At 34.7% G+C, this 72089-nt stretch overlaps 1 protein-coding gene across 1 annotated transcript; it reads right to left on the bottom strand.

The window, feature by feature from the left end:
- Positions 1-18245: 18245 nt before the first annotated feature.
- Positions 18246-19733, bottom strand: LOC139864523 (glucan endo-1,3-beta-glucosidase 4-like). The gene is made up of 3 exons (XM_071853104.1): positions 19664-19733; positions 18492-18740; positions 18246-18280 (listed from the first exon to the last, which is right to left on the bottom strand). The coding sequence occupies exons 1-3, from the start codon at positions 19731-19733 to the stop codon at positions 18246-18248; spliced, it is 354 nt and encodes a 117-aa protein (XP_071709205.1).
- Positions 19734-72089: the final 52356 nt, after the last annotated feature.

Here is a 72089-nt window from a genome sequence, read left to right as displayed (position 1 = left end):
CTTTTTAGGGTAATATATATTTCTGTTAGAGTTAGATATTCTGTTTTCGTGTAGTTCTTGAGAATGGAATCCGAATGGTCTTTCCCTAGCAGACCCTAAAAAACTAGTCTTCTCCCTCCATTCTGAATTTTTATTTTTTTTAGGTTTTACGAGATGAAGAATTCCTTTGAATTGAACCATGGTCTAATGCTACACGCTTTGATTACTAAACGTAATAATGACACACTCCCGAGTGACCTGGTGTCAGTAATAAGAGGCAGATGTGACGAAGTAAGAAAAGAACTCAGGAAAGATCATCATAAGACACATTTTGGTAAAGGAAAATCAAAATCCGCAACAAAAAGAAGAGCACGACACCTTGAAAGATGTCATAAATGCGGAAAATGGTCACATGAAGGTAATTGTTCAAACAATCAAACATATTCAAATACCGAATTTGTTACTCTATGCAGAGAAAGACCGTTCATATGTTTAGAAGAAAAGATATTGAAGAATCGAGGTTACACTTATGTAGCTATGGAGAACCAAATCACACGACTCTCCTATGAGTCTGCTAAAGCAGGTCTCTGAGAATTCTTTCTCACAAGTAAGTATGTACAGTTTTTATTTTATTTTATTTTTTTATTACTTCTAACCTTTTGATAATAAACGCTGAATCATTCGCTAGTATTAAATTGGTATTCAATAAAATTAGGTATGCGTAACCGAAATTATTGATATCATACAAAAATTTATTACATCACTGCGAAATTTACCGTTTATTCTTAAGGTATAAATATCTTTAATCAATCAACCCAAAATATTTCAGAAATTCGTCAAGAGTAAAACTAGGTTATGGAACCGAAATTACTTTACCGAAAAGAGGGGCGTATATTTTTGATAATATTTGATTGATTAAAGTGGGATAAAAGACCAAAAAGATTTTTAATTTTAATTTTTACCTTGTTTTTAATATATAAAGATTAAATTAATATTGTAAACTTTTTAAAATCAATATATTTAAGTTTGTAAATATTTGAAAAATTAATATTTTTAATATAAATTTGTTTGTATAAAAACAAAAATATAATATAAATTTGGTGTGAATTTTTAATTTTAATAATATGAATTTTTAATTTTATGCATTTTAAATTTAAGTTTGGTGTGAATTTAAAAACAAAAATTTACTTTATTTCATTAAGTTAAAAATTTGATATTTAAAATTCGTCGTGAGTTGAAAACTAGGTCGTTGAACCGAAATTGCTTTACCCGAGGGCGGGACGAGAACTTTTATTATCATTATTTTTAATCTTATTGAATTAAAGTATGCCAAAAACATTAAAAAAAACCCAAAAATCTTTGCTTTTAAAACGATGCTTAAAAAGTAACAAATTTTAAAACTTTGTTGAGAGACGGACTAGGACAACGATCCGAAACGCCCTCATTCTTAAAAGAAATAAATTTTTAAAATTTATTAATTTATGTTTTATTAAGTGAAGGTTTAAAAAAAAAAAAAAAACCCTGGGATCCATGTGATCGCATGGGATTTAGGCTACACCTCCATGCGATCGCATGGAGGCAAAATACTAGACAGGATCAAAAAGGCCACGAGCTCTTTGCTGCTTCTCACAAACACACACATACACGAACATATACCCAAAAATCACCCTAAAATCATCAATTTTTCACCAAATTCAACCATATTTCTTGCTATAATCCGCTCTAATCATGAATTTGTTAAGAAGTTTTTCAAAAAAGGTAACAATTACATCCCTAAAACTCTTTAAATTTTCAGTTTTAGTGTTCTTGTGCTAATTTTTACCTAATTTGATTTTGTTAATTTCTAGTGTAATTAGAGTTAAATTGTTAGTATATTATGCATGTATAACCTAGATTGATGCTATTTAACATGATTTGAAGCCAAAAACTTCAAAAATTTTAGAAATCTAGGGTTTGTGTTCTTGAGCAATTTGGGGCTTTTTGATATAAACAGGTTATGGCCGATTTTTGTCATGAATTATTGCTAAATTAAGTAGTGTAACATGTTTAGGTAGCTAAATGATCCAAACTATGATCCTAAACATGATTTTTGAGAATTAAAGTAGACTTTTTAAGTCTAAAATTCATGAACTTGATTAAATTGATGTAAATGCCATTTGAAACTTATTTAATTGCTAGTAATGGTTATTTTAACATGTTATTTAAGTTGAATGCTTATGAACTTTGTAAACATTTTCATATATGCTTATTTGAAAAAGTGTAGAATTGTTAAAATTGTGAAAATGTGTATAAGTTTAATTTTGATTGAACATGTTATTGTAATTGTTTCAAGTTGTTATTTTGCTAACACTAATGCATATTTGGATGCACAAATTTTGTGTTTAATGTGTTTTGCAGAGATATATCGATACTGATGGTGCATCATCATCATCTAGGCAACCTGCTCTGGAACCACAGCCAGAGATGCAATATCACGAACCGGAGCAACAACAGGAACAACAACAACCTGATCAACACGTACCATACTATGATCCGCAACAAGAATATGTTAATGCCTACTTACAATTTCCTATTCATCCAATAATAGAACACCCAACGATTCATGAAGAACAGTTGCATCCTAATTTGAGATTTGATCGAAGCTGGAGAGATTACCTGACGTACCAAAGTAACAAATTTAAACTGGTAACGAAAAATGTAGAAGTACCGAGGGTAATTGATTGGGAGCCTTTGGAAAGGGTCCAACTAGTTAACTCAGTTAGACAGCATCTAATTCAAAGGTATGGCAGCTCTTCTTTTCCCGATTGGGAACGTTTATTCACCATTCGTAGGCATGTATATAAAGAATAGTATGTTGAGCTTATGAGTACTATAGCGTTAAATACGGATGTAGTTAGGTTAGATGATAGGAATTTTCTTAGATTTTTACTTGGCCGTAGGATGTATAGGATGTCCATGCTGGACATGGCCAGGGCTTTACAGATTTACACTCCTGGTGAATTACTACTACCTGATTGTACAAATTTGATTTATCATGGTGAAAGGGTAGATAGGAATTTTGACGCGGACGCCGTCTGGAGGCGTATGTCAAATTATAATGTTTTTACGCTGGGAGGAAGACACTCATATTTAGATATTAACAAAGCAGAGCTTCGTATTATACATAGATTTTTAGCTAATTCGATTACACAAAGGGGTAAAAATAAGGAGAAGATGACCTTACATGATTTATTTTACCTTAAGTGTATTTGAAACACTAGAAGCTTTGTTAATATCCCCTATTGTGTTAGTTTTTATCTGTCCAAAATGGTGGCAGGAATACAGGACGGGGGAATAATAGGAGGGGGTATTTTTGTTACTCTCATTGGAGAGTATTTGGGTGTAGATAGGGACCAAGAGGGTCCACTGATGGTGTGTAGAGAACAGGTGAATACTTTAGGATTGAAGGTCTATCAGGGTGCAAAGGTATTAAAGAGCAGACGCAATCAGGCAGTACCATATGATGGTCGTCATCCACAGGTAGAGAGAGGTTCAGATGAGGACATGGAGGAAGCGGATGACATTAGGGATGTCATTAGGGAGGCTGTTACTGACGTTTATCAGCGTATAGATGAGGTAGAAATGACAAACGAGGCTAGATTTAGTCAGTTCGAGCAGTGACATGCCGAGAATGTGTACGAGCATTCTAGGCAATGACAGCATGATAGATGGCACTATCATCAGTATCAGATCATGAGCCAGCTATCACCTCAGGTACCAAATAACTACGTACCGACCCGACTAGCTTACTATCCTCCACATCAGCCCGATATGCGACCACTATTTACTCTCTACGACCCTAACCAGGCCTATCAGTACACCTATAACCAACCATGGAACCCGCCCGATGATATGAACTGGAACCCCTATCCAGATTGATATAGTTCCCGTTGGTGATTTTTATCTTTTATTATCTTTATTTATTTTTATGTTTAAAACATATAATATTGTGATACTTTTAATGTAATGTTTAATATTTTTATTATGTTGTACTAATATTTCATATTTAATTTGAAAGTGGGATGTTAAGTCCCATTTCAAATTACATGCATGTTATTATTTGTATGTATGTATATTGTCAATTGTACACAACATGGTAAAACAGCAAACTTTCAAAGACTGGCATTAATTTCAGCAAAAGCTACTAATTTTGACGACAAAATGAAAAACAAATATGATGTAACAACAAGACGAAATGAACAAATAATGTGCACCATTTATCATTCAACAAACAAACGCCAATATGTTTGGAAACTTTGGTAAAATTTAATCATTTTTTTTCGCTAATCACCCTCAATAATTTAAATTGTTACTGATTTCTTGCAAATGAGGGCATTGCAAGCTCTTAAGTGTGGGAAGGGGTTAAATTCTTTCGAATTTTTAAAATTTTTTACTTATACACTTGGTTACCATTAAAAATACTAGTAACGCAGTAGTTGTATTAGAATCTAGTGCTCTCTGATAATAAAGAACAACCCTAGTCTTATATACTGACTACCCAATTCTAGTAAAATTGTTCAAAATTTTCAAATAAATGAATTCAGAATTATGTTTATACATATTTATGAACGATAAAACTAGGTGTTAACACCGAAATTATTGTTACCTCAGAAAGGACATAATTGAGAAACAACCTAAAATGTTAGAATTCATTTAAAATAGAATAGAGGAAAATAAAAAGGCAAAGAATGAAAAATAAAAGCCACGTGTGGGAAAAATTTACCAAGTTATTTAGAACATATGTCACATATTTTTGTACAAATAATTGAAGATACTTTTGTTTTGGACAAAATTAACTGTTTTACCCGATAAATTGTAATATATTTGAAAGAAAGATGGATCTACACGATGAATCAATTCCATCATTAAAAGAAAGTAAAGTCTTCTGAGAAAAATACACGCGCTTCTTGATTTAGGTCAGGAAGTTGTCGTCCAGACCAGTTGTAGAGTCTACGAAAAACCTTGAAAAGTTTTCTCGAAAATCAGCTGGAAATCTACGGACCTCAGCATCAAACAGGGTCGCCAAGTGGTCAGACTTATCCTAACCATGAGAGGATCTCTCTCGTACAATGGGGGGGCATCGTGCAAATTAGCTTATAAGACTAATGAATCAGACTCCCAGAAAGGATAATCTCCTTAAAGATCAAAAATCAGCTTTTAAGCCTGATATTACTCAATCCTTGAGATTGACCTTAAAGATTGAGAATTCAAACTCATGAAATTCGATGATATCTAAACTCGAGCTTGAACGAGAAAATATTTTGATCAAATTACAAACCGATTTGTTTTCTTAAAACCCTATTTTCAATATGTTCATTACCATTGAACGTAAAATACTAGAAATTTGTGACGATCGCTCCAAATCCATATGGACAATACGTCATTCATTGATTTCATTGCGAGGTATTTGACCTCTATATGATACGTTTTGTAAACATTGCATTCTTTTAAAAAGGCACACCATAAATGAATATTTAAATCAAAGGTTTTCGACATCTGATAATTTCTACATATATACAATCACTGTAAATAATAGTTTACAATAGTACTTCCGTTGACAATGCAGTCAAAATAAGATACATGGTGATGATTTGGTGAATGCAACGTTTCCTTGAAAAATATGCCATGTATGACTCCATGCACATAGCTTGTCTAACATATAAGCAAACAGCGGAAGACTTCTAGGGAACCTGAGAATAAACATGCTAACAAGTGTCAACACAAAGGTTGGTGAGTTCATAGTTTTAGTGTTTCGCATAATCTGTATATAAAAGTGGATCACAAGATTTCAGTTGTTTCATCCAGAAACATTTATCAATAGATTATATAAAAGTGGATCACAAGATTTCAGTTGTTTTATCCAGAAACGTTTATCAAAATATTCTACGAAATTGAGCACCCTGGTAACTAAACTTTAACGTATATATAATTTGTACCCTTTGTATAATCATCTTAATAATACACGCAAACCAACGTGTACGCTTCTCAAATAGCATACGTCCGTTAAAAGGCTAGCGCTCTAGCTCGGACGGGGATGTCAAGCCCTATGGATCCATATACTACTACTCGCGCCCACCAGTTCTTATAACTGGCAGTTAACAGTTACCAAAGCTAAGGGATTTTCGGTTCAAACTCAGTGTAGAATTTAGTATGTACTTGTATCCATGGCGTTTAAAATAAAGTGCATGTATTCTCAGCCCAAAAATATATATTGTAAAAGCAATTAAAAAGGAATCAATGAAACTCACGCATATAAATATTGTGAATCAGTTAATAACGCATTTGCATGTATTCTCAGCCCAAAAATGTAAAGGGTAAAAGGGATCATATGAAACTCACACAAATCAGTTTTAGTTTTTGTATTCATTTCATAAAACAGCGCATGTATTCTCAGCCCAAAAATATGTATAAAAAGGGATCAATGAACTCACACAAAATCAGTTTTAGTATTTGTATCCATTTAGTAAAACAGTTTATAAAACTGCGCATGTATTCTCAGCCCAAAAATATATGTAAAAAGGGATCATATGAAACTCACACAAATCAGTTTTAGTTTTTGTATTCATTTCATAAAACAGCGCATGTATTCTCAGCCCAAAAATATGTATAAAAAGGGATCAATGAACTCACACAAAATCAGTTTTAGTATTTGTATCCATTTAGTAAAACAGTTTATAAAACTGCGCATGTATTCTCAGCCCAAAAATATATGTAAAAAGGGATCATATGAAACTCACCTTAGCAGCACATAAAGTTGTTCATCGTAATGTGACCGAAACTCGGAATATCAAATAATCGTAGATCTCAACGTATCAATATTGAGATTCAATATTGTAGGAAAGTACGTAGACGTAACGGAGATGATAAACACTAGGTTTGACTCGCAAATATACCCCCGAACATTTCCCATAACCGCCTTGGCAATAACCCATAATTTCCTTAACTCTATCCCGCTTGAAAACCATTTTAAAAGTGACACGCTCATGACTTCGTCGTAGTATTTTATGTATAATACTAATTAGTAATACTAATAATAATAAGATTAATAATAATAATAATCTTAATAATAATAATAATAATAATAATAATAATAATAATAATAATAATAATAATAATAATAATAATAATAAATATTTACGGAGTAAAATGAATATATAAGTGTGTAAAACTGAGCTGAAATCGATCGAATTTATAGAGAGTGCCTGACCCAGACTGCCATGCGATCGCATGGCCTTCATGACCATTTCCCATGCGATCGCATGGGAAGATTCTCCAGTTCACAACTTGTTTGTAATCTAGTTCGTCGACATAATAAAATATAAATATAATATATATAATTTAAATAATTAATTATATAATATATTATATTTACGTGTATAATTAACTTGAAATTTTGGTACCGATGATTCGTACGTTGTCACTGGACTTATGTCCCGGTTTCGATTTTTCGAATGTCCCTTCGTATGCTGAGAAAACTTGTAATTTACATTTTGGGACACGTACCTTTGTCAAAATATAATCTTAAATTATCCCTAAATTATATCACTCAAAGTGTATCTTAAACTTTCGAGTGTTTTGGTCATTTACTTCTATAAATTATTGTCTCGTAGTATATACATATACATATATACATTTTCATTTTTAAAATAGTGTTGACTATAGCAAAGTTACTGTAGCAAAGTCAATTTTACTGTAGCAATTCACTGTAGCAAAGTAAATTTTACTGTAGCAAATAGTGATTTTTGAAAACACTGTAGCTTTTCGGGTACTGTAGCAATTCGAAAATACTGTAGCATATTAGTGTTTTACTGGTTCATCTTAAACGTTTTAGTTAACTTATCTAAATATTAATCAGATAATCAAACCAATAAGGTTAATGCACAGTATCATTTTCATAACACTTTGTTACGTTTTCAAGTTATAGTATATGTATCTATTTACATATAATTGTTCGCGAATCGTTGAGAACAATCGAAGGGTAATTGAATAGTTCAAAATTTTGAGATTCAACTTCATGGACTTTGCTTATCGTGTCAGAAACATTAAAGATTAAGTTTAAATTTGGTCAGAAATTTCCGGGTCATCACAAAATTCACCTGGAATTCATTAGGTCACCTGAACCAAATCGGGTGTCAACCGTAAGAACGGTGGTTGCATAGCATGGTCAAAGATAGGACCTTGTGCCAGACCGGAAAATTATAAGGGTGAACTTTACTATTGCTCCTACCAAGGATAGTAATTGCATCCGACACGTTATAGACCATAATTAAAAGCATGTCAGGGGACATTGCCTTAACAGTTGCTTGTTCAACGCTTTCCTTTACAACTGGACGGTAGTTTACCGAAAGGTAATATACGGAGCAAGTATACTGGACGTGTTGCTTTCCCAATACAAGGTTAGCAAGTGGGTGACACAAAACCGCAAGTTTTGAGCTAAAGTTTTCAAATCTGAAACCCACCAAACCCACAAAAAGAATTTGCAAACACCGGTGAAGGGTTATTCCGGAAAACTTATCTAGGGTAAAAGCTAGAATGAATTTTCAAAAGATCAAATGTTTTCATAAAGATCCAATTTCCTAAAGGATCTAAATTTTTATAGTCATGTGGGACTGTAAATCACAACGTTACTATCATTGTTTATACCACCGTATAGAAATCACTGATGTACAAAGTGTGAAGAATAAAAGAAGTGATTCAAGTATGTTTTTATTTCAAGACTATATTGCTTGAGGACAAGCAACGCTCAAGTGTGGGAATATTTGATAATGCTAAAAATGAACATATATTTCATAGCATTATCCCTTAAGAAAGACAAGCTTTTAGTTGCAATTATTCTATTTACAAGTGATATTCGTTTAAATAATAATAGGTGAAGACAAAAGACAGATTCGATGAATTGAAGACGCAAACGACCAAAAAGTTAAAAAGTACAAAGTACAATCAAAGTGGTTCAAATTATTGATGAGAAACATCTAAAAGTTACAAGAGTACGAGCCGTAAAACGCAAAGGTCAAGATATTAAATAGTACGAAAGGACGTTCGAAAATTCAGAACCGGGACCAGAGTCAACTCTCAACGCGCGACGCAACGGACTAAAAATTACAAGTCAACTATGCACATAAATATAATATAATATATAAATAATTCTTAAAATTATATATATATATATATATTATATTTATTTATTAAAACCGTCGGCAAATAAAAAACAAAAGTATGTGAGCTGTAAAAGAAGGCCATGCGATCGCATGGCCAGGAAGACCAAAAACCATGTGATCGCATGGTGCACAGTATCAGCTCAGGTCCTATAAAGTTCGCGTGTTTTGGCCGAAAATAACACATCTTTTTCTATCCTCTCTATCTCTTACGATATATATATATATATATATATATATATATATATATATATATATATATATATATATATATATATATATATATATATATATATATATATATATATATATATATATAATTTATAATTTTAATTTTAATTTAAGATTAATAATAATAAGGGTATGTTAGCGAATATTGTAAGTGTGTAAGTCGAAATTCTATCCGTATAACGCTACGCTATTATTAATCATTGTAAGTTATGTTCAACCTTTTTAAATTAATGTCTCGTAGCTAAGTTATTATTATGCTTATTTAAATCGAAGTAATCGTGATGTTGGGCTAAATATTAAAGACTGGGTAATTGGGCTTTGGACCATAATTGGGGTTTGGATAAAAGAACGACACTTGTGGAAATTAGACTATGGGCTATTAATGGGCTTTATATTAACTAAATGATACCTCATTAATTTAATATATAGACTTATAATTTGACGTATTTATATATAACCACATATGCTTGACTGGGTACGGTGGGCGGGATATCTATAAATACCAATAATTATTCATTTGACCGGACACGGAGATGGATTAATAATCAATAGACTTGTTGAAATAGAGGTGAATTACATACAAGGGTAATTGGTGTAATTGTTAACAAAGTAATAAAACCTTGGATTACACGCAATCGATAACCTAGTGTATTCATTAAATAAAGTATTAAGACCTTGTTACAGTTCGAATCCCCAATTAGTTGGAATATTTGACTTCGGGTATAAGGATAATTTGACGAAGACTCTCGCACTTTATATTTATGACTGATGGACTATTATGGACAAAACCGTATGGACATATCGAATAATCCAGGACAAAGGACAATTAACCCATGGTAATAAATTAAAATCAACACGTCGAACATCATGATTACGGAAGTTTAAATAAGCATAATTCCTTTATTTTATATTTCATCGCACTTTTATTTACTATCATTTTATTTAATTGCACTTTTAATTATCGTACTTTTTAATTATCGCAATTTTATTTATTGTCATTTTATTTATCGCACTTTAATTTATCGCACTTTAATTATTGTCATTTACTTTACGCTTTAAATTTATATTTATTTTTAATATTTTATATTAGGTTTTAACTGCGACTAAAGTTTTAAAATCGACAAACCGGTCACTAAACGGTAAAAACCCCCTTTTATAATAATAATATCACTTATATATATATATATATATATATATATATATATATATATATATATATATATATATATATATATATATATATATATATATATATATATATATTATACAAATATAGTTTTTAAAAAATATAGCGTTAAACTTGGCTATTTCCCTGTGGACGAACCGGACTTACTAAAAACTACACTACTGTACGATTAGGTACACTGCCTATAAGTGTTGTAGCAAGGTTTAGGTATATCCACTCTATAAATAAATAAATAACTTGTGTAAAATTGTATCGTATTTAATAGTATTTCGTAGCAAAAATATAACTATTTCGTATACACCTCTACGCACATCACTTAGCCATTAGGCGAAATGTTTGTCTATTGTTGAAAATACCCTCTGACGTTGCTTATATGTGAGAGAAGGTTAAAGTGTTGTAAATAAGTATAATGGAGGGAGAGGGGGTGGGGGTGGGTTGAATAGTTATTTAATGAGATCTAAAACACTTTTTCAACAATTACTAAATTTTATCTCACTATTATCAACTCAAAATTAGATTAAGTGTTTCTTAAAACCTTCAAGTAGGTATGATGATTGAGCCGAAGTTTTTAAGTGTGAAAGTAGTTGTGTTTGTTAGTATAATTGATGTAAGTAAAGTAAAGAGCTCAAGCACATAGATTTATAGTGGTTGAAGTGGATGCTAACTAATCCACCTTAATCCACTCTTCGATACAGTTTATCGAGAGTTAGCTTCACTAAGAGGTTTCTCCAAACTTGGTGGAGATCCGATTACACTTCTTATACTTCAATAGGCCACACATATGATCTTTACTGTCCATTCGAAAAATCTATCCTAGCTTAGCTCAACTTGGACAAAAATTAATTCTCAATTGAATTAATCAACTTCCTAAGGGATTTGATCACTAAGCTTAATGATGGTCCTACTACAACGTATAAGAAAACACCCCATAACAATATTACTCCCTTTATCCCTTGAAAGGTAATCTTATTTTGTAAACTCACGGATATGGAAGTTAAAGAATAAAGTTTACACTTAAATCTACAATCTTGAGGTTTATAGAATATCTCTCGTTAATCACCTAGACGGGTATGAATTATGATCTTGTGATTGTTACTGATGTACTTGAGTTTTGTACGCAAGAGGCTCAAGTACTCAAGTCACATCTGGCTTGATATATATAGGCAAGAGAATGTAAACGTTCATATCGTCTATGGTCACTTGCACCGTCGATTGTCGTGAAATTGTGAGTCTGCTGCTCTGAAATTATAATCGTTACCTAGTCGTTGGTGAGCATGTTTGACTTTGAAAATTTGCTCCATTACTTGATTCATAATCTGCAAAAGGTTAGTAGATACCTAGACATAATTCAAACGTATAAAGTTTGAATTATCTTGGGTATGCTCCATGATAGTGACTTGTCACAAACACTTTAGGCAAGTCTTTCTTTCTTGGCATTCCCTTATGTTTACCAAATGAGCTAAATGCCGATTTGGATCGTATTTAATCTTCAAACTTTACCTACAATCATAGGGAAGTAGCTGTTGGTCAAGGTTGGATAAACATTAGGTAATAAAGCAACTTTTGCTTTAATAAAGCATTACTAAACAAGATCAAGTTCGGCTAACCGGTACATTTTCATATCCTAAGCATGCAGGCTAAACTTATGACCTATATTATGGTCTTGACTAGTGTCATTATAAAGCAACATTTAAGCACACATGTCAATGGCAGTTTACCAACAACTACGCAGCTTAAAGGATTATTCTCTTAAATCAACATTTACTAACTACTTATATACTAGACATATAGCATGTTAATCGACATCTAAGTACTGAGTAAAAAGCATGTTTTAATCATGTAAGCAATAAGCACAAAATCATGTTGAAACGTATCTTATTTTGCTAAAAGGCAAGATGCTTTTTAACTAGATGTTCTAATTACCTAATTATGCAATTAGGCAAGCTTATGTAAGTAAGACAATATTCTTAATGAATCAAACATGTAGTATGGTCTTATCATGTCTTTATAGAAGTACATTTACTTGAGATAGATTAATTTCAATAAATAAATAAAGACACGATTTAAGAATGTTACAAGTTATCAAATCATATCATATGTTTTACAACATAGTTCCATATGATTTGATATTGGGATATGTATTCATTTAAGCATGTATACTTGTAAAAATTATGCTAGACATATTAGCTAATCATGTTAGTTTTTAAGCATATATCAGTTAAGTTCACATAGCAACTAATCATGTTAACGTCTAAGCACGTATAAACTAATCTCAAAACACGTAAATGTATAAGTGTAAAATGATGTACAACTTATGGTAAGGAAGGAGCTTCTCCTAATTCAGACTTGATGACCGTTCTTAAGATGTCTAAGTAGATTTTAAGATTGTGAAAGTCATTAAACACTTATGTATTTTTTGTGAAGATTAGTTTTAAGTCGTATGGCTATTAATGGTGATAATAATGCTCAAATATGAATGAGACTGATCCTTGTTAATTACTTTTTGGAAACTTATGTAGTGTGAACTAGATGAAGTTTCAACCATTAATATTGTCAAACTGTTTGAGATAATCGTTTTGAAAAGCACAGTTTGACTAGCCAAGGCCACAGTCGATATATGACTTAGCCGTGATACTGACTATACATTCCTTAATCAATATAGACTAGGAATGTGAGTGTAGAGCATGAACGGTAACTTGTATGGTCTAACCGTGGTGTTTGACTGTATACATACTTGTTAAAATGTAATGTTTTTCTAGAATTGTCTAGATTAATTATAGATAGTAGATATTTAAGTATAGATATTTAGTAAGTGATAATATGTAGAAATCACTAGATTAGCTAGAAGATTCTAGCTTGATCATTAGCCAACTTAAGATGGCTATAAATAGCCACCATGTATTGCAAAGTAGATGTACCAAAAATTTGAAGCAATAAAATCATTTCTTTAAAAACACTAAGTCTTCATATCCTACAAAACATCCCCTCATTTATAATAGTTCAACCAATATCACCACTAGTTTGATACATTCAAAACTAAACATCAATTATAATTAACAACAATTCTAACAAGTGGTATCAAGAGCCGTGTTTGGGCGTTCGTTCGTATACACCATGACTACCGTTGGTGCATATAATATTCCCGTCCCCATCTTTGATGGTGACAACTATGATTTTTGGAGTATCCGAATGAAGACGTATTTCCAAGCACAAAGCTTGTGGGATATTGTCGAAGTCGGGTTTACAACTCCAAAAGACGTCGAAACTCTGTCCGCGGAAGAACAGGAAAAATACAACAAAAATGTTGTAAGAAATGCTGCTGCGCTAGGCTACATTCAACAAGCCTTGACACCGTCTATCTTTCCACGAATCATGGGAGCGACGACAGCCAAAGAGGCGTGGAAGATCCTTCAAGAAGAATTTCAAGGAAATGTCAAGGTGAGATCCGTAAAACTACTAACTCTAAGACGAGATTTTGAAAATTTAAACATGAAAGAGACCGAGACCGTAAAAGATTACTATTCTAGAATAAAAGAAATAGTAAATCAAATGAGAGCCTATGGAGATAATATAACTGACAAAAGGATCGTAGAAAAGATACTTATCAGTATGACCGGAAAATACGATCATGTCATTACCGCTATTGAAGAGTCAAAAGACATCGAGACTCTGTCAGTAACGGAATTAATTGGCTCTCTTGAAGCATATGAGGCTAGACTGAGTCGGCGTAGTGAAAACTCACTCGAAAGTGCCTTTCAGTCTAAACTCAAAATAAGGTCTCAAAAATCTAATAATGGGGGGAAAAGAATTCTTGAAGAAAATTCGAGAGGAGGAGCAAAACCCAGAACCGGGTTCGATCAAAAAAGAAAAAGCTACCCTCCATGTGGTATTTGCAAAAGGACAAACCACTTGGAGAAAGATTGTTTCCACAAAGGGAAACCACAATGCAATAACTGCAAAAGATTTGGGCATCTAGAAAAAGATTGTCGTTTAAAAAAAAATCATCGAGCTAACTTCACGGAAGAAAGTGAAGATATACCGGAGAACAAAAATCAGCTATTCTATGCCTGTCATGTCGCAAATAAATAGAGGGACGATACTTAGTTGATCGACAGTGGGTGCAGCAACCACATGACAGGAGATGAAAAGTTATTTGATAGTATCAACAAGTCCGTAAAGTCCCGCGTCAAACTAGGGAATGGAGCGCTTGTTGACACTAAAGGCAAAGGTACGATAACTGTTCAAACTAATAACGTCACTCGATCTGTTTATGACGTTCTTTTAGTACCAAGCTTAGCGAGTAACTTGCTAAGTGTTGGACAAATGATGGAGCACGGCTACTCTTTACTCTTCGAAGACAAATCATGTGTTATTCGTGACAAGAAAAACAATTATAAATTAATAGCCGAGGTGCCAATGGAGAATCGAAATTTTCCGCTTCGTTGGCAGTATATCAGAGACACAGCCATGAAAGTTCAAGTTGAAGAATCATGGCTATGGCATCGAAGATTTGGCCACTTTAACTTTCACGCACTAAAAATCCTCCAACAGAAGAATATGAAGAGAGACTTGCCGAACATAGAAGAGATCACCGACACGTGTGAAAGCTGTATGATGGGCACGCAACATCGAAAACCTTTCCCTCGTGACAAAGCTTTGAGAGCGAAAGGTATACTGGAGCTGGTGCACACCGACGTTTGTGGACCAATGAGGACCCCGTCACTTAACCAAAACAGGTACTTTATTCTCTTTATCGATGACTATTCTAGAATGACATGGGTGTACTTCATGCGTGAAAAATCTGAAGTATTTACTATATTCAAGAAGTTCAAGAATTACGTAGAAAAGACTAGTGGCCATTATATAAAAACACTAAGAAGTGATAGAGGAAAAGAATACACCTCTACACAATTTAATAAATTCTGTGAAGATGAAGGTGTTAAACGCCAACTCACTGTTGGTTACGCCCCTGAACAAAATGGCGTCTCTGAACGCAAAAACAGAACTGTAATAGAAATGGCCAAAACAATGATACACGAAAAAGGCCTTCCAAACAGTTTCTGGGCTGAAGCTGTATACACAGCTGTATATATACTAAATCGATGCCCCACGAAAGCCGTCGAAAACAAGACTCCGATAGAGGCATGGAGTGGAAGGAAACCGTCAGCGAAACATCTGCGAGTATTTGGATCTATCTGCTACATCCATATTCCAAAGGAGAAACGTCACAAGCTCCAAGAAAAATCAGAGAAGGGAATAATCTTGGGCTATAGCACACAATCAAAAGGTTACCGAGTCTACAACTTGAAGACCAATAACATTGTAATCAGCCGAGACGTGGAGTTTGACGAAGACGCTTCTTGGAATTGGGAGAAAGATAAAGTTGAAAAGCAAACATATTTGCCGAGGATATCTATAGAAACTCCAGCTCAACAACCACTACAAACGGAGGATCCTAGTCATGAAAGTACCGGAGAAACGAGCCCTACTACGCCAACTTCTCCGACGGCCACATTACCCATAGCGCAAGAAGATTCAAGTCCAGAGTCAACACCTGGAAGAGTTAAAAAGTTAACAGAGGTATACGAGACTTGCAACTTCACAACTATTGAACCCGAAAGCTATGAAGTTGCATCCAAAGATGAAAAGTGGGTGGCTGCTATGAACGAAGAAATCAGAATGATTGAGAAAAACAACACATGGGAGTTAGTTGATCCTCCAGAAGACAAAGAAATCATCGGAGTTAAGTGGGTTTACAAAACAAAGCTCAACCCTGATGGATCTATACAAAAACACAAAGCAAGGCTAGTAGCTAAAGGCTACTCGCAACAACCAGGAGTCGACTACACCGAAACCTACGCACCTGTAGCACGACTGGATACTATACGAGCACTTGTGGCACTAGCAGCTCAACGAAGATGGAAGATTCACCAACTAGATGTAAAATCAGCCTTTCTAAATGGATTTCTAGAAGAAGAAATTTACGTAGAACAGCCACAAGGGTTTATTAAGAAAGGAAAAGAAGATCAAGTCCTAAAGCTAAAGAAAGCCTTATATGGACTAAAACAAGCACCACGTGCTTGGTATAGCCGCATTGACAGCTACTTCACAAGTTCAGGATTCAGGAGGAGTCAAAGTGAGCCCACACTCTACATCAAAACCCAAGGTAAATCTGACACTCTCATTATTTCCTTGTATGTCGATGATCTTATATATACGGGAAACAATGAGAGAATGATAAAAGAATTTAAACAAGACATGATGAAAACATTCGAGATGAGCGACCTTGGATTGATGCGCTATTTTCTTGGCATCGAAATCAGTCAAGAAAATGAAGGCATCTTCATATGCCAAAAGAAATATACGGAAAATCTCCTGAAAAAATTTAAACTATACGGTTGTAAAACCGTCGCCACACCACTAGTTGCAAATGAGAAGATGAGACAAGAAGATGGATCGGAGAAAGCAGATGTTTCAAGATTCAGAAGTCTCATTGGAAGTCTACTATATCTAACAGCAACAAGACCAGACATCATGTACGCAACGAGTCAGCTATCCAGGTACATGAAAAACCCTACTCAAATACATTACGGAGCTTCTAAAAGAATATTAAGATACTTGCAAGGTACCATGGACTACGGAATATGGTACAAGCCCACTATAGACTCGAAGCTTCAGGGATACACAGATAGTGATTGGGCCGGATCGGTGGATGACATGAGAAGTACTTCCGGATACGCATTCACACTTGGATCTGGTGTATTCTCATGGACATCAAAGAAACAAGAAACTGTGGCACAATCATCAGCCGAAGCCGAGTACGTCGCAGCCGCTAACTCAGCTAATCAAGCTAAATGGCTAAGAATCCTGTTTTTCATGGAAGAACAAAACACATTGATATCAAATATCACTTATTACGAGAAGTCACCGCTAAGAAAGAGATTGAATTAAAATACTGCAAGACTGAAGAGCAAATTGCAGACATATTCACCAAAGCACTCCCAAGACCAAAGTTCGAGTTCTTACGCAACATGCTCGGAGTAACATCGAAAAACATTAAGGAGGAGTGTTAAAATGTAATGTTTTTCTAGAATTGTCTAGATTAATTATAGATAGTAGATATTTAAGTATAGATATTTAGTAAGTGATAATATGTAGAAATCACTAGATTAGCTAGAAGATTCTAGCTTGATCATTAGCCAACTTAAGATGGCTATAAATAGCCACCATGTATTGCAAAGTAGATGTACCAAAAATTTGAAGCAATAAAATCATTCCTTTAAAAACACTAAGTCTTCATATCCTACAAAACATCCCCTCATTTATAATAGTTCAACCAATATCACCACTAGTTTGATACATTCAAAACTAAACATCAATTATAATTAACAACAATTCTAACAATACTCTTTGTTAAAACGACATATTTATATTTAGACATTGTGTGCTATGGCCTTTTGCTAGAGAAAAGGTAGGTTCATGAACTCGAGTGTTTACTTTAACTTAAATATCAATTCTCAATTTGAATCTCATCATCAAAACATAGATTAATGTTTGTATATTAACGTTGAATTTAAAACTAACAAATGCATATTTTAGTAAATTTCTCGAAAGTAAATTGATTCAAACAGTGATATAATCAGCCGAGTCAACCTTCATTTATGTTTGACAAACTTGCATGAACCATGGCCTGTCATAATATACATAAACGACGATTAAGGAAAACATTTAAAACATACAATCTTCTTAAGGGCAGAATTACATATTAAGAAATTAAAATTAGTGAAAAATATTTTTATAAAAGAGATTAGCGACAAATTTGAAATTTTGATCGACAACATTTACCCAAAAAATAAATAACGAAATTTAGCTGCTTGAAAAAAATTAACATGCTTAATTACTTGGATCAACATCAGTGATAAAGGCAGCAGCATTGAAATAGCAAGTGGCTCCTTTTGGTTTCATCCTTTGATAATAGCTGTTGAATGCAAAAGATGCATGATCTTTGATGTTATTTGGTAGAAAACAAGGCTGGTTTGCTTGAATGTTACTACAATCTGCACCATTTTCACATGCCCAAATAAGTGCCCTTTGCAACTCCTCATCTGTGACTTGCTCATCAGCTATGCACCATTCTTCAAATTGCCCATCTACGTACACTACTCAAACCACTAAAGATCATCTCATCACATCGAAAAAGAAATAAAAAGATAGCGCAAAGTCCTAACCACTATCATCAAGGATGGTTCTGATTATATAATGGTTAACAATTAATGTACTTAATTTATATCTACTACGTATTAGATAGTGATAGTTGGTTGTTATTGTACCGAGATTTAAGCGTGTAGATTGTTTATAAACGGGGATAAAAAAAAACATTCGCGTTTCCTGCGGGGTGGTTTTGGTCGGTACGGTCGGTTAATTGAATGATTTTTATAAAAAAATGGTTAACGGTTGGTTATTTGAACGTTTAATAATTAAAGGAATGAAAAAGGAAGTGAGAAAAATCTTGACGGTTAACGGTCGGTTAATTAAACAGTTAAAAAAGAAAAGGTGAACAGCTGATTAATTAAATGTTTTAAAGACAAAGAAATAACGGTTGGTTAATTAAACGTTTAAAATATAAAGGAATGAAAAAATAAAGTGTACAAAAGTTGTAAAGAAAATTATAGAGTAAAAAAGGAAAGGGAAAACAATTTGTTTTAGAAATACAAAAATTTTGAAAAAACTTACACAATGACCAAAATACCCCTATGAACAAAACAATAGGTGATACTGTTCACAGGTCTAAGGTGTTAATTAACCTTCACCCCTTTTAGTACGTAGATATAATAGAATATAATTGTTAAGGTTGTCGTTAACAAATATAAAATAATAATAATAATAACAATGCAAATTTTATGTTAGAATTTGTTTAAGGATATTTTTGAAAGATAATATCAAATGATTGTGGACCTATCAAAAGTTATGACAGTTTATTCTCAGAAAAATGACACAACATCCGCCAGTGACTACAATACAAGTAATAATTGCATAATACATTGAATATAACCTCAAAATCGAGCATGATTACCTGATTTGTGTGGCAAAGTAAATAAGAAAACTGATATAAGAAGAAGGATCTTGACGAATGCATGAGCCATTACTTAATTTGTGTGTTTCAAACTATATGTGATATAAGTTGTGTGATGGAAGGTATATTGTAAACTCGTTTTTTTTGGGCAGTAACTTTTTTATATAAAATCAAGCAATGAAATGATAATGATAGGAACCTTTAATGATTAACTAGTACTAGAATAACTTTTGTATAGTACGAGCAAAAATGTCTCTAATACACTTCCTTAAAGTCCGATGTCACTTTATATGAAACTTCATTAAGATGATGGTCTTTGAAAAGATAAAGTGATATTAAAGCAGAAATATGTGATCTAAAGATAATTACACTAGAATAGTCTATTTCAGCAAAAACTCGGCTTACCAAAAAAAAAAAAAAAAAAAAAAAAAAAAAAAAAAAAAAAAGATGAGCAAAAAAATAAAAAGGAAAAATCTAACTTGTGCCCTAAAGGCACTTATTAAGGTAATTAATGATGTAAATATTTCCATGAATATTATAAATTTGTAATTAATAAATATGTAGATTTAGAAATTTGAGAGTTTCATGAATTAATTTTGTGATATATTTAGAATTTTTGAGTGAAATAAATGAGGCTTAACTCATGCCCTTAGGGCATAAGTTAGCCAAACCCAAAAAGAAATAACTGCCACTAAATTCTAGGGGTGTTTAAATTCGGATATTAAAATTTTAGATGTCCTGCAATTCCGATAGTGAATTTTGCTATTCGAATATGAAAAAAATCCATATTTGAATATTAATAATATAATAATTATAACTATTATATTAAAAGTAAATAATAATAATAAAGTTCGCTCAAAGCTGAGTATTTATATTTTTTAATAATAATAATAATAATAATTTTAATTATTAGTATTAATAAATGTCTTTTAATTTTTTTAGAAAATTAAAATACAATTATTATATATAAGTTGTACAATATGTTTTAAAATTTGAGTGTTCTGTAGAAGATTTTACAATTTAAGAGAGATTATTATTTCCTTTTATAAAAGATTTCGTATTATTTTTTTAATTAAATTAATATAAAATTATGACATTATTATTATAAAAATTAAAAGTAATTAGTTTAATGATAACATTATCGTTTTAGAATTTTATATGACTATATAGATAGATTATTGATTATGATAAGTGTTGAATAACTCTAAATAAATGAGATTACCAATTATTCACGAAGGGTAAAAGTTGGGCTTCTCCACCATGTCTCTAAGTTCGAATTTCATTGGTCATAAACACTCTAATGTAGCCACACCAACTTTCAAAAAAAAGGTCGTCTTTATCTAATTTGTGTCTCTGTGGTGGTACGCTCATATCTCGTGGATTAGTTGGCCAAAGCACGGAACTACGGTAAATAAATAAATAAATAAATAAAATTGGGATTATCAAATTTATCGTATAATTATATTTGAAAAAATAGTAAATAATAATAACTTTCAAAAATTTAGGACGTTACACTCATTTAATGTTTTATTAGAACGCCTTGTTTAATAAGTTAAAAAAACAAATACCTCTCAATAACTTTCAATATTAAGTTTTACATAGTTAAGTCCATTAGGTCCAAAATAGAGCTAAAACATTAGCTATTATGTTCGTGTAGTGAAAATAACACATATGATATCACGTAATAACATTAATAATTTTGTAAACATTCATCTTAAGTATTTGTACTTTTCTCAATGTTGAAAATCAAATGATTCAGATCGTAATTTATCAAATGATTGAAACACTAATTGTTTAAATCAATCGCAAATAACGAAAACAATGAAAAAACCCTATATTTTTAGAATCAAAGTATATATGGGTGACGCCGTAAAAATAGGCGAAACTAAAAACATAAAGTGATGACGACAAAGAAATAGGGGAAATGAAAAACAAATTCAAGAGAGAAAATTGGCCAAGATCCACTTTTTTTTTTTAAAGTCTTCAAAAAATACTTACATACTTTTTTCAAAAAAATTGTTAATATACATCATTCAGTCTACCAACCATTTGGTAGACTACCACATAGTGTGGTCGACCAAAAAACAACACGGGCAACCAAAAATTTGATCGGCTACTATATTTTTTCTTAAGATGTTACACATTAAAATTAAATATGGTAGTCGATCAACCATTTGGTAAACTACCACATAGAGTGGTCGACCACCTATTTTGCAAGGTAGTCGACCAAAAAATAACACGGCGACCAAAAATTTGGTCGACTATAATATGTTTTTAAAGATTGTACACATTAGAATTAACTATGGTAGTCGACCAACAATTTGGTAGACTACCTCATATAGTGGCCGACCACATATTTTACAAGGTAGTCGACCGAAAACAACACGGACGACCAAAATTTTGGTCAACTAGGGGTGTTCATCGGTTCGGTTTTCGGTTTGTTCAGTTTATTCGGTTCGGTGTATTCGGTTTTGAATTTTTTTTGGGCAAAACCGAAAACCGAACCGAAAACCGAATTCAAAGTTAAAACCGAACCGAACCGAAAACCGAATTCAAATTCGGATTCGGTTCGGTTTTCGGTTAAAACCAAATATTATGAAAAAACTGAGAACGATGGTAGTTTAATTGTGGCGTTACTAATGTCTTAGTTATTTATATTCTAAAACGATGACGTACTATTAAATTATAAAGAATTCGATGATTTATTAATATTTACAGCTTAATTATGACGTTTGACGCTTCTGTAATTAAGAAGAAGAACATAATAATTTAAAAAAAAAAAAAAAAAAAAAAAAAAAAAAAAAAAAAAAAAAAAAAAAAAAGAACATAATAATTTGAGTAACATAATTATATTATGAGTTATCAAATCGTCATATGGGTGAGAATATATTTTATTGATTGGATCCTAAATTACAACGACATTAAAACATAAATATACAAATTAAATGTATAAAAACATTGAATTCGGTTTTGAATTCAGTTTTCGGTTAAACCGAATTCAGAATTTTCAAAACCGAAAACCGAACCGAAAACCGAATTCAAATTCGGTTTCGGTTTGACTCGATCCGAAAACCGTTTTTCAAATTCGGTTTGGTTTTTTCCGGTTTGGTTTCGGTTTGGTTTTCGGGTTCCACGGTGTCAAACCAAATACTGACCACCCCTATGGTCAACTACCATATTTTTTCAAAGATGGTACACATTATAAGTAAATATGGTAGTCGACCAAAATTTTGATTGCCCGTGTTGTTTTTTGGTCGACTACCTTGCAAAATAGGTGGTCGACCACACTATGAGGTAGTCTACCAAATAGTTGGTACACTGAATGGTATAAATTGACAATTTTTTTTTGAAAAAAAGTGTATATTGTTTGAAAACTTTGAAAAATAGTGTATTATAGCCAATTTCCCTTCAAGAGATTCACCTAAGGAAGACAAAAATCCGAAGAGAAGTAAAACTCAAAATAAAAAACATTGTTAAACAGGTGTCATGTATACACTTTTGTTTATTTTTTTGAACGATAGTTAGGAGTCACTAACGGGGATCAGACGCGGTGTCGGATTTCACTCACCCGATCATTTTCTTGGTCGAACTATCATAGTCCTACCGCCCATCAGGAGGAAACTCCAAGGACGAATCCATACAGACATCATGTGTGATAAACTCCATCGGGTGAGGTTCGAACGCAAGACGTCCACAACCTCCGAGGCCCATAGAATGGGTTAGTAGCAATAAGAGAAATTTTGCACCAAGTGAGAGTTGAACCCCTGAGGTTCAAATCCTTTCTTCAATTAAGAAAGGTGGTTTAAACGTTGGTAGTTAACGTGCTCTCAATCATGCACTTATGTTCAAATGGGTGTGACGTTATGGTGTGGGGGTGGTTAAGATGAAGGTATTATTTTGGGACCTGGGTTATGGTTCAATATCGTAAATCTCTTCTTCAAGTTGATTGCAAGCGGTCGTATCCCACTAAATGTGTTACGAAAAGCATAGGTGATGGTCACAACACATATTTTTGGTTGGATAATTGAGTAGGATGTGGGAGTCTAAAAGAAAAATACAAGACTTTACCACCTTCATACTCAAAAGGAGTGTAGACCATCAGATAGGTTCTCGAATGGAACATTATGTACCAATTTGCGCATCATGGGCTGATTGGTATGCGTGGTTGAATGGGTGGCAGACATCCTCAGATTCAAAGCATCGCATGTACGTCATCGTTACATCTATGTTGTGGTTCATTTGGCGTATAAGGATAGCATTGTATACGGAGACTCATCTATGAGAAGAGTTTGTTCCTCGAAATTTAATATTATTTGGAATGTTTGGCTTATAAAGCCTGTTTGGCTTATAAAGCCTCTATAAATCCGTTGTGAGCCCGTTGTAATCGTTATTTGGCTTTCTCTAGCGTTTTGTTAGGGAGCTTCGATTAATAAAATCTTTTTGTTAAAAGAAAAATTAAGAATAAAAAACATCTCAAAAACGATTTTTTTCTTTACTCAATTGTACACGACCTAATCAAATTATCTCGTTATTTAATTAGCTAGTGACACTAATGTTTACTTAAATAAAAGATTATAAATATATAAATTAAACTTATATAAGTGAAGCCAATAGCAAAGCAATAGTAAACGGACTAGCTTTTCTAAGTTTCTATTTTATTCAAATATGTGGTTAAACTCCACCATGTTAAAATCCAAAATGACTACGATTTAGACTATATCAGCAACAAATACCATAAGCATGAGGGCGTGCAGACGTGTTAAAAGATTGCATATCTATTCCTCTTATAGGTGATGTGTTGACGTATGTGGTGCACACAGAGGCGAAACTAGGATTTTTTTGACAGGGGGAAAAAAAAAATTTTTAAACCGTAGCAATTTTTTTGGATACAATTTGAAGATTTTGGGGCAAAAGTTGGAGAATTTGGGGCAAAATTTGAAGGTTTTGGGGCAAAATATGTAGGTTTGGGGGCAAAAAAAAAAAAATCCACCGGGGGCAAAGTCGAAAAACCCAAAATTTTTACACTGAAAAAAAAAATCCACCGGGGGCGCCCGCCCCCCCTGCCCTTCATCATTTTCGCCTCTGGGTGCACATCTTGGGTCCTATGGCTATTAAACGATCAATATGGTGGTGATTGTTGCTAAACGTTTTTGTTGTTGTCTAGGTTTATTTTGTTTGGCAAGATTGTTGGAGCTAATCGGTTTGTGTGACCCACATCGAATATGAGAAGAAACAAATATTTGTATATAATCTTAGGAGAACCTCCCTTTAGACCACTCCCAACGGGCTCCGCCCTCGAGGGAGCCGTTGGCATTCCACCCGCCCTCGGCCGCCCTCGATTCTCTTTCATGCTTCCGTGCTGGTGTCTGTCATGGGCATAATATTTCGAGGACGTACAAATTAAATGAATGTAGCCGTTGCCCAGCATTTTTTATCCGTTGCATACTTCAACGGCTTTTTTTTCTTCTTCTTTTTCTCCTATATAAATACACTCCAATTTTTCATATCTCAACACCATTCTTAAATATATCAAATTACTCCAAAATCAAACAATCTTCAAACAATCACTCAAAATGGCACCCACTCTCGTCCCAATTTATGTTTACTTCAACGGTGAGTTTTCGGATGATTGGAAATGGTGTACACTTGGCGAAAGAAAAACGTTCGAAAACGTTGACGTTAGTGAAATGGATTTTTCGAAGTTGTTGAATTTGTCAAAGAAAAAGTGGAGTTCAAACACACGGACTTCGTGTATTACAATGACGATGAGAAAATATACAAGTTTCTTGATACAGATGAAGATTGAGATGCCGTTAAAAATAAAGCAATTACGGCAAATGAACCCATAAACGTGCATCTTCTTTTCATTGATTACGATTATCGTCCACCAAGAGAGAGTAGCGATGAGGAAGGATGGGTTAGCGATGATACGATTGACAAAAAATATTGATAGTCTTAATATTATGTGTTCGTATTTATATGCTTAATTGTGTAAATTTTTTTTTTTTTAAATGTAATCGTATTTTTGTTTATCAATAAAAGTGTTGTTTAAAAAATTTGTATTAATAATAATAATAACTAGAAAAAATTCGACCGCGCGTTGCTGCGGTTGTGTTCGACGCGCGGTCGAATTTGGATATACGTTGTTTGGTACCTAATATATCTAGTAGGTTGGGTTGTTTGTTGGACGTGTATGTATATGTATGTAAAGCTTTTTTAACGATGTCCGTTTCGCGTATAGTTAGTCGCGTTGTGTTCGTAAAATTATTTCGAGTTGAACGGTGATCTCGGAAAAATTTAACTCGCACTGAGCGAGAATATAGGGCCCGTTATTTAGTGTTTTTTAACGATGTCCGTTTCGCGTGTAGTTAGTCCCGTTGGGTTCTTGAGATTTTTTAGAGTTGAACGGTGTTCTCGGGAAAATTTAACTCGTACCGAGCGGAAAGATATGCCTCTCTGAAAAACCGGGTGGAGTTTATTAATTAAAATATGAATTTTACATTTTGTATCCCTGTTTTGGGGGGTGAATTTGCATGTTGTTAAAACTTGGAGGGGTAAAGTTTATTTTTTCCATTTGTGTTTTTTTTTGTCGTCTGTATTTGGGAGTTGGCCCAAAACGGTCAAATTCATGGCAGCTGTTAGTATGTATGTAAATAATAATAATAATAATAATAATAATAATAATAATAATAATAATAATAATAGTAGTAATAAATATTAATAAAATATGTGGGGCATGTGATGGGGAGGGAGGATGTTATGGTTGGTAGTGGTGTGTGATGGAGAGGAAGTGAAAAATAAATTGAGAGAGAAAGCTGATGTAGCGCTGATGTGGTGGTGTGTCCTGGAAAGGAAGTACGTCATGGTTGGGAACTAATTTGTTTTAGGGACTCATGGCTTATAAGCAAGACATGTTGGTGGACTTAAAAATGATCCGATAAAGATCTGAACAATATTTAATCGTTAGTATAACCTAGTTCCTAGTGGTAATAGCTTTCGTTTTGATTTGTTGGGTTTTAGTTTTTGTTTTGTTAATCAAAGCCTTTGATATGATTGTCCGGCTATGAGCATTTTTTTTTTTTGCCAGTTTCATAGTTCATTGTAATTCATCGAATACCATAAGCGTGTAAGCGTACAAAGATGCACTACACATTATGTATCAAGCGTTTTTACAACAATTTGCTCCTAACTGAAATAATGAAACGAGATCTACAACCAATTAAATTCGAATTTTCTAAGTTTTATATATATATCTATAATAATCGAAATATATCGGGTAAGATTCAACCATTTCCGTAACTTTTGAAAAAGAGAAACTATTACGTGTCAAAATTAAATCATAGTTCTCGTACGTTTTTATGAATTACGTTGTAGTTTGTTTACGACACATGAAGGAATCACTAAAGCCTCTTTATCAAATTTTTTTTCCCTTTTAATGCAACACAAAAAACTAACAATTATTTTCTTATTACCAGTGAACAAAAGTCTAAACATAGATATTAAACATGCATAATATCTAGTAACTGGCGTATCTGCGAGCTAATTAAAACAGAACGTGTATGGTAACTAACAGGACAAAATTCTATGTTTTGTACTTTTGAGATTAAACTATTAGAAAGTACCAACAAATTACTCCATTACTCCATATAAATTATATGAGTAGAATATAACCAAGGTGAACAACATTTGCGACTGAAAATAATTAATAAAGAATATGGAAAACTTTAAAAAAAAATTGGTAACAAGTAGGAAAAGAGAATTAACACGAGAGGAAGGTTCCATACATTATCTTGATAATATGTTTATTTTTGTCAATAATAGATAATAAATAAACAATATAATAATAAAAATAAATGGATGGATGTAGTATACTCCATCATTTTATCATCATTTGTCAACAACAACAATTTATCATTTTTAGATATAGATAAAAACAAATTAAATTCTGGGTTTACTTTTCTCAATTAGTCGCTTCCATGAATGCCCCTCTCAGCCTCTCTATACGCGTTTTCTTTTTTCTTTTTTTATATAGATATTCAGCCCTTACAATATATCCAATTACCAAAATGCCATTATCAACCACAATCACCTCCGTCGTTCTTTTCTCACATTCATTATTCATCAACGTATTGTTAATTCCATCAAGATTATTATATTAAAATTACGTTAGCTTCTTCGCATAATTATGTATTAGTGGTTTTAGGTGATTATAGGTTGTTAATTGTTAGTAGATGATGTTCAACACTTGAAAGAAGAATTTTGAAAACATGAATATTGGATGTTGATGCTAGAAGTTATCAATTGCTGAAAGATTCTAACTAGGTGAAGCTAGATTGAAGATGTCAAGTATTTCTTTGAAACATGATTTTGAGCTAGAGTTTGTAGTTTTTAATGAAGGACAATTCTAATGAAATAATGTAGATTTGAAAAGAAGTAATTTGATGAATAAATTCTATGTAGAAGTTGTTTTGTAGTATTTATCTCTTGTACAAGTGGTTAGAAATTGAATGAAGCAATTTTGTTGGAATAACTTATATTAAATGAATGTTGGTTAAAACTTATGGAAGTGTCAATTTGAGTAGTGAAGTGAGTCATTGGGTGTATTGGTAGAAAAGAAATGTGTGTTAACATACTTTTTGAGTTGAAGCGCAGTTGCATGAGTAGTGAGTATAATAAGCTTTATGTATGTTTGTGGGTTGCGAGAGGAGTGCGTGCTTTTCTCGTGTTGTTGCTTGAAATCTTATTTCGAGGTGAGTAAATACGTAGGTAAATCGTGGTTGAATGCCTTTATTTGCATTCGTGAAAATGATGACATATGACTTTTGGGAATAAATCTCCAATACGGTAGTATTGAATAGTCGAAGCTAGTGATTGAAAGGTGGTTAATCAACCTAGTGCAGTTACCATGTTTATATTGTGCAGGTGGTTAATCAGCTTTGTGCGGTTACCACATTCGTAGTTTGACCAAAGATCCGTAGGTTATGCGGTAGTATGCAGTAGTGATGTATATTTAATTATGCACTCACTAAGCTTAATGTTTAATCTGTTATAGTGTTGAAATTTGATAGGTTGTGAAGACTTGCGGAGATGCTAGAATTATAAGGTAGTAGCTCGGGATTTGCGTGAAGATGCTCTAGGGTAAGTGGATATTCCATATTTTCATCCTCGCGAAGATAATCACCACTTGAACGTAAATGCCGTAATAAGAAGTCATTGTTGATCATGTTTTGTTATTCATGTTTGGTGTCAAATATATGAAACTATGTTTTATGGTCATGTATTGGTAAGGTATAGTCATATTGTATGCAAGTATGGGAGTTAAAGTCCAAAATGTTATTGTGAGTAAGTTTTGAAGTGAACGCTTTTGTGGTGCATGTCAAAGTTAAAATGCAGAATTTGATTTTGTATTGTGGGTCAATTTGTATTAGTTGAAGATGTGGTATTGCGTCACGAGTCTTTTTAGAGTCAAACATGTCGGGGGCCTTTTTGGGTCAAAGCTATTTTTCTAGTGCAAGTCTAGTGCGCGCCGCTCACTAAAGCTGAAAAGGGTGTCAAGACAGAAACCCTTGTAGTGCGCTTCTGATGTGCTAAAATGCAACCTAACTTTACTAGACTATTTATCCTAAGACAGCACACAATACAGGCAACTGAAACCCGTTCGTATAGCACGTAATAAATAAAAGACTAGTTCGTTCCAAAGGAAGTAGTTGAATTTAAGAATTTAAAACTAATAATTATTCTAAGTAAAATGGGGGAAGTTTTGATTTTAAACTAACTAAATTAATTAACGCAACTAACAAGTACGAATTCAGTTGAGATAAGGGCATTCACTTAGATTCGAGTCCCAAGAATCCAGATTGCTTTTATTAAGACCGTTATAATCAATTCTTAAAGTGTAATTGTCGTTAACCTAGTTCATTAATCAATTTACTAGTTAGTAAGTTAAGCTGGTTTCTCTCACGTAGATACTAATTTTATCATGAAAGTGTAAGTTAATAACGGTGGGTTCACTCACGCTTCTTAAGAACACGATCAATCAATCTAATTACTCAGGATGCTGATTCAATTGTAGGATAAATCAATGTCACTTTTTAGCTTCACAATTACGTACTCGATTAATGGTTTAATTACTAAGTGTAACTACACTAGTTTCCGGCATGCAGTTCAACCGATCTAAATTATATTTCAATAACCTAGATGAGTTTATTAATTTAATAACTATCGTTACTTCAATCAATAGGCATGTAATTAAGTGGATCAATGAATGGGAGTAATAATGAATCATGGATCAAGAGCAATTATTCAAACTAACAAAAGATTTAGCAATCTATCACCTAGGTTCAATTGTCTAAGTGAATACCAAAGATTTAGCTAGATATGGTAGTAATAAAAGCAAACAACCAAAGAGATAAACAATAATCAACCATTTTTAAGATTAGTATAAAGTATAAGAATATACCAATGAATAACAATTGAAGTCCTAGAGTTTAGATGCTCCAAACAACCATAAAAAACTAGAAAAAACCTAACCCAAACTCCAAAATTCGTACAGAAAAAGTCGCCTCAAAATTTAGGGTATTAATGCCTATTTATAGATAGAAAATTGGGCTGCTAACTAACTCGAATCTCGCGACCGCGATGTCTTATTTTTTTATTTTCGCGAACGGGACATAGGACATGGTGACCGCGAAGCGTCAAACGAGCAAGTAATGTAAAAATACAAAATGAAACAAGAGCTGTTGTTTTTCTTGCATCTCACGGTCGCGAAGAGTGGGATCACAGTCGCGAGGTAAGTGTTTACAGGCGTGAATTTTGTATTACGGGCGCGAGAAATATACAGAAGTTTAGTAACGAGGAATGTAACTCGCTGAATTCACCCAAAATACTCACATGAAGACTTCCTGAACTTAAATCATCATTTTCTTTATAATCACGAACCAAAATCTTCAATCTTCACCAAAGTATAATCAAAAGAACCCGATATCGCGAATAAATAAATGCATAAATGAGGCGATATCAGCGTTGTGCGGGTTTGGTGCGCACCGCGTACCATTGTTGTTAAAATTTTTTGAGTATATGACGTTTTATAGTGCATAATATAATGATTTTGAAATAAATTATGATCAACAATTACAACAGTTGTCCCCGCAGCTTTGGCTCAGTGGACATGTGGTGGTGCCTAGCACCCCCGCCGGGCTAGAGGTATCAGGTTCGAGCCTCATCACCTACAAAGGATATTATTTGAAAGAAATTCCTTGAGGTTGGCCCAAAGGGAAGGTTTTACCGACCCGCTCCGGAACTAAGGTCCGGCCCGCCTACCCCGTATGGGATGGTTTAAGGGTCGGATCCCCTGAGTGTGGTTCGGGTTTCCTGCCCGAACACGTGTGTGTGTGCAAATGATGACTAGGCTTCGGTCCGGACTGATGCAACCTTGCCGTTAAAAAAAAAAAAAAAAACAATTACAACCGTTTTTCTTATTACTTTTAATCATTTTTATCAGAGTTTATTTATTTATAAGTAAAGAAACATCATAAATTTCAAAGACGAAGAATTTTTTTTTAATATATATATATATATATATATATATATATATATATATATATATATTTAATCAGGAGGGAAACAATTTTTTATGAGGAAGTGGGGCGAAGTAATTTTTTTTTGTTTTTGTTTTAATTTTTTTTCAAACATCAAGATCACATGAAAATATGAACATTTGAAAAAGACACTTTGTGATGAATGTTATTATATTGGCTGAAAAACGCTCGAAAAAATAACATTCATCGATAAATGTTCATGATAACATTCATCGTGATGCAGGTTGGAAGTTTAGAAATTAAGGTTTTGGGTTTAGATTGAGTTTTTAACACGAACGGTTTAGAGTTCAGGGTTTAAGGTTTTGGGTTTAGAATTTTGGAACTAAACCCAAACATTAAATCATAAACTATAAACTCTAAACCGGGCTAAATTTTGAAGGAAAAAAACTTCACAGAAGATGAAAAAAAACTCTCGAAGAATAACATGTATCACGATGAATGCTATATGGAACATTTATCGATGAATGTTATTTCTTCAAAAATGTTTTGGTCAAAATAATAACATTTATCACAAAGTGTCTTTTTTAAATATTCATATTTTTACATAATCTTAATGTTTGTGAAATAAAATAAAAAAATGGAAAATAAAAATAAAATTTACTTCCACTTCCCCAAAAAAAAGTGAGTGAGTCCCTATTAGAAAATTTAACGTTTATAAGGGTTATTTTTTATAACTCGAACATGACCTATTGAAATAGTGAGATGACGCTAGTGGTAAAATATATTAGGGTTCAAGCTTAAACACTTCCATAAACGTGGTAATATTGTTCGATATAAAGACTATCCAGGGTGGTTAAAAACTTGTTTGTCACGTGAAGATTTAAGAGAATCTAACGACTGTAGGAGATGCTAATGTAGGAGATGATATGGATGAACTTAAATGGATATGGATATGGATATGAATATGGATATGGATGAACCTAAATGGATATGGATATGGACATGGATGAAAAGTGTCATCCATGGATATATCCATTACCACCCGGAATACATATACAAATACATAAATATAGAGATATGCTTACATGTTTACTATTACAAGCTCATTTATCGTTAGATTTACATTTTGCTTTCAGCCCAATAATGAAATAACTGTAATATATTACAATAAAACATGTATATCTAACAAAATAAACTTACAAATATCATATTTGATTTTTCATAATCTATGTTTTATAGTAAATTTAACAAATTTTGTTATATTTTCGACAAAGATTACACATTCTTATGAATAGATTTTAATTATGTCATGTTATAATTATTTTTAATATACTACGTTTTTGTCTTAATCGCATATCAATAAATATTATAACATTATTTTTAACATCCACTGGACATCCATTAACCCGCTTAATCCACTGGATATGGATATGGACGGATGACGTGAAACTAAATGGATATGGATATGGATATGAATGAACAAAAACTAAATGGATATGGATATGGATACGGTATCACCCGATCCATATACGATCCATTGCCATCCCTAGTTACCACGCATTGCCATAGTTGTTCTTCGATTATCCAAATATTCAGTGGATACGAAAGGTCAAGAGTTTGATCCTTAATGATACCGCAACCCGCATGCGTAATGAGTATGTATGCGGGCACTTGCTAGCATGCGTATGTGTACACTTGTATGCGGCATGCGGTATGCGGATTCGTGTCGAATGCCTTTGTCCCCGGTACAGCGGTTACTTGGTTACCAAGTAAATATCTTTTCCATAATTATATCCGTGATTCAGGGGAGTTTGTTATGGAAAGGATTACCATTATCTCGGATGGTTCTAGAATTAGGGTTTGCCTATATATACAAACCCTAACTATCATTCTAACCACAATCACGTTACGTAACCATCATCTACTACACGTCTTACGTAACCAGCATCATCTAGCATCTTCTCAAGGTCAACATGTTAGTTTCTCGTTAACTAGCACCTTCGACCTTACTTGGGGCCTTCTGATCGACGATCGTTATCAAAGGTGGACTTAATCACTTGGCCACCCCGCCAACATCATCATGTCAGCCAGGGTTATTCACTGTAGCCGGACGAGAGAGCCTTGTTCTAAGATCCTTAAACTCCACTTTACGTATTGAACAGGCATATTAACCCTATGGTCAAAATATGCATGATCAAGTGGTGCTTTCATTGAGAGTCGAACTAATTCAAGACGTGTTTATTTGTTTTTTCTTTTAAAGTTTTGAATTATAAGGCTTATTATTCACAAAATTTTTTGAATTTTTTCCTTTAACAGTATCATGACTTCCGGGGAATCATCGGAACGCACACAAACAGATAATCAAAACACGCCGTCTGGTAATCAGCAGACGCAAGCTATGGCTATGGGGGCGGGATACGCGCCATATCCTCCGCCTGCATCCGGCGAGCCTTTTCAGAGGTATAAGCCGATATATCCAGATGGGATTACACCGCCAAGGGCAAACTCGCCAGTCACAACCACATGGTTGGATTTTTCCGCGGTGGATCCAAGGGTCATCTTGGTAGGTACTAGCGGTGAAACAGTAGGCCCGCACGTGGTATGCTGCGGCCAGGTACCTATTTATAGTACCACGGTTTCAATCCCTCTGCAGACGCAGAGTGTTCAGCAGAATTTATCGTTTACACCGTTGCAACCTTGGAAACCACTGCGTCTAATTTCGCAGTTTTTGACTCCTGCTGATGCGCAGGCATTACTTAATAGTTGGGGGTTCGGTGTCGTTCCAGATGCCAATTATCATTGGACGCCGATAACCGCTGAACAGCAAATTACTGCGCATACGGTTGGGCTTATAGCGGCATATCCTCAGGTCTCACAGGCATCTGCGCCACAGGTTTCGGCACCTTTTCAGCTACCCGTATACTCTGCGCCGACAGGCCTGCCTTCTTTTTTAACGCATCAGCCTTGGCTGTATCCGCAAACGCCGGGGCAACCTTGGCAAAATATTCAGGGACAGGCGAATCTCGCAAGCCAATTTATGCAGGCGGCACCTCCTGACATGGTCCACCTATTTTCGCAACCTGATTTTGTTCAGGATATGATGAAGTGTTTCTTCGCAGGGCTCAAAGGTGACCCTGTTAAACCACCTTTTGAGCTACCAACTACTTTTGATAAGTTTCCTCTGCATATAACTGCATATCCGTTTCCATCAGCGCCAAAAATACCCCATACACTGGGTACTTATAATGCTTTGACTAATCCGGATGACTTCCTGCAGCGTTTCGAGGGCGCAATGCGCACCCAAGGCTGGGTGGATCCGGTTGCATGTCAGATATTTCCCATGACGCTGCAGGGCATTGCTCGCGAATGGTTTAATAAGCTCCCATCAGGTAGCATATCCAGGTTCATGGATCTGCGGACGAAGTTCTTGCTGCAATATCAGAATCAGAGGCCACACAAACGCACTCATATCGAATGTCATGATGTTGTGCAGAAATCCAAGGAATCTTTGGGTGAATTTCTCACAACATATACTAATGAGTGTCTGCGCATACCAGATCTTAAGCCAGAGCAACAGATTTCCGGACTCATACATGGTATAAACTCAGAACGTCATCCAACACTGGTAAGGCGTCTGCGCCATACAGTCCCAACAACTTATGCTGAAGCGCTTAATGAATGCCATGACTATATGCGGAGTGGCGAAGATAATGATATTCCAACAGCTAGCTCACGCAACGAGAAGAAAGATGATGATGATCGTTCGCGCGATCAAAATCATGGTAACAACTCTCGCGGAAGGTATCCTAGCGGTGGTCCTATCAGAAATTATAAAGGGAAATCAAGTGGCAATTATCGAAGCAGTAACCAGCGCGGCATCAATAATCAGAACTATGTGCTTCTAATAAGTTTGTCTAAAACACCAAAGGAAATTTTGGCAACCGAACCTGTGTGCGCGACCTTTGCGGTTCCAACTCCGCTTACAGAATTTGGTAAGTGGGATAAAACAAAGTATTGTGAATTCCATGATAATTATGGTCATGACACTAATCGGTGTAAAAACTTGATGGAACGAGTGCTCGAGGCACTGCGCGCAGGTAAATTGGATCACCTAAAACCACCTAAGAAGGACAAGGGAAAATCCGCAGAGGAAGGGTCGAAGGTTAAAACTTTTGCATGGCAAAAGGTTGATAAAACAAAAAAACGCCGACTTAACCATTAATATGGTCGACACAGAGAAAGTTAGCCAGCGGAGAAAGTACAATGATCACCATGACTGGGAACTTCTCCCAATCACATTTTCTCCTGTAATGTCAATTGACACAGTTAACGAGCCCATTATCATCAAGTGTCGCATCCCCACCTGCGGAGTACAAATTAAACGCATGCATGTTGACATCGGGAGTAGCGTCAACATTATGTACGAGCATTGCTATCGTTTCCTCCCTGCAGAAGTTAAAACGCAGCTACGCCAGTCTGATATTACGTTATCTGGGTTCTCTGGAGAAAGCTCATGGCTGCTAGGCCGGATAGAGCTAATAATAGAACTCGCAGATGATAAGAATTCGTAGTTGGTCAGACATGAGTTGGTTAACTTTTATGTGGTACGTTCAACTTCGTGGTACAACGCGCTGCTTGGGAGAAATTTCATACGACGTTTTAACATTATACCATCGGTGGTGCATGGTTTGATTAAGTTTCCTACGAAGGGAGGGGTTGCCACAATTGCGTCACATCAAACAGTCGAGTTGTGTGGTTCAGTTGTGCCTGTAAACATTCCCAGCATAGGAGAACAACTCGCAAGCAGTACGGTCATAGCAAACCGTTTACATCCGAATAAGCGAATTAAAATCGGCGCAGGCTTGTCAGCCGAAGCGAAGGCAAAATTACATGGAATATTATCCGCTAACGCAGATGTTTTTGCGTGGCGTGAATCAGACATGACTGGGGTTCCGCGAGATATTGCGGAACATAAATTGAATGTTAATCCATCAAACACGCCCGTTAGACAAAAGAAGCGGCATATGGCTCTTGAGCGCAGTGATTGATTATGCGCAGAAGTAGATAACCTTGTCAAAGCAAACATTCTGCGGGAAGTGCGGTATCAGACATGGGTTGCTAATCCTGTGCTAGTCAAAAAGGCTGACGGTAATTGGCGGATGTGCGTTGATTTTAAAGATATTAATAAAGTGTGTCCTAAGGACAACTACCCTCTCCCAGAGATAGACTGGAAGGTGGAATCATTATCAGGTTTTCGGTACAAGTGTTTTCTAGATGCATACAAGGGTTATCACCAAATCTTAATGGCCACAGAAGATGAAGACAAAACTACTACACCGCAGGGTATCTATTGTTATATGAAGATGCCCTTCGGATTAAAGAACGCAGGCGCAACCTATCAGCGCATAGTTGACGCAGCCTTCAAGCACCAAATTGGCAGAAATCTTGAAGCATATGTCGATGACATGGTGATTAAAAGTAACACCGAAGAAGAAATGCTCACAGACATCCTAGAAATGTTTGCGTCTCTACACAGGATCAACATGAATCTTAACCCGCTCAAATGTAGTTTTGGGGAAGAGGAGGGCAAGTTTCTAGGTCATGTGGTGACAGCGCGGGGAATCAAGGCAAATCCCAAAAATATTGAAGCCATTGATAGTTTGGCATCTCCGAAGACAAAGAAATACGTGCAGAGTCTAACCGGGAAGCTTGCGGCGATCACGCGGTTTTTGTCAAAGGCCGCAGAGCGATAATTGCCATTCTTCAATACTTTGAAGAATTGTTTAAAGAAAAAAGACTTCGTATGGACTCAGGAAGCAGAATCAGCCTTTCAGGAGATGAAGAAGGTGCTCGCTGAATTACCAACACTCACCGCGCCAGTATCAGGAGAAACGCTTACGTTGTACCTTGCAGCATCGAAAGAGGCTATCAGCTCAGTTCTTATCGCAGATCGCGGAAAGGTAATCTACTTTTATTTACATTGTTTATTTCGCAGAAGTAAACTATTCACCAATAGAAAAGCTGGTATATGCGCTAGTCCACACGGCGCGGTATTTGCGCCGATACTTTCAAGCACATCCAATTGTGGTTCTAACTGATCAACCGATCAAACAGGTGTTATACAAGCCTGAGATTTCTGGCCGAATGGCTAAATGGGCAGTTGAGTTAGGAGAACATGAAATAAATTTTTCCTCGCGAAGCGCGGTTAAGGGTCAAATACTTGCGGATTACCTTGCAGAGTTACCTGCGGATTTTGAAGCATCTGCAGAACATCCGGACACGCATGTGCCACCTTTGTCACCATGGGAGTTATACACCGATGGTGCCTGCAGCGCAGTCGGCGCGGGTGCAGGTGTAATTTTAACTGGCCCAGATGGCGAAGAGCATACATATGCGCTGCGGTTAAATTTTGTTGTTACGAACAACGAAGCAGAATACGAGGCTTTGTTAGCAGGTATGCGTATTGCGCATAAATTAAATGTTAAAATTCTGCACGCTTACGTGGATTCAAAACTGGTATGCAGTCAAGTCAGCGGAGACTTCGAAGCGCATGACATAGCCATGCAGCAGTATTTATCGCTTGTTCATAACCTCGCTGACCAGTTTGAGGCTTTTCAAATCTCCCACGTCATGCGGGGGCAAAATAAGAAGGCGGATGCGCTTAGCAAATTGGCTGCTTTGGCCGTTGATCATCTGAGGAAGAAAGTTCTTATAGAAGAGCTGCATGCGAAATCCATTGTTATGATGCCTTTAGTGGCACCTGTTGAGGAATCCCGCTCAACATGGATGACACCTATTATTGCTTTTCTGCGGGACGGCACCTCATCTGCGGATTTCGTTGATGCAAAGAAAGTCCGCACTAAGGCACCATTGTACGCCCTTGAGGGTGACGTCCTATATCGAAAAAATTATTTAGGACCGCACCTAAGGTGTATTGGTCCGAAAGAGGCAGAGGAGGTTATACGCGAGGTGCATGAAGGTGCATGCGCTCTTCATTCGGGGCATAGGTCTATTATGTCAAAAATTATACGGCTAGGTTATTATTGGCCCACTATGTACGCAGATACCGCGCGCATAGTTAAGCAATGCGAATCTTGCCAAATACATGCACCTATCAGTAGAACACCTGCGCATCCAATGATACCAGTCTCCTCACCATGGCCATTCTGCAAATGGGCAATTGACATAGTCGGACCATTTCCAAAAGGCCGAGGTAATATTATCATTTATTTTATACCATATGCTATTTACATCAGTATCTTACGCATACTCTGCACACGCAGGAAACATCAAATTCTTGATTGTTGCAATTGACTATTTCACTAAGTGGGTTAAAGCGCGACCGCTGGCAACAATTTCAGGAAAGAGGGTGCGAAATTTTGTATGGGAAGACATTGTTTGTCGATTCGGCATACCAAACGAAATTGTTAGTGATAACGGTACATAGTTTGCGGGGGATCCTTTTCGTAGTTGGTGCGCGGAGCTTAATATTAAGCAAACTTTTACTTCTGTTGCGCATCTGCAGGTGAATGGCCAGTGCGAAGTTACCAACCGGGATATAGTGGCCGGAATCAAAGCTAGATTGGGTCATGGTCGCATTGGTTGGGTGGATGAACTACCAAAAGTTTTGTGGGCGCATAGAACAACACCAAAAGCAAGCACTGGTGAGACTCTGTTCAGTTTGGTCTACGGGTCAGAAGCTGTTGTGCCCACAGAAATTGGGGTACCAACGTTCCGCATACAGAATTTTGACGAGCAAAATAACTCAGAAGCTTTGCGGGAAAATCTTAACTTCCTGGAAGAATGCAGACTCTATGCGGCGATAAACGAAGCCAATAATAAGCAAAAAATTGCAAAGTACTACAATCAGCGTGTGCGTTCGCGCTCTTAGAAGTACGGGGACTTAGTTTGGCGTCAGAGCGACGCAAGTCATACGGAGGATACTGGGAAATTGGGGCCCCGTTGGGAAGGTCCGTACAGGGTAGCAAAAGCAAGCAACACCGGGGCATACCATCTCGAGACATTAGATGGAAAACCTGTGAAACGCACTTGGCACGCGACATTGTTGAAAAAATGTTATAAGTAGCTGGATGGACCTGATCACTCCTATTTATTTTAGCACATTATTTTTTCTATGCATTTTCCGTCCGTTTGGATGTGTCGCGGTTGTAATCATGATTAATGCCAATTAAATATTTACTCACGCATACTTTTGTTATTTATTGTTTTCTTTTGTTATTTATTGTTCCTCTAGCCCCCGTGCGGCAGAAGCATGTTTGGTTACAAGGCTAGACATCAACGGCAGGCAAAGGGAATTGGTTTTCCCCTAGCCAAGCGCCACGCAGACTAGATGGCTGCCAAGTCGACTTAAAACTACAAGCATTGGTTTACTTGTGCGTAGTTACTCTCGCATTGGTTTTCTTGAGGAACTCAAAGTATAAAAGCATTGGTTTGTTTTTAGTTGCGTTGCTTACCATACAGCTAAAGTGCACCTCTAGCACATGACAAAGCAATAACGCAGTAACTTTTGAGTCTAAATTGTTAAAGGTAAATTTGCTAAAATATCGGTTTATTTTACACAGTACCTGCGTATGCGCATGAGTTTTGGTTAACTATGCGCATAGGCATGCGGTTCACCATTTATTTTTATTCGCGATATATAAACAATTAATACATAACGCATGCACAACATAGTAACATATATTACAACTACGGTTATTACATAATCATTGTTTCACATGCCTGCCCAACACGGGACTTAGGGCATAAATAATGTATTTACAATTGCCTGCCTAAGCATAGGACTTACGGTGCAAACGATTACAAACAAAATCTAAAATTCCTCCTTGAGAAACCCATCAATGGGCATATTGGGATCCACAGCGAACGCGTCTATTAGGGGGATCGGGATGGACTGGATGGCCTGCTCCGCTTCTAGGAGCGCCTCAGCTGTACCCTCTTTCAAATGTTTTCGCACAACCTTAGGGTATGGTAGCGTGAGGTCGCAGCCTTTGATCACCTCAAGCATGACCTTGTTATTTTCATGCTCTTTCACCGCATCGACGTAGGCGTTGAACTTTTCGGTGACGGGCCCCGAGTCCATTACCTTGTAGAGACCCGTCCTAATCCTTCCGGACAAAGTCCATATCGATTACAAATGATTCAAAATAGTTGGTTACATCGCGAGGTACTTGACCTCTATATGATACATTTTACAAACATTGCATTCGTTTTTAAAAGACAAACTTGCTTTATATCGAAAATTGATGACATGCAAATCATTTCATAATATATTCAACTATAATTAACTAAATAATAATCTTTATGAACTCGATGACTCGAATGCAACGTCTTTTGAAATATGTCATGAATGACTCCAAGTAATATCTTTTAAATGAGCAATTGCACAGCGGAAGACTTCTTTCATACCTGAGAATAAACATGCTTTAAAGTGTCAACCAAAAGGTTGGTGAGTTCATTAATTTATCATAACAATCATTTCAATATTTTTAATAGACCACAAGATTTCATATTCTCATTTCTCATAAACATACGTCCCATGCATAGAGACAAAAATATCATTCATATAGATTGAACACCTGGTAACCGACATTCACAATATGCATAATAGAATATCCCCATCATTCCGGGATCCTCCTTCGAACATGATATAAATTTTGAAGTACTAAAGCATCCGGTACTTTGGATGGGGCTTGTTGGGCCCGATAGATCTATCTTTAGAGTTCGCGTCAATTAGGGTGTCTGTTCCCTAATTCTTAGATTACCAGACTTAATAAAAAGGGGCATATTCGATTTCGATAATTCAACCATATAATGTAGTTTCGATTACTTGTGTCTATTCCGTAAAACATTTATAAAAGCAGCGCATGTATTCTCAGTCCCAAAAATATATATTGCAAAAGCATTTAAAAAAGGAATAATGAAACTCACCTAATGTATTTTGTAGTAAAAATACATAGAACGACATTGAACAAGTATAGGGTTGGCCTCGGATTCACGAACCTATATCATTCATATATGTATTAAAACATATTCTTGTAATCGAATAAATATTTATATTATTATTAGTGATAATTTATACATATAGTAGATTAATAGGTTTCATTATATATATATATATATATATATATATATATATATATATATATTAATATAGTTAAGTTATGTGTATTATATATATTTTATATATATATATATATATATATATATATATATATATATATATATATATATATATATATATATATATATATATATATATATATTGTTTGTTTGTTAAAGCTAGTAATTACATTAATATTAACATTAGATTAATTTTGATAAAATGATAATAATTATAGTACTTAATATTACTAATAAAAGTAATAATGTTAATAATTCTATTAGTGATAAATATCATGATACTAATAATAATATTTGCAAAAATATTAATCTTACTGTTACTGGTAGTTATGATTAATGATTTTTAATAGTTATATAATGATACTTATTAATAAAACTACTTATAATGATGATGATAGTAATAATAATATAATTGTAGTGCTAATAATGGTAAAAATAATAATAATAATAATAATAATAATAATAATAATAATAATAATAATAATAATAATAATAATAATAATAATAATAATAATAATAATAATAATAATAATAATAATAATAATAGTCATTACTAGTAATAATAATAATAGTAATAATAATAACATTTATAATAGTAATAATAATAATGTTTGTAATGATAAATACCTTCCAAAAGTTTATCTAAAAAGATATGGCATGAACTGGAATCGAACCCAAGACCACTTGCTCCCCCGACAAACACTTAAACCAGCTGGGTAGTTGCCCATTATCCGAAATAACATTGAACTGTAATGTATATAACCCGTACGTTATTCTCTATCCCCTTCTTCTCCAACTATGATCGATCAGGGATGACCCAATTAAAATAACTAATGGATTTTTGGATCTCTCAACAAAATGTAAACGTTTATGATTGTTACTTCCATTTAGTAAACACAAGGAAAGAAAAAAAAAACGTAAAAACAGTTCCCGTAATATTGCATCTGTCGCTGCTATGTATGAAGAAAAAAAAATAGATTTTGAAATTTGGTACATTTTAGATCATGAAATCTAAATAAAATATGTTTTAAAATCTTCCTAAAATCGTTAGGAATCCTTAATTGATCCTAAAATCTCAAACGACTTCCAATTTTCATGAAGAACACTTTGTTTGACTTTTGAAAATAAGAGTTTGACTCAAAAATTCAGATTTGATATTAGAAATTGGAATACAAGATTTTGCAGAAAGATTACTTTGAAGATTCCAAACGAAACTGTAATTACACATTTTAAAATTTATTTCAAAATCGCACCTTTTGATATTATGAACACGAACAGAGCTGGTATGCCAGCTTCTTTTTATTTTTTTCTATTTTTAAATTCTCATTTGCAATTGGAGATATCCTCACATATAACTAGTATTCGAATAACAGATATTAGTACAGATACTTTGGCCGACTTTTGGTTGTATTGACAATTGAATCAATTAAGCAGACAACAAGTACAGGTTCTTGTAGCAGATTAAATAAAAAAAATAAAAGTGATGGTTATGTTAAACAGATTTTGTAATTACATGTGACTTGAAATCGACAGCTATACCAACTAATTCAACCATTTACAGAATGATGGAGATTGGAAAAACAGAATTACGTATTTGTATATAGTCAGTATTTTGTGTTTATATTTATATTTAATCAGTGTTTATAAATATATATATATCCTGTATACGTATATACATATAAACACTTGTACTTCCTATATGTATATGAATATATCTGTATTTGCATTACCATATATTACTATATATATATATTTATATTAATTATATAAAGAACAAATTAATATTAATTATATACACATAAGTATTTAATATTAAATTTATTAATAATAATGAAACTAATAATAATAATAATAATAATAATGGAGATAATAATGATAATAATTTCAATAATATTAATAATATTTGTACATGTCAAATTTAACATATTTATATATATATATTATATTAAAACATTATTGTCAATAATACAAATATTAATATTATCATTTATAATGAAAGTATTGATAATACTATTAATATAACAAATATATGCAAAATTCTAGTAACTGGCGTATCTGCGAGCTAATTAAAACAGAACGTGTATGGTAACTAACAGGACAAAATTCTATGTTTTGTACTTTTGAGATTAAACTATTAGAAAGTACCAACAAATTACTCCATTACTCCATATAAATTATATGAGTAGAATATAACCAAGGTGAACAACATTTGCGACTGAAAATAATTAATAAAGAATATGGAAAACTTTAAAAAAAAATTGGTAACAAGTAGGAAAAGAGAATTAACACGAGAGGAAGGTTCCATACATTATCTTGATAATATGTTTATTTTTGTCAATAATAGATAATAAATAAACAATATAATAATAAAAATAAATGGATGGATGTAGTATACTCCATCATTTATCATCATTTGTCAACAACAACAATTTATCATTTTTAGATATAGATAAAAACAAATTAAATTCTGGGTTTACTTTTCTCAATTAGTCGCTTCCATGAATGCCCCTCTCAGCCTCTCTATACGCGTTTTCTTTTTTCTTTTTTTATATAGATATTCAGCCCTTACAATATATCCAATTACCAAAATGCCATTATCAACCACAATCACCTCCGTCGTTCTTTTCTCACATTCATTATTCATCAACGTATTGTTAATTCCATCAAGATTATTATATTAAAATTACGTTAGCTTCTTCGCATAATTATGTATTAGTGGTTTTAGGTGATTATAGGTTGTTAATTGTTAGTAGATGATGTCCAACACTTGAAAGAAGAATTTTGAAAACATGAATATTGGATGTTGATGCTAGAAGTTATCAATTGCTGAAAGATTCTAACTAGGTGAAGCTAGATTGAAGATGTCAAGTATTTCTTTGAAACATGATTTTGAGCTAGAGTTTGTAGTTTTTAATGAAGGACAATTCTAATGAAATAATGTAGATTTGAAAAGAAGTAATTTGATGAATAAATTCTATGTAGAAGTTGTTTTGTAGTATTTATCTCTTGTACAAGTGGTTAGAAATTGAATGAAGCAATTTTGTTGGAATAACTTATATTAAATGAATGTTGGTTAAAACTTATGGAAGTGTCAATTTGAGTAGTGAAGTGAGTCATTGGGTGTATTGGTAGAAAAGAAATGTGTGTTAACATACTTTTTGAGTTGAAGCGTAGTTGCATGAGTAGTGAGTATAATAAGCTTTATGTATGTTTGTGGGTTGCGAGAGGAGTGCGTGCTTTTCTCGTGTTGTTGCTTGAAATCTTATTTCGAGGTGAGTAAATACGTAGGTAAATCGTGGTTGAATGCCTTTATTTGCATTCGTGAAAATGATGACATATGACTTTCGGGAATAAATCTCCAATACGGTAGTATTGAATAGTCGAAGCTAGTGATTGAAACGTGGTTAATCAACCTAGTGCAGTTACCATGTTTATATTGTGCAGGTGGTTAATCAGCTTTGTGCGGTTACCACATTCGTAGTTTGACCAAAGATCCGTAGGTTATGTTAGAAATCGGATATGAATTGACTGCCGGATTCGTTCTTGAATCGTGTAATCACTGTCTCTATAAAGTATTTCGACCCTACGATTGCCACAGTTGCACGAAATCTTTATAGAGACAGTGATTACACGATTCAAGAACGAATCCGGCAGTCAATTCATATCCGATTTCTAACAAATCTATAAAGTATAAGGTCTGTAATCATGTCTGGGGAAACAGTGAAAGAGATGACAAGGCAGTTTGCAAAACTGGAGAAATTTGAAGGGGTTAATTTTCGTAGATGGCAACAAAAGATGCGATTTCTGTTAACAACGTTGAAGGTTGTTCATGTTCTATCCACCCCCATGCCAGAACTTCCTGAGGATGCAACTCTGGATCAAATCAGGAGACGAAACAAATGGGATAATGATGATTTCATATGTCGTGGCCACATTCTAAATGGTATGTCTGATGCTCTTTTTGATGTTTACCAATCTGTAGAAACTGCTAAGGAACTTTGGGATTCTCTCGAATCCAAATACATGGCTGAAGATGCTTCTAGTAAGAAGTTTCTTGTGAGTAATTTCAATAATTACAAAATGGTGGATTCAAGGCCTGTTATGGAACAGTTCCACGAAATTCTTCGAATTTTGGGACAGTTTACACAACACAATCTGAAAATGGATGAATCCATTTCAGTGTCTTCAATTATAGACAAATTGCCACCATCATGGCAGACTTTCAAACACATGTTGAAACATAAGAAAGAAGAATTGTCCTTGACTGAATTGGGAGGCACCCTACGTATTGAGGAATCAATACGGGATCAAGAGGGTGGTAAGACTAAAGAAAAGGACGTTGCATCATCCTCTGTAAACATGATTGAGGATGGTAAACGTGGGAACAAAAACAACAAAAAGTTCAATGGAAAGAAACGTAAGTTTCAAGGGAACAACGATGGTTCCAACAAGAAGGATAAGAAATCTCTATCTTGTTGGATTTGTGGCAAACCTGGTCACTTTAAGAAAGAATGTCGTGTTGGAAAGAACAAGGATGGAGCAAGCGGTTCGGGTTCAGGAAACGGGTCTAAGGACCAAGTTCCTAACCAAGGTCAGAATTTTGATTGTATTATAAATTCTGTTCAGAATTATGTATCACATATTTCTGAAGCATTTTATGTGCAGGATGATAACATAGCGTGGTGGATTGATTCCGGGGCCACATGTCATGCATGTAAAGATCGCTGTTGGTTTAAGACGTTTCAACCTGATGATGATGTGCTTCACATGGGGAACGAATCAGTCACTCCTGTCCTTGGTCGTGGTGATGTTGTTTTACAATTTAGTTCTGATAAGACAATAACTTTAAATAATGTAGTGTATGTTCCTGGGTTGAGAAAGAATCTGATTTCCAATCCTATATTAAATAAGTGTGGTTATAAACAAGTATTTGAATCCGACAAGTATATCTTGTCGAAGGGTGGCATGTTTATTGGATTTGGATACTATAATAATGGTATGTTTATGTTGAATCTTAAGAATGTTCCTGTTGTTGATAATTCTGCTTGCATGATTAGTTCTAATTCAAATGATTATAGTTTATGGCATGCTCGACTAGGACATGTACATCAAAGAAGAATGAAAAACATGTCTAAAGTGAATTTAATACCGACTTTTGAAAAGTGTATTGACAAATGTAATACATGTGTGTTGAATAAAATTACGAGACATCCTTTTAATACCATAAACAGGAAATCTTTGAATTTAGAACTAATTCATAGTGATCTTTGTGATTTTCATGCTACACCTTCTTTAGGTAATAAGAAGTATGTAATCACGTTTATAGATGATGCGTCTAGGTTCTGTTATGTTTATCTTTTGCATACTAAAGATGAGGCCTTAGACAAATTTAAAATCTATAAGACTGAAGTGGAATTACAACAAAATGGTTTGATTAAAACGTTGCGCACCGATAGAGGTGGTGAGTATTATGATCCAATATATTTCCAGTCTGTAGGGATCATTCATCAAACTACAGCTCCGTATACACCACAACAAAATGGTGTAGCAGAGAGGAAAAATAGGTCTCTCAAGGAAATGGTTAATTCCATGATGTCCTATTCTGGTTTAAGTGACGGTTTTTGGGGAGAAGCCATGTTAACGGCTTGCTACATTTTGAATAGAGTTCCCAATAACAAAGGAATCACGACTCCTTACGAACTTTGGTACAAGAAGCAACCAAACTTGCATTATTTGCGAGTTTGGGGTTGTCGGGCAATTGTAAGATTAACCGAACCCAAAAGGAAAACTTTGGGTGAAAGAGGTATTGATTGCATCTTTATTGGATATGCTGAGCATTCCAAAGCCTATAGGTTTTATGTGATAGAACCTAATGATTTTATTTCGATTAACACCGTTGTAGAATCAAGAGATGCAATATTTAATGAATCCCGTTTTACATCAATACCTAGACCAAGGGACGTGATTTCTCATTCAAATGAGACTACACAAGGAGTTAACCTGGAAGAAATTCCAAGTGAGTCACTAGAACCTCGTAGGGGTACTAGAACTAGGACACCCAAATCATATGGTTCTGATTTTCAACTTTATTTAGTTGAAGGATCGAGAGATTGTGTTAAATCTAAATTGTCTTACTGTTATAGTATAGATGATGATCCTAGAACCTTTGATGAGGCTATGAAATCTCGTGACGTTGCTTTTTGGAAAGAAGCAATTGACGACGAGATGAGTTCTATTTTGGAGAATAATACTTGGGTATTAACAGATTTACCACCGGGATGCAAACCTTTGGGAAACAAGTGGATCTTCAAGAAGAAGATGAAAGTCGATGGCACAATTGACAAGTTTAAAGCTAGATTGGTCATCCAAGGCTTTAAACAAAAGGAGGGTATTGATTATTTCGATACATATGCTCCTGTTGCTCGTATCACTACTATTAGATTGTTAATAGCACTTGCTGCTACGTTTGATCTAGTGATCCATCAAATGGATGTCAAAACAGCATTCTTGAATGGTGATTTGGAAGAGGAAGTGTATATGAGACAACCAGAAGGGTTTGTTATGCCAGGACAAGAGCATAAGGTGTGCAAGTTGGTTAAATCATTGTACGGGCTGAAACAAGCTCCCAAGCAGTGGCATCAGAAGTTTGATGATGTGGTGTTGTCTAATGGTTTTGTACTAAATCAATCTGACAAGTGTGTATATAGCAAATTCGATCAATCCGGAAAAGGTGTGATCATTTGCTTATACGTGGATGACATGCTGATCTTTGGTACTAACCAAGATCAAGTTGATAGAACAAAGGAGTTTTTATCTTCGAAGTTCTCCATGAAGGACATGGGAGTGGCGGATGTAATCCTAGGCATAAGGATTAAAAGGGATGATAGAGGTATTACGATCACACAATCTCATTATATTGAGAAGATTCTGAAACGGTTCAAGTGTGATCAATGTTCTCCCTTGAAAACTCCCGTTGATGCAACTGTGAAGCTTATGCCCCATTTGGGTAAAGCTGTATCACAGCTTGAATACTCTCGAGCAATTGGATGTTTGATGTATGCTATGACAAGCACACGCCCCGATATTGCTTTCATAGTGGGAAAGCTGAGTAGGTTTACTAGTAATCCGAATGCTACTCATTGGCGTGCTGTGGTTAGAGTATTCAAGTATTTAAAGGGTACTATGGATTATGGTATCACTTATACCGGGTTTCCTTCAGTTTTGGAAGGATATTCGGATGCAAGTTGGATAACCAACGTCGAAGATCATTCATCTACGACTGGTTGGATATTCCTACTTGGAGGAGGTGCTATATCATGGGCTTCTAAGAAGCAAACGTGTATTACAAATTCAACCATGGAGTCTGAATTTGTAGCTTTAGCTGCAGCTGGTAAGGAAGCTGATTGGTTGAGGAATCTGATTCATGAAATTCCTTTGTGGCCAAAGCCAATATCTCCTATTTCTATCCGTTGTGACAGTGAAGCTACTTTGGCTAAGGCTTATAGCCAAATGTACAATGGAAAGTCTAGACACTTAGGTGTTAGACATAGTATGGTTCGCGAGCTGATTTCACATGGAGTGATATCCGTAAGTTTCGTTAGATCGCAACAAAACTTAGCGGATCACTTGACAAAAGCGTTAGCCCGAGACTTAGTGCACAAGTCGGCTATTGGAGTGGGATTGAAGTCCATATAGATCTTCCAAAGTGAGACGCCCAATTCCCTTCTAGTACAACGCTAGAAGCTGAATTCAATGAGGTAAGCTTACTTTTTGAAGATTGAAACACATAATATTCTGATCCCAAAGTATGTGTTTAGACCTGCAAGTTGAGTTAGGTTGAAGTTATTCTTCTTAATAGTTCTTTTGAAAAATTGCATATGCAGGTGCAAGATGTAAAAGGACTACCTATGTGAGCATGAAGTTTTGCCGCTTCAATGGAGCTTTGGACTTAGCTGCCAATATGTTCACTGAAGGATTGGGACACATGGCTTATAATAGTGTCAAGATTGTTTTAGGGATATGTAAGAAACTGATGTGTATATTATTTTATAGTTTTCATATGAATTGAAGGGTTCAATTCCTCGTGAACACCCTGATTTTCGAATTCTCGTAAATATTATACTAAGTGGAAATTCAATTCTTCATGAACATTTCCATTTATGCATTAGTTTGTTCTGTTGTTTAGTTATTTTAGTAAATCAAGGATTACACTAAAATGGGGGGGATTTGTTGGTGATTTTAGTGTCTTCCAACGTACATTTTAGTTAGTTGCGATTTACTTGAATGCAGGTGTTAGCTAGTTATACTTACCAACGGGTTCGGAGAGTGTGGAGTACACGCCCGTAAGAGTTGGCTACTAACTGTCGCGCAAAATGCGGGGGTCAAGGGGGCTGCGCCCCCTTGCGGGGTCCAAGGGGCAGCGCCCCTGGCGGGGTCCAAGGGGCATCAAACCAACAGAAACGTTGCATCCGAATGAGTATAAGCGAATAGTTGCATCTTTTGGTATACCCGAATTTCCCGCCAAAATTGAAGGGTTACACCCTTTCGGTTTAACTGTTTCCTATAACAGTTTAATGAACGTTTTTGTTCATCATTCTGCATTCATCAAACCAACAGAAACACACACAAATTCTCTAACAATTTGATCAGTGATTTCGTTGCCCAAAACACTGATTGCGTTCTTGTTTGATCCCTATAAAGATTTCGTGCAACTGTGGCAATCGTAGGGTCGAAATACTTTATAGAGACAGTGATTACACGATTCAAGAACGAATCCGGCAGTCAATTCATATCCGATTTCTAACAGGTTATGCGGTAGTATGCAGTAGTGATGTATATTTAATTATGCACTCACTAAGCTTAATGTTTAATCTGTTATAGTGTTGAAATTTGATAGGTTGTGAAGACTTGCGGAGATGCTAGAATTATAAGGTAGTAGCTCGGGATTTGCGTGAAGATGCTCTAGGGTAAGTGGATATTCCATATTTTCATCCTCGCGAAGATAATCACCACTTGAACGTAAATGCCGTAATAAGAAGTCATTGTTGATCATGTTTTGTTATTCATGTTTGGTGTCAAATATATGAAACTATGTTTTATGGTCATGTATTGGTAAGGTATAGTCATATTGTATGCAAGTATGGGAGTTAAAGTCCAAAATGTTATTGTGAGTAAGTTTTGAAGTGAACGCTTTTGTGGTGCATGTCAAAGTTAAAATGCAGAATTTGATTTTGTATTGTGGGTCAATTTGTATTAGTTGAAGATGTGGTATTGCGTCACGAGTCTTTTTAGAGTCAAACATGTCGGGGGCCTTTTTGGGTCAAAGCTATTTTTCTAGTGCAAGTCTAGTGCGCGCCGCTCACTAAAGCTGAAAAGGGTGTCAAGACAGAAACCCTTGTAGTGCGCTTCTGATGTGCTAAAATGCAACCTAACTTTACTAGACTATTTATCCTAAGACAGCACACAATACAGGCAACTGAAACCCGTTCGTATAGCACGTAATAAATAAAAGACTAGTTCGTTCCAAAGGAAGTAGTTGAATTTAAGAATTTAAAACTAATAATTATTCTAAGTAAAATGGGGGAAGTTTTGATTTTAAACTAACTAAATTAATTAACGCAACTAACAAGTACGAATTCAGTTGAGATAAGGGCATTCACTTAGATTCGAGTCCCAAGAATCCAGATTGCTTTTATTAAGACCGTTATAATCAATTCTTAAAGTGTAATTGTCGTTAACCTAGTTCATTAATCAATTTACTAGTTAGTAAATTAAGCTGGTTTCTCTCACGTAGATACTAATTTTATCATGAAAGTGTAAGTTAATAACGGTGGGTTCACTCACGCTTCTTAAGAACACGATCAATCAATCTAATTACTCAGGATGCTGATTCAATTGTAGGATAAATCAATGTCACTTTTTAGCTTCACAATTACGTACTCGATTAATGGTTTAATTACTAAGTGTAACTACACTAGTTTCCTGCATGCAGTTCAACCGATCTAAATTATATTTCAATAACCTAGATGAGTTTATTAATTTAATAACTATCGTTACTTCAATCAATAGGCATGTAATTAAGTGGATCAATGAATGGGAGTAATAATGAATCATGGATCAAGAGCAATTATTCAAACTAACAAAAGATTTAGCAATCTATCACCTAGGTTCAATCGTCTAAGTGAATACCAAAGATTTAGCTAGATATGGTAGTAATAAAAGCAAACAACCAAAGAGATAAACAATAATCAACCATTTTTAAGATTAGTATAAAGTATAAGAATATACCAATGAATAACAATTGAAGTCCTAGAGTTTAGATGCTCCAAACAACCATAAAAAACTAGAAAAAACCTAACCCAAACTCCAAAATTCGTACAGAAAAAGTCGCCTCAAAATTTAGGGTATTAATGCCTATTTATAGATAGAAAATTGGGCTGCTAACTAACTCGAATCTCGCGACCGCGATGTCTTATTTTTTTATTTTCGCGAACGGGACATAGGACATGGTGACCGCGAAGCGTCAAACGAGCAAGTAATGTAAAAATACAAAATGAAACAAGAGCTGTTGTTTTTCTTGCATCTCACGGTCGCGAAGAGTGGGATCACAGTCGCGAGGTAAGTGTTTCCAGGCGTGAATTTTGTATTACGGGCGCGAGAAATATACAGAAGTTTAGTAACGAGGAATGTAACTCGCTGAATTCACCCAAAATACTCACATGAAGACTTCCTGAACTTAAATCATCATTTTCTTTATAATCACGAACCAAAATCTTCAATCTTCACCAAAGTATAATCAAAAGAACCCGATATCGCGAATAAATAAATGCATAAATGAGGCGATATCAGCGTTGTGCGGGTTTGGTGCGCACCGCGTACCATTGTTGTTAAATTTTTTTGAGTATATGACGTTTTATAGTGCATAATATAATGATTTTGAAATAAATTATGATCAACAATTACAACAGTTGTCCCCGCAGCTTTGGCTCAGTGGACATGTGGTGGTGCCTAGCACCCCCGCCGGGCTAGAGGTATCAGGTTCGAGCCTCATCACCTACAAAGGATATTATTTGAAAGAAATTCCTTGAGGTTGGCCCAAAGGGAAGGTTTTACCGACCCGCTCCGGAACTAAGGTCCGGCCCGCCTACCCCGTATGGGATGGTTTAAGGGTCGGATCCCCTGAGTGTGGTTCGGGTTTCCTGCCCGAACACGTGTGTGTGTGCAAATGATGACTAGGCTTCGGTCCGAACTGATGCAACCTTGCCGTTCAAAAAAAAAAAAAAAACAATTACAACCGTTTTTCTTATTACTTTTAATCATTTTTATCAGAGTTTATTTATTTATAAGTAAAGAAACATCATAAATTTCAAAGACGAAGAATTTTTTTTTAATATATATATATATATATATATATATATATATATATATATATATATATATATATATATATATATATATATATATATATATATATATATATATATATATATATATATATATATATATTTAATCAGGAGGGAAACAATTTTTTATGAGGAAGTGGGGCGAAGTAATTTTTTTTTGTTTTTGTTTTAATTTTTTTTCAAACATCAAGATCACATGAAAATATGAACATTTGAAAAAGACACTTTGTGATGAATGTTATTATATTGGCTGAAAAACGCTCGAAAAAATAACATTCATCGATAAATGTTCATGATAACATTCATCGTGATGCAGGTTGGAAGTTTAGAAATTAAGGTTTTGGGTTTAGATTGAGTTTTTAACACGAACGGTTTAGAGTTCAGGGTTTAAGGTTTTGGGTTTAGAATTTTGGAACTAAACCCAAACATTAAATCATAAACTATAAACTCTAAACCGGGCTAAATTTTGAAGGAAAAAAACTTCACAGAAGATGAAAAAAAACTCTCGAAGAATAACATGTATCACGATGAATGCTATATGGAACATTTATCGATGAATGTTATTTCTTCAAAAATGTTTTGGTCAAAATAATAACATTTATCACAAAGTGTCTTTTTTAAATATTCATATTTTTACATAATCTTAATGTTTGTGAAATAAAATAAAAAAATGGAAAATAAAAATAAAATTTACTTCCACTTCCCCAAAAAAAAGTGAGTGAGTCCCTATTAGAAAATTTAACGTTTATAAGGGTTATTTTTTATAACTCGAACATGACCTATTGAAATAGTGAGATGACGCTAGTGGTAAAATATATTAGGGTTCAAGCTTAAACACTTCCATAAACGTGGTAATATTGTTCGATATAAAGACTATCCAGGGTGGTTAAAAACTTGTTTGTCACGTGAAGATTTAAGAGAATCTAACGACTGTAGGAGATGCTAATGTAGGAGATGATATGAATGAACTTAAATGGATATGGATATGGATATGAATATGGATATGGATGAACCTAAATGGATATGGATATGGACATGGATGAAAAGTGTCATCCATGGATATATCCATTACCACCCGGAATACATATACAAATACATAAATATAGAGATATGCTTACATGTTTACTATTACAAGCTCATTTATCGTTAGATTTACATTTTGCTTTCAGCCCAATAATGAAATAACTGTAATATATTACAATAAAACATGTATATCTAACAAAATAAACTTACAAATATCATATTTGATTTTTCATAATCTATGTTTTATAGTAAATTTAACAAATTTTGTTATATTTTCGACAAAGATTACACATTCTTATGAATAGATTTTAATTATGTCATGTTATAATTATTTTTAATATACTACGTTTTTGTCTTAATCGCATATCAATAAATATTATAACATTATTTTTAACATCCACTGGACATCCATTAACCCGCTTAATCCACTGGATATGGATATGGACGGATGACGTGAAACTAAATGGATATGGATATGGATATGAATGAACAAAAACTAAATGGATATGGATATGGATACGGTATCACCCGATCCATATACGATCCATTGCCATCCCTAGTTACCACGCATTGCCATAGTTGTTCTTCGATTATCCAAATATTCAGTGGATACGAAAGGTCAAGAGTTTGATCCTTAATGATACCGCAACCCGCATGCGTAATGAGTATGTATGCGGGCACTCGCTAGCATGCGTATGTGTACACTTGTATGCGGCATGCGGTATGCGGATTCGTGTCGAATGCCTTTGTCCCCGGTACAGCGGTTACTTGGTTACCAAGTAAATATCTTTTCCATAATTATATCCGTGATTCAGGGGAGTTTGTTATGGAAAGGATTACCATTATCTCGGATGGTTCTAGAATTAGGGTTTGCCTATATATACAAACCCTAACTATCATTCTAACCACAATCACGTTACGTAACCATCATCTACTACACGTCTTACGTAACCAGCATCATCTAGCATCTTCTCAAGGTCAACATGTTAGTTTCTCGTTAACTAGCACCTTCGACCTTACTTGGGGCCTTCTGATCGACGATCGTTATCAAAGGTGGACTTAATCACTTGGCCACCCCGCCGACATCATCATGTCAGCCAGGGTTATTCACTGTAGCCGGACCAGAGAGCCTTGTTCTAAGATCCTTAAACTCCACTTTACGTATTGAACAGGCATATTAACCCTATGGTCAAAATATGCATGATCAAGTGGTGCTTTCATTGAGAGTCGAACTAATTCAAGACGTGTTTATTTGTTTTTTCTTTTAAAGTTTTGAATTATAAGGCTTATTATTCACAAAATTTTTTGAATTTTTTCCTTTAACAGTATCATGACTTCCGGGGAATCATCGGAACGCACACAAACAGATAATCAAAACACGCCGTCTGGTAATCAGCAGACGCAAGCTATGGCTATGGGGGCGGGATACGCGCCATATCCTCCGCCTGCATCCGGCGAGCCTTTTCAGAGGTATAAGCCGATATATCCAGATGGGATTACACCGCCAAGGGCAAACTCGCCAGTCACAACCACATGGTTGGATTTTTCCGCGGTGGATCCAAGGGTCATCTTGGTAGGTACTAGCGGTGAAACAGTAGGCCCGCACGTGGTATGCTGCGGCCAGGTACCTATTTATAGTACCACGGTTTCAATCCCTCTGCAGACGCAGAGTGTTCAGCAGAATTTATCGTTTACACCGTTGCAACCTTGGAAACCACTGCGTCTAATTTCGCAGTTTTTGACTCCTGCTGATGCGCAGGCATTACTTAATAGTTGGGGGTTCGGTGTCGTTCCAGATGCCAATTATCATTGGACGCCGATAACCGCAGAACAGCAAATTACTGCGCATACGGTTGGGCTTATAGCGGCATATCCTCAGGTCTCACAGGCATCTGCGCCACAGGTTTCGGCACCTTTTCAGCTACCCGTATACTCTGCGCCGACAGGCCTGCCTTCTTTTTCAACGCATCAGCCTTGGCTGTATCCGCAAACGCCGGGGCAACCTTGGCAAAATATTCAGGGACAGGCGAATCTCGCAAGCCAATTTATGCAGGCGGCACCTCCTGACATGGTCCACCTATTTTCGCAACCTGATTTTGTTCAGGATATGATGAAGTGTTTCTTCGCAGGGCTCAAAGGTGACCCTGTTAAACCACCTTTTGAGCTACCAACTACTTTTGATAAGTTTCCTCCGCATATAACTGCATATCCGTTTCCATCAGCGCCAAAAATACCCCATACACTGGGTACTTATAATGCTTTGACTAATCCGGATGACTTCCTGCAGCGTTTCGAGGGCGCAATGCGCACCCAAGGCTGGGTGGATCCGGTTGCATGTCAGATATTTCCCATGACGCTGCAGGGCATTGCTCGCGAATGGTTTAATAAGCTCCCATCAGGTAGCATATCCAGGTTCATGGATCTGCGGACGAAGTTCTTGCTGCAATATCAGAATCAGAGGCCACGCAAACGCACTCATATCGAATGTCATGATGTTGTGCAGAAATCCAAGGAATCTTTGGGTGAATTTCTCACAACATATACTAATGAGTGTCTGCGCATACCAGATCTTAAGCCAGAGCAACAGATTTCCGGACTCATACATGGTATAAACTCAGAACGTCATCCAACACTGGTAAGGCGTCTGCGCCATACAGTCCCAACAACTTATGCTGAAGCGCTTAATGAATGCCATGACTATATGCGGAGTGGCGAAGATAATGATATTCCAATAGCTAGCTCACGCAACGAGAAGAAAGACGATGATGATCGTTCGCGCGATCAAAATCATGGTAACAACTCTCGCGGAAGGTATCCTAGCGGTGGTCCTATCAGAAATTATAAAGGGAAATCAAGTGGCAATTATCGAAGCAGTAACCAGCGCGGCATCAATAATCAGAACTATGTGCTTCTAATAAGTTTGTCTAAAACACCAAAGGAAATTTTGGCAACCGAACATGTGTGCGCGACCTTTGCGGTTCCAACTCCGCTTACAGAATTTGGTAAGTGGGATAAAACAAAGTATTGTGAATTCCATGATAATTATGGTCATGACACTAATCGGTGTAAAAACTTGATGGAACGAGTGCTCGAGGCACTGCGCGCAGGTAAATTGGATCACCTAAAACCACCTAAGAAGGACAAGGGAAAATCCGCAGAGGAAGGGTCGAAGGTTAAAACTTTTGCATGGCAAAAGGTTGATAAAACAAAAAAACGCCGACTTAACCATTAATATGGTCGACACAGAGAAAGTTAGCCAGCGGAGAAAGTACAATGATCACCATGACTGGGAACTTCTCCCAATCACATTTTCTCCTGTAATGTCAATTGACACAGTTAACGAGCCCATTATCATCAAGTGTCGCATCCCCACCTGCGGAGTACAAATTAAACGCATGCATGTTGACATCGGGAGTAGCGTCAACATTATGTACGAGCATTGCTATCGTTTCCTCCCTGCAGAAGTTAAAACGCAGCTACGCCAGTCTGATATTACGTTATCTGGGTTCTCTGGAGAAAGCTCATGGCCGCTAGGCCGGATAGAGCTAATAATAGAACTCGCAGATGATAAGAATTCGTAGTTGGTCAGACATGAGTTGGTTAACTTTTATGTGGTACGTTCAACTTCGTGGTACAACGCGCTGCTTGGGAGAAATTTCATACGACGTTTTAACATTATACCATCGGTGGTGCATGGTTTGATTAAGTTTCCTACGAAGGGAGGGGTTGCCACAATTGCGTCACATCAAACAGTCGAGTTGTGTGGTTCAGTTGTGCCTGTAAACATTCCCAGCATAGGAGAACAACTCGCAAGCAGTACGGTCATAGCAAACCGTTTACATCCGAATAAGCGAATTAAAATCGGCGCAGGCTTGTCAGCCGAAGCGAAGGCAAAATTGCATGGAATATTATCCGCTAACGCAGATGTTTTTGCGTGGCGTGAATCAGACATGACTGGGGTTCCGCGAGATATTGCGGAACATAAATTGAATGTTAATCCATCAAACACGCCCGTTAGACAAAAGAAGCGGCATATGGCTCTTGAGCGCAGTGATTGATTATGCGCAGAAGTAGATAACCTTGTCAAAGCAAACATTCTACGGGAAGTGCGGTATCAGACATGGGTTGCTAATCCTGTGCTAGTCAAAAAGGCTGACGGTAATTGGCGGATGTGCGTTGATTTTAAAGATATTAATAAAGTGTGTCCTAAGGACAACTACCCTCTCCCAGAGATAGACTGGAAGGTGGAATCATTATCAGGTTTTCGGTACAAGTGTTTTCTAGATGCATACAAGGGTTATCACCAAATCTTAATGGCCACAGAAGATGAAGACAAAACTACTACACCGCAGGGTATCTATTGTTATATGAAGATGCCCTTCGGATTAAAGAACGCAGGCGCAACCTATCAGCGCATAGTTGACGCAGCCTTCAAGCACCAAATTGGCAGAAATCTTGAAGCATATGTCGATGACATGGTGATTAAAAGTAACACCGAAGAAGAAATGCTCACAGACATCCTAGAAATGTTTGCGTCTCTACACAGGATCAACATGAATCTTAACCCGCTCAAATGTAGTTTTGGGGAAGAGGAGGGCAAGTTTCTAGGTCATGTGGTGACAGCGCGGGGAATCAAGGCAAATCCCAAAAATATTGAAGCCATTGATAGTTTGGCATCTCCGAAGACAAAGAAATACGTGCAGAGTCTAACCGGGAAGCTTGCGGCGATCACGCGGTTTTTGTCAAAGGCCGCAGAGCGATAATTGCCATTCTTCAATACTTTGAAGAATTGTTTAAAGAAAAAAGACTTCGTATGGACTCAGGAAGCAGAATCAGCCTTTCAGGAGATGAAGAAGGTGCTCGCTGAATTACCAACACTCACCGCGCCAGTATCAGGAGAAACGCTTACGTTGTACCTTGCAGCATCGAAAGAGGCTATCAGCTCAGTTCTTATCGCAGATCGCGGAAAGGTAATCTACTTTTATTTACATTGTTTATTTCGCAGAAGTAAACTATTCACCAATAGAAAAGCTGGTATATGCGCTAGTCCACACGGCGCGGTATTTGCGCCGATACTTTCAAGCACATCCAATTGTGGTTCTAACTGATTAACCGATCAAACAGGTGTTATACAAGCCTGAGATTTCTGGCCGAATGGCTAAATGGGCAGTTGAGTTAGGAGAACATGAAATAAATTTTTCCTCGCGAAGCGCGGTTAAGGGTCAAATACTTGCGGATTACCTTGCAGAGTTACCTGCGGATTTTGAAGCATCTGCAGAACATCCGGACACGCATGTGCCACCTTTGTCACCATGGGAGTTATACACCGATGGTGCCTGCAGCGCAGTCGGCGCGGGTGCAGGTGTAATTTTAACTGGCCCAGATGGCGAAGAGCATACATATGCGCTGCGGTTAAATTTTGCTGTTACGAACAACGAAGCAGAATACGAGGCTTTGTTAGCAGGTATGCGTATTGCGCATAAATTAAATGTTAAAATTCTGCACGCTTACGTGGATTCAAAACTGGTATGCAGTCAAGTCAGCGGAGACTTCGAAGCGCATGACATAGCCATGCAGCAGTATTTATCGCTTGTTCATAACCTCGCTGACCAGTTTGAGGCTTTTCAAATCTCCCACGTCATGCGGGGGCAAAATAAGAAGGCGGATGCGCTTAGCAAATTGGCTGCTTTGGCCGTTGATCATCTGAGGAAGAAAGTTCTTATAGAAGAGCTGCATGCGAAATCCATTGTTATGATGCCTTTAGTGGCACCTGTTGAGGAATCCCGCTCAACATGGATGACACCTATTATTGCTTTTCTGCGGGACGGCACCTCATCTGCGGATTTCGTTGATGCAAAGAAAGTCCGCACTAAGGCACCATTGTACGCCCTTGAGGGTGACGTCCTATATCGAAAAAATTATTTAGGACCGCACCTAAGGTGTATTGGTCCGAAAGAGGCAGAGGAGGTTATACGCGAGGTGCATGAAGGTGCATGCGCTCTTCATTCGGGGCATAGGTCTATTGTGTCAAAAATTATGCGGCTAGGTTATTATTGGCCCACTATGTACGCAGATACCGCGCGCATAGTTAAGCAATGCGAATCTTGCCAAATACATGCACCTATCAGTAGAACACCTGCGCATCCAATGATACCAGTCTCCTCACCATGGCCATTCTGCAAATGGGCAATTGACATAGTCGGACCATTTCCAAAAGGCCGAGGTAATATTATCATTTATTTTATACCATATGCTATTTACATCAGTATCTTACGCATACTCTGCACACGCAGGAAACATCAAATTCTTGATTGTTGCAATTGACTATTTCACTAAGTGGGTTAAAGCGCGACCGCTGGCAACAATTTCAGGAAAGAGGGTGCGAAATTTTGTATGGGAAGACATTGTTTGTCGATTCGGCATACCAAACGAAATTGTTAGTGATAACGGTACATAGTTTGCGGGGGATCCTTTTCGTAGTTGGTGCGCGGAGCTTAATATTAAGCAAACTTTTACTTCTGTTGCGCATCTGCAGGTGAATGGCCAGTGCGAAGTTACCAACCGGGATATAGTGGCCGGAATCAAAGCTAGATTGGGTCATGGTCGCATTGGTTGGGTGGATGAACTACCAAAAGTTTTGTGGGCGCATAGAACAACACCAAAAGCAAGCACTGGTGAGACTCTGTTCAGTTTGGTCTACGGGTCAGAAGCTGTTGTGCCCACAGAAATTGGGGTACCAACGTTCCGCATACAGAATTTTGACGAGCAAAATAACTCAGAAGCTTTGCGGGAAAATCTTAACTTCCTGGAAGAATGCAGACTCTATGCGGCGATAAACGAAGCCAATAATAAGCAAAAAATTGCAAAGTACTACAATCAGCGTGTGCGTTCGCGCTCTTAGAAGTACGGGGACTTAGTTTGGCGTCAGAGCGACGCAAGTCATACGGAGGATACTGGGAAATTGGGGCCCCGTTGGGAAGGTCCGTACAGGGTAGCAAAAGCAAGCAACACCGGGGCATACCATCTCGAGACATTAGATGGAAAACCTGTGAAACGCACTTGGCACGCGACATTGTTGAAAAAATGTTATAAGTAGCTGGATGGACCTGATCACTCCTATTTATTTTAGCACATTATTTTTTCTATGCATTTTCCGTCCGTTTGGATGTGTCGCGGTTGTAATCATGATTAATGCCAATTAAATATTTACTCACGCATACTTTTGTTATTTATTGTTTTCTTTTGTTATTTATTGTTCCTCTAGCCCCCGTGCGGTAGAAGCATGTTTGGTTACAAGGCTAGACATCAACGGCAGGCGAAGGGAATTGGTTTTCCCCTAGCCAAGCGCCACGCAGACTAGATGGCTGCCAAGTCGACTTAAAACTACAAGCATTGGTTTACTTGTGCGTAGTTACTCTCGCATTGGTTTTCTTGAGGAACTCAAAGTATAAAAGCATTGGTTTGTTTTTAGTTGCGTTGCTTACCATACAGCTAAAGTGCACCTCTAGCACATGACAAAGCAATAACGCAGTAACTTTTGAGTCTAAATTGTTAAAGGTAAATTTGCTAAAATATCGGTTTATTTTACACAGTACCTGCGTATGCGCATGAGTTTTGGTTAACTATGCGCATAGGCATGCGGTTCACCATTTATTTTTATTCGCGATATATAAACAATTAATACATAACGCATGCACAACATAGTAACATATATTACAACTACGGTTATTACATAATCATTGTTTCACATGCCTGCCCAACACGGGACTTAGGGCACAAATAATGTATTTACAATTGCCTGCCTAAGCATAGGACTTACGGTGCAAACGATTACAAACAAAATCTAAAATTCCTCCTTGAGAAACCCATCAATGGGCATATTGGGATCCGCAGCGAACGCGTCTATTAGGGGGATCGGGATGGACTGGATGGCCTGCTCCGCTTCTAGGAGCGCCTCAGCTGTACCCTCTTTCAAATGTTTTCGCACAACCTTAGGGTATGGTAGCGTGAGGTCGCAGCCTTTGATCACCTCAAGCATGACCTTGTTATTTTCATGCTCTTTCACCGCATCGACGTAGGCGTTGAACTTTTCGGTGACGGGCCCCGAGTCCATTACCTTGTAGAGACCCGTCCTAATCCTTCCGGACAAAGTCCATATCGATTACAAATGATTCAAAATAGTTGGTTACATCGCGAGGTACTTGACCTCTATATGATACATTTTACAAACATTGCATTCGTTTTTAAAAGACAAACTTGCTTTATATCGAAAATTGATGACATGCAAATCATTTCATAATATATTCAACTATAATTGACTAAATAATAATCTTTATGAACTCGATGACTCGAATGCAACGTCTTTTGAAATATGTCATGAATGACTCCAAGTAATATCTTTTAAATGAGCAATTGCACAGCGGAAGACTTCTTTCATACCTGAGAATAAACATGCTTTAAAGTGTCAACCAAAAGGTTGGTGAGTTCATTAATTTATCATAACAATCATTTCAATATTTTTAATAGACCACAAGATTTCATATTCTCATTTCTCATAAACATACGTCCCATGCATAGAGACAAAAATATCATTCATATAGATTGAACACCTGGTAACCGACATTCACAATATGCATAATAGAATATCCCCATCATTCCGGGATCCTCCTTCGAACATGATATAAATTTTGAAGTACTAAAGCATCCGGTACTTTGGATGGGGCTTGTTGGGCCCGATAGATCTATCTTTAGAGTTCGCGTCAATTAGGGTGTCTGTTCCCTAATTCTTAGATTACCAGACTTAATAAAAAGGGGCATATTCGATTTCGATAATTCAACCATATAATGTAGTTTCGATTACTTGTGTCTATTCCGTAAAACATTTATAAAAGCAGCGCATGTATTCTCAGTCCCAAAAATATATATTGCAAAAGCATTTAAAAAAGGAATAATGAAACTCACCTAATGTATTTTGTAGTAAAAATACATAGAACGACATTGAACAAGTATAGGGTTGGCCTCGGATTCACGAACCTATATCATTCATATATGTATTAAAACATATTCTTGTAATCGAATAAATATTTATATTATTATTAGTGATAATTTATACATATAGTAGATTAATAGGTTTCATATATATATATATATATATATATATATATATATATATATATATATATATATATATATATATATATATATATATTAATATAGTTAAGTTATGTGTATTATATATATTTTATATATATATATATATATATATATATATATATATATATATATATATATATATATATATATATATATATATATATATATATATTGTTTGTTTGTTAAAGCTAGTAATTACATTAATATTAACATTAGATTAATTTTGATAAAATGATAATAATTATAGTACTTAATATTACTAATAAAAGTAATAATGTTAATAATTCTATTAGTGATAAATATCATGATACTAATAATAATATTTGTAAAAATATTAATCTTACTGTTACTGGTAGTTATGATTAATGATTTTTAATAGTTATATAATGATACTTATTAATAAAACTACTTATAATGATGATGATAGTAATAATAATATAATTGTAGTGCTAATAATGGTAAAAATAATAATAATAATAATAATAATAATAATAATAATAATAATAATAATAATAATAATAATAATAATAATAATAGTCATTACTAGTAATAATAATAATAGTAATAATAATAACATTTATAATAGTAATAATAATAATGTTTGTAATGATAAATACCTTCCAAAAGTTTATCTAAAAAGATATGGCATGAACTGGAATCGAACCCAAGACCACTTGCTCCCCCGACAAACACTTAAACCAGCTGGGTAGTTGCCCATTATCCGAAATAACATTGAACTGTAATGTATATAACCCGTACGTTATTCTCTATCCCCTTCTTCTCCAACTATGATCGATCAGGGATGACCCAATTAAAATAACTAATGGATTTTTGGATCTCTCAACAAAATGTAAACGTTTATGATTGTTACTTCCATTTAGTAAACACAAGGAAAGAAAAAAAAAACGTAAAAACAGTTCCCGTAATATTGCATCTGTCGCTGCTATGTATGAAGAAAAAAAAATAGATTTTGAAATTTGGTACATTTTAGATCATGAAATCTAAATAAAATATGTTTTAAAATCTTCCTAAAATCGTTAGGAATCCTTAATTGATCCTAAAATCTCAAACGACTTCCAATTTTCATGAAGAACACTTTGTTTGACTTTTGAAAATAAGAGTTTGACTCAAAAATTCAGATTTGATATTAGAAATTGGAATACAAGATTTTGCAGAAAGATTACTTTGAAGATTCCAAACGAAACTGTAATTACACATTTTAAAATTTATTTCAAAATCGCACCTTTTGATATTATGAACACGAACAGAGCTGGTATGCCAGCTTCTTTTTATTTTTTTCTATTTTTAAATTCTCATTTGCAATTGGAGATATCCTCACATATAACTAGTATTCGAATAACAGATATTAGTACAGATACTTTGGCCGACTTTTGGTTGTATTGACAATTGAATCAATTAAGCAGACAACAAGTACAGGTTCTTGTAGCAGATTAAATAAAAAAAATAAAAGTGATGGTTATGTTAAACAGATTTTGTAATTACATGTGACTTGAAATCGACAGCTATACCAACTAATTCAACCATTTACAGAATGATGGAGATTGGAAAAACAGAATTACGTATTTGTATATAGTCAGTATTTTGTGTTTATATTTATATTTAATCAGTGTTTATAAATATATATATATCCTGTATACGTATATACATATAAACACTTGTACTTCCTATATGTATATGAATATATCTGTATTTGCATTACCATATATTACTATATATATATATTTATATTAATTATATAAAGAACAAATTAATATTAATTATATACACATAAGTATTTAATATTAAATTTATTAATAATAATGAAACTAATAATAATAATAATAATAATAATAATGGAGATAATAATGATAATAATTTCAATAATATTAATAATATTTGTACATGTCAAATTTAACATATTTATATATATATATTATATTAAAACATTATTGTCAATAATACAAATATTAATATTATCATTTATAATGAAAGTATTGATAATACTATTAATATAACAAATATATGCAAACTTGTAATTAAATTTAGTTAATATTATATATTATTTATTTATTATTTATACATCTTATTACATTATATATGATATTACTTATGCATAGTATTCCTATATATATATATATATAACATCCTTTATTTATACATTCATTTTAATAAAACTTAATTATTTTATTTATTATCTTACATTTTTAATTCTAAATACCTAATGTATACTTATTAATTTAAATTATTATATATTTACTCTTATGTATATATATTCATATAATTAGTTACACATTGGTTCGTGAATCGTCGGGAATAGTCAAAGGTCAAATATATACATGAACACAGTTTAAAGTTTTAAGATTCAGCGTTACAGACTTTGCTTATCGTGTCGAAAACATATAAAGATTAAGTTTAAATTTGGTCAGAAATTCCCGGGTCATCACAGTACCTACCCGTTAAAGAAATTTCGTCCCGAAATTTGAGTATGGTCGTCATGGCTAACAATAAAAATGTTTTCATGAAGAATATGAGTCAATAATTAAAGTTTTTTCACCATCAGGTGATTTGAATAAAACAACTCAATTATTCGAAGCGTACGAGTGAAATTATCACAAAAGATTGAAATAGGATAAGTAAAGATTCGTCGCAACTTTTGACAGAGTCAGGGTTGAATTTTGAAAGTAAGGTGTATCTTAACTTTTGACTTAGTCATGATTGAATTTAGAAAACAGGATACGTCTTAACTTTTGACGTTGTTTTGGTTGAATTCCGGAATTCAAGGGATATAAAGAAAATTTTCGAAATCTAAAAGATTTGATTCTTCGGCGAATAAAGAAATTAAGATCTCTATAATTAAATACGGTGATCTGCCTCGATTACTCTGTCTGATATTTCCATTATAAATTAAACTCTTCCGTTCCATTATTCTCACCATTCCTATATTTCTCTTTCTTAGTTCATACATCCAAAAGATTGTGAAAATGCTTAATTCAGTTCTATTCCTTGATATTTTTCTAATTATCACTTCTGTCATCCTTCTTTTCAATCTTCCACCAGAAAAATCTGTTTACTCCTACTAGTACCTTGGGGTGATATTTTTCTTAATTCTACCGTGTCTTTATATTGCCAAACGTATTGATATCCACAGTTTGTAATTTCGGTGTTGTCATTGAGCTTTATATTTTCTCTTATATTTTGGATCTCTTTACCTTTTTATTATCCTCTCGACCTCTAGTAAAGCGAGCAACGGTCCAGAATTCATAGATATGAATTTCGAAATGAACATAGTTAACGTTCTAAGAAAGAAATGGTAGTAGCACGATCTTTGATTCGTCAAATTACCAGAATATCCGGGAAAGATAGAACTATCAAGAAAATATGTTCTCGATATGTTTATATATCAGATAAAATATAAGAGTCATGTAACATGGCTCATGATGACGTTATAATCTGTGAATCATCATGTCCCATTTAGAAACTCAACATGACTAAATGTAATATAATCACGTTGATCAAGTGTCATTATATTATACTAACTCATGCATCAGTTCTCAACTTTACTTCAATAACATTCATATTTTAAGCTCGAAAGTTTACAGAATATAGAAACTAACAGTTTCTATATGATGTAACACTGATATCATGAAGAGATTAATGATTTCAGATAAGAATACTTATGAAAATATTTTCAGAAATATGGAGGATATTTATAATGAAAGATACGATGATATCTTAGAATTTCTAATATCGATGGATGATGAAGAAGATTTATCCGTAAGGGTTTAGATTCGGAAGCAAGGTATTCGTTAAAGATTTCATCTGAAACAGAATCATTTGGATTCTTTGAAATTAAACTTATTCTTTGTGATTTGTCCACGGATTTCTTCATAGTTTCGCATAATCTACTTTTCGGTACTAAATTTTCTATTGAATGTTTCCAATATAATGATACACAGGAAGCACGAAGAGGTATATAATTTCGAACGAGAATATTTATGAAAATATCCTCAGAAATATCGAAGATATTGATGATGATATTTTTGGAATTTCTAAGTTCGATGGTTGATGGAGAAAGATTTTCCGCAAGATTTTAACATGACTTCGGAGCAAGATATTCTTTGAAGGTTTCATCGGATCCAGAATCACCTGGATTCTTTGAATATGTGGTATGGTCCTTGTATTTGTCCTTGGTCTCCTTCGTGGTTAGCTCAATCTGTTTTCCAGTATGGTCCTTGTATTTGTCCTTGGTCTCCTTCGTGGTTAGCTCAATCCGTTTTCCAGTTCCAACTTTTCTGAGCTTTTCCAACATACTATTCTTTATCATCAAACTTCTGATGATTAAGGTCGTTTACGGTTGCCTACAGTTTCTGCTGCTTCATTCAGCTTTTTCAACATTCAGAGTATCGATTCGTAAACTGGGTGCCTTTTTAAAATTTCAGAATTGAAGATCGTAATTCTAGGAGATAATTGTTATATGTATACATATAACTATTGATGTATAATTGCTACGAGATTCAAAATATTGATTGCTGATTCCTCTATATTTACTGCTACTATATCTGAATCATTGGTTATCGATCCGAGGTGATTTTTAAGAGAATTCTGTTTTTAGATGATTAAACGCTGACGATAATATGGTGGAATATAAAAGGTTCCCCGGTAACAATAAAAGAACATACATATAAATCAAGGTGATAATAAAGTTGTTTCGAACGAAAAGTCGTAGTTAATTTGCTGAAGCTGTGACAAAATTTGCTACTTTGAAAAGAGATCGCAAAGTTATTTTTGCTAATAAATGCCAAAGGATCTGACGCTGCTACGTGTTAAACTTTTACTCAGTTGTCGAGAGTTTCTCAGATGCAATATGATAAGGCTAAAAATGAACACATATTTTACAGCATTATTCCCCAAGAAAGACAAAATTTTAGTTGATATTGTTCGATTTACAAGCACTATTCGTTTAAATATTAAAAAGTGAAGATAAAAGGCAGATTCGACAAATTGAAGACGGAAAGGTCCAAAAAGCTAAAAAGTACAAGATTCAATCAAAAAGGTTCAAATTATTGATGAGGAACGTCTCAAAATAACAAGAGTACAAGTTACAAGACGCAAAGTACACGATATAAAATAGTACGCGAGGACGTCCGAAAATCCAGAACCGGGACCTGAGCTAAGAAGAAACGCCCGACGCAACGGACCAAAAATATCTAGTCTACTATGCACAAGAATATAATATAATATATATATAATTATATATAATTATATATTATATATTATTATTATATTACGTCGGCAAGAAGAAAACAAAGCAATTTGGCTGGATCCAGGGTGGCCATGCGACTCGCATGGCCAGAGGCACAAAATCCATGCGAGTCGCATGGAGTGAAAATGCTGGTCAGGTCCTATATAAAGCCAGTTTTCTGCCGAGGTTTAAACACAAAAAATTCTATTTTCTCTCTTCCCTCATATATACGATATATATATATATAATTTATATTTTAATTTTAATTTTAATTATAATTCTAATAATAAGGGTATGTTAGCGAATGTTGTAAGGGTGTAAGTCGAAATTCTGTCCGTGTAACGCTACGCTATTTTTAATCATTGTAAGTTATGTTCAACCTTTTTATATTAATGTCTCGTAGCTAAGTTATTATTATGCTTATTTAAAACGAAGTAATCATGATGTTGGGCTAATTACTAAAATTGGGTAATTGAGCTTTGTACCATAATTGGGGTTTGGACAAAAGAACGACACTTGTGGAAATTAGACTATGGGCTATTAATGGGCTTTATATTTGTTTAACTAAATGAAAGTTTGTTAATGTTAATATAAAGATTTACAATTGGGCGTCCCTATAAATTACCATATACACTCAATCGGACACGATGGGCGGGGTATTTATATGTACGAATAATCGTTCATTTAACCGGACACGGGAATGGATTAATAGCCACTAGAATAATTAAAACAGGGGTGAAATTACATTCAAGGGTAATTGGTGTAATTGTTAACAAAGTAGTAAAACCTTGGTTTACACGCAGTCGATAACCTGGTGTATTAATTAAACAAAGTATTAAAACCTTGTTACAATTCGAATCCCCAATTAGTTGGAATATTTAACTTCGGGTATAATAATAATTTGACGAGGACACTCGCACTTTATATTTATGACTGATGGACTGTTATGGACAAAAACCAGACGGACAGATTAAATAATCCAGGACAAAGGACAATTAACCCATGGGCATAAAACTAAAATCAACACGTCGAACATCATGATTACGGAAGTTTAAATAAGCATAATTCTTTTATTTCATATTTAATTTCCTTTATTTTATATTTAATTGCACTTCTAATTATCGCATTTTTATTGTTAATTTATTTTATCGCAATTTTAATTATCGTACTCTTTAATTATCGCAAGTTTATTTTATCGCACTTTTATTATTCGCAATTTCATTATTGTTATTTACTTTACGCTTTAATTTAAGTCTTGTATTTATTTTTAATATTTTACATTTGGTTTTAACTGCGATTAAAGTTTTAAAATCGACAAACCGGTCATTAAACGGTAAAAACCCCCTTTATAATAATAATATTACTTATATATATGTTTATATTTTTATAAAAGTAAATTAATATAGCGTTGAGCTTTGTTTAAAGATTTCCCTGTGGAACGAACCGGACTTACTAAAAACTACACTACTGTACGATTAGGTACACTGCCTATAAGTGTTGTAGCAAGGTTTAAGTATATCCATTCTATAAATAAATAAATATCTTGTGTAAAATTGTATCGTATTTAATAGTTTTTCCTAGTAAAATATAAACTATTTCGTATACACCTCGCATAACATCAAGTATTTTTGGCGCCGCTGCCGGGGAACGCCGAAGCGAAACGCCATATATTTTTTTTAGTTATAATTAGTTTTTGTAAAATTTATATTTTTGTTTAAAAATTAAAAATATATAAAAAAAAACTTTTAAAATCGAAAAAAAAAAAATATATTTTAAAGTGTATTTTAAGTTTTTCTTTATTATTTACAAAATATTAAAGTATTTGTATTTTATTTTAGTATTTTATTAAGTTTTTAGTTAAATTATATATTTATATCTTATATTATAAAACTGAAAATATAAAATAAATTTTAAAAATCACGTGACCTGTCAAATTGAACCTGTCAATTGAACCAGTCCAGTTCAGTCATGCGACTCGCATGACCCACCGGCTTATTCCATGCGACTCGCATGAGGGGTCTGACAAGACCACAAACTTACCCTAATTCCGCATTTATTACGGGTATTATTTAATTAATATTATCTAAACCCTAGTTTTTATTAATTATTATATTTAAGTTTTAGTTTAATTAATTTTTATTACTTATAATTATTTTTTATATTTTATAAACTTAATACTTTTATTATATAAAATATAAAAACAATATTTTTATAATAAACTAATAATTTTTATTAACTTTTTATAACTTTTATATTTTATACTTTTTAATCGTTTTAGCGTAATTTTTATATTTTCTTCGGTCGTACTTAGTTTTTAGTCTAGTTTTTTGTCGTAGTTTTATTTTTACTTCTAGAATTTTTAGGATTGCCGTAAAATCCCTTAAGTGCTTATTCCTTAAATTAAGTATTAGGTGCTTTAGAATTTTGCGACGCCTTTTTAAGTTTTAGTTTCTTTTTAAAGTTATTTCCATTTGGGATTTAGTTTTTCTTGTAAGCTTTAATATTTTTAGACGACCTTTTACTATGTATCAATTATCATTCCAATTAGTAATTTCAATTTGCGATTATAATTTTAAGTTAGTTGTAGTAATAAGGTTAGGTTAGTCAAGTATTTTTAAGTTTTATAAGTTTCTTTTATTTTTCCGTCACCTTTTATTTTTCAACCATTTTTCTTTTTCAACCTTTTTCCGACGAACTCTTTTTCTTTCTTATTTCTCGCTATTCTAGTTTTAGGACATAGATTTTTGTTCTACTCCTTATCTAAATTTTTTAAAAATACGAAAATTTATTTTGAGTGGTTAAATTGAATGACATCAAAATTTTCTGGTTCGTAGTAATAGTTGGATTTGTATGTGGACCGGGTTATTGGAGCCAAACAGTCCTCAATTATATTGAGACCAAACGAATCCTGCCCCTCTGCTGCATCTTTTGGCTATTCGAAACGTGGGCAAAATCAGAAAAGTCTATTGATTGGATAACTTATTATAATTTTTCTTTCCTTTTTAAAACTAATAGGATATTCAGTGAATGCACCGAGCAAGACGTTCATCACCTTTTGTACGTTCACCACCTGTAACTAGATCAAGACATTTAGCAAATATTACCGCCGTTGATTTTTCTTTAGAATCGTCATCCAGTCGACCAAGTACTTCAGTTCAAATTTCCAATAATCCATTTTTTGAACCCGACCTCACAATTGAGAATCCGGAGAATATTCAGGAACGGTTCATAGATCCTGAACCATTAAACTTTCCTCCGGAACCACCAATTATTCAAACAGAGATTGTTGAGGAACGAACCATTAAATCAGAATCATCTAGTGATTCCGATTCAACAAATTCAATTATGGAGAATCTGGAACCTTTAAGTATGGAAGACCGAATGAGAGCTAAACGCACTGGCCAAGGTCACGCAATTACTCATCCAGACATTAATGCGCCAGATTATGAAATCAAAGGACAAATTCTACACATGGTGACTAATCAATGCCAATTTAGTGGTGCGCCGAAGGAAGATCCAAATGAACATCTACGTACCTTTAATAGGATCTGCACACTATTTAAAATCCGAGAAGTGGAGGATGAACAGATATATCTCATGTTATTTCCCTGGACTTTAAAGGGAGAAGCCAAAGATTGGTTGGAATCATTACCTGAAGGGGCGATCGATACATGGGATGTTTTAATTGACAAATTTCTTAAACAATTCTTTCCTGCATCTAAAGCCGTAAGACTTCAAGCAGAAATTGTTACGTTCACACAGAAACCAAATGAAACTCTATATGAGGCAAGGACAAGATATGGAAAGTTGTTAAGAGGATGTCCGCAACATGGTTTAGACACCTGTCAAATAGTACAAATATTCTACCAAGGATGCGACATCACTACAAGGAAAGACATAGATATAGCAGCTGGTGGTTCTATTAT

Source organism: Rutidosis leptorrhynchoides, chromosome 8, assembly GCF_046630445.1.
Source record: "Rutidosis leptorrhynchoides isolate AG116_Rl617_1_P2 chromosome 8, CSIRO_AGI_Rlap_v1, whole genome shotgun sequence".
NCBI classification, from domain to species: Eukaryota; Viridiplantae; Streptophyta; class Magnoliopsida; order Asterales; family Asteraceae; genus Rutidosis; species Rutidosis leptorrhynchoides.
Note: the sequence above shows the minus strand (reverse complement) of the source record. Positions and strands in the feature narration are given on the sequence as shown.

Excerpts from the sequence above, each read along its gene's own strand:
- LOC139864523 (XM_071853104.1), bottom strand. The coding sequence starts at position 19,733 with ATGGCTCATGCATTCGTCAAGATCCTTCTTCTTATATCAGTTTTCTTA. Across the intron at positions 18,741-19,663 it reads TACTTTGCCACACAAATCAG|ATGGGCAATTTGAAGAATGG; the intron begins GTAATCATGCTC and ends TAGTGTACGTAG. Across the intron at positions 18,281-18,491 it reads TATCACTGATGTTGATCCAA|GCCATGGTTCATGCAAGTTT; the intron begins GTAATTAAGCAT and ends ATATTATGACAG.